The 72,089-nt window shown below is 39.2% G+C and overlaps 1 long non-coding RNA gene across 1 annotated transcript; it reads left to right on the top strand.

Moving 5' to 3' along the window:
* Positions 1-61,462: 61,462 nt before the first annotated feature.
* On the top strand, positions 61,463-71,853 carry LOC113830996. The gene is made up of 3 exons (XR_004768020.1): positions 61,463-61,558; positions 64,589-64,808; positions 71,739-71,853. It is a non-coding gene; the product is annotated as an uncharacterized LOC113830996 (long non-coding RNA).
* Positions 71,854-72,089: the final 236 nt, after the last annotated feature.

The raw sequence follows: 72,089 nt of genomic DNA, 5'->3' as shown, positions 1-72,089 counted from the left end.
ATAGAGCTCCTCCAAGTCTCAGAACTAGAAGTAAAATGGCAAAGAGGTGAATTTTAGATGGGAGTAGCAGTGGCTTGGATATTGAAGTATGTATTATGCTGTACATCATATATACATTCTACGTGTGTGTGTGTGTGTGTGTGTGTGTGTGTGTGTGTGTGTGTGTGTATGTGTGTGTAATGCATATCTATTAAATTGTAAAACAGTGAAATGCAATATATAATTGAAGGGTTCTAAACATTTGAACAGAAAATCCAAGCAAATATACATATAATTGTGTAAGTGTGTTCATGTATGCATATTAGACATGTGAACAGTTTAGCTATATAATAGCATTAATTTTAATTTCTCTTTTATAGGACGCATTTGTACATCATGTAGATTATAAGAGATCATAATGTGGAATTTTATACAGGCTGGAATTGTGTTGAACATGGGGCTTCTCTTGTGTTTTGACTTCTATGATTATAGAGAAGCAATGCCTTGGAAGTAGATGTAGACCCAGGACAGATAACAGTTATTTGGGAAACATGCTCGCCCAGATTTTTCAATGTCTTCAATGGCTGATGTGAGTTTAGATTTAAAAAGATTCTGTTTAGTTTTCATTTCATCTCAACCCAAAGTCCCTTTTCTGTGGTTTTGAAACTGAATCGTACACTTTTCCTTTGCATGTCAAGCTCCCTGGAATGCTTCTGGATTTTCGTTGTTATGAAACTTTGCACATGGTTTTGCCTTAAAGACACATACTTCAAAGAAGTACAAATGCTTAATTGGTCATTCAAAGACTCTCAAAATATTTCCCCAAACACCACTGAAACATCCCAGAAATGCCAAGACCGATTCTTATGTCTTCAGCCACAAAGACTGTGGGGAAAGCCCTTTTGGCTTGATCTCATTTGTAGTGACCAGAAGTCAAGTTGGAGTCACACGCCATTCTGGAGAAGCCAACATTTAAACTCCCCAAAAGGGGATTAGGTGATGGAGAAAAAAATATTAAAGGAAGTGGCCCTGATAAATATTGACTTTCTGGCAAGTTTGGATCTCTTCATGCTAAATAAAAATATGAGGTCTCTTAGTGACACTTGACCTATGAAATCATCTCCAATAATATAATACACTGAAAAAGAAATGCAAAACAAATGAATGCCAAAGTGAAGCCAAGTTATTACAACAGCGTTTGACTAATTTTCTCCATATTATGCTTTTCTTTGGCAATTACAACTCACCTCCCCAGCATGGAGTCTGGGGTTTATAGCAATTTCAGTGTGTTCCTGTCATGAACTTACAGAATAATATTGACCATAAACAGTAAGTGTAAACAAGTTGCAGTGCTAGAGTTAATATCTCAATTCAAAGAGGACGATGTACAGTACAGAAGGCCTGGGAATGCTTGAGAAACAAGAGATGAGTGTTCTCATTTGCGTCTCCCTTAAATGCTACCCCAAGAATTCTAATTTCTTTGTTTCAACTCATTTCTGGATTCTTGTAAATGAAAGTCAATTCTGACATCTCCCCTGGGTGTTCTTCTCACTCCAATCTTAAACTAACCTAGATGCTTGGCATCAACATATCCTGTAGGAGAGAACAGTTAATACAATACTGCTCTCAGCACAAGCACAGCTCCAATAAACAACACACAAATGCATACCCAGTTACTGTATGTAAGGCATAAGAGAAACCATGCTTAGTGCTACCTAGAAGACTGCATTGAAGAAGCAATGTGGGTTCCCATATTCAGAAGAGTTTACCACTCATTCCAGCAAAAGACCCTTTCATAGAAATAAGCCCAGTTATTCACAAGTGAAAATTGATGTAGAACTGATACAGAACTAAATCGTAAACTTTCAAATCTATTTTTTAAAAACTAGAATGAACTATTTACAAAGTATTATTCTTCATCTAGGAGGGGTATTCTTTCAGAATCAAGAGAGCAGGTCACTTGGAAATAAATGAGTTTCGGTACAATCGATGCAGGATGCTCTCCTATGTCGAGTTTCAGGAAAACTATCTATGCATGAAGCAGAAAACGTGACAAGATTTAGAGTTCCTGCCAACTGGATACAATGCATAGATCAAGAAATGCCATCAACTTCGCCTACATAAAAATTGTCACTTTATCAAATATTGACCAATACCATTAGCTTTTATCATTAAGAGCAAACTCACCAGAGTACTTTTCTTCAGATATTAAGGTGATAAGAGTGTGGTTTGCCTCACTGATTGAACTCACTTTTCAACCAGTTGTGGTTTTATAGAGACATGATCCTGGCTTCAAAAGTGTCCCTTCTCTCCCAGTTTGGTTTACGATTCATGTTAGAGCCACAAGAAGGTAGTAAGCTCTAGCACTGTGTGTCAGTGTCTTAATGATAATTCCCATTGGGATCATGAATGAAATCATTAAATAAACAGCTGATAGACAAGAGGGGAAAGGAATGTTAAAACCCCAAACACCCACACAAATAAGCCTGGAACCCTAGTGCTTTCAGTGCCACTTAATATTAAGTACTTTTCGTGCAAGTCACCTCAGTGTAAAGAGGGGTCCCTGGCGGTGACTTCACACTTCTTATAGTTTGTTTACTCCTCTACACAATAAAACCAAGTCCAATGAGCCCAAAGGAACAAAAACTTCCTCCTCCTGCCCTTCTGCTTTTCTTCTTCTCATTCTCCTCCTTTCCTCCTTCTTCCTCTTTCTCTTCTTCTCTTTCTAGTTCTAATTCCCCCGCTCCCCAGGCCTTAAATCTGGAGGTCAGTAAAAACTAGATCTGGTCCTTCTTCTGTATAACTATATTCTACATGTCTCACTTGCTCTGTATACCTGAATCTTAGTTTAAACCAAGTGGGACTTGACGTCTCTAGCCCTTTCTAGCTTAATTTAGTCTATCACTGAAAAAAAGAGAAGGCACCTCTAGCTTCCTGATTTGAATACCATGTTGCAGCCTGATGTGAACTAAACTGTCTGGGTTATAAACCAGCTACAGACTAATCTTCTAATGGAAACAGCCAGTGACCCTTGGCTGCAGCCACACTTGCAGTTCCCGCTATAGTATTCAGTTACGGCTCCCCTCCCTGGCCAGCATCTGCCCGTTATATAACAGTGACTGTTGCTGGATTACTTAATCCCTTTGCCTAACCCTAATTGCACAGTCTGCTTGCGGCTTCTGTAATACCTGGTTCTCTCCAGCGACACACTCCAAGGGTAGATGAGGCTGCCACCGCCAAACCCTGCTCTCGTTGATTTAAAATAACAGTCATGTGTAACTTGCAGATGCCACCCTATGTAGAGGACATTATTTCTGCTTTTCCTTCTGTCTCTTTCTAGCTGGCAAGGAATTCTTGCCCAAGATGACCTAGTACTAGGAAAAATTCGAACAAATAATAAAATTGTCCAGTCCAGGTACAGTACATACTGTCCTCCGACTTACCACACAGACCAAGTGAGGAGGCATTTGGAGTGACCCAGGGGAAAGTCATGGTCAGATGATTGACTTTAAATACCAGTCTTACATGGAATAGGAGCTACAGGTTTTAATACTGAGCACAGCCTACAAGCCCTTTAACCCAAGTAAATCCTTTAACTCCAGGCATCAGGAAGGGTAGATACAGGAGATTAGAAACAATCTACCTATATATTCCCCAAAATACAACATTTCAAAATGTACTTCTCATTTTTATTGTTTTTCTGTTTGTGGAAGTGTTGAGTTCTAAATGTAGAAAGCACAAGTAAATAGAAAAGCAAAAACAAAGAAAACCAAAGAATCAAAATACATAAAAACATAACAATAAATTTATGTTTTTCAATGTATATTTATATTAACATAATAAAATCACATTGATTGCAAGTTTATGCAGTTTTTAATTACTCATAAATACTTACAATTTTGTTTATGAATATTTTTAAAATTATATATTCTGTTAATCATAATATATTCATCCATTCTCTTCCTGTCTGAAATTTACATTGTATCTAATTTTCTTTTAGTATGAACAATGTCACAAAAATCTTTTTTTATTTTTGGTGCAATGTTTCATTATATAATCTCTGGCTGGCCTAGAACTTGATATGTAGACTAAACTGGCCATGGGCTCACAGAGATTTGCTTGCCTCTGCCTCTTGAGTGATAGGATTAAAGGTGTGCCCTACTATAATGGGTACAAAAATATCCTTTGCAAACATATTTCCTGAACTTCTGATAATTTTGTTCCTTAATCTATAGTACAAAAGAGGCCATTTATTTAGCATGACAACTAACTCGAAAGAATTTTATAGAAGGATAGATAGAATTTTATAGAAGATAAATTTTATAGAATTTTATAGAAGGAAATCTTAGTGTGGGAGTGATAATGGTAGAAGTTATGCAATGTGGAAATGAAAATAACACCATGTTATACCAGTTATACAAGTATATTGTGTTTTTATAATTTTATTTTCTTTCCTTTCTATTTTTCAAGACTAAAGTCCCTTGTTGCCAAGGCTGGTCTTGAACTCTGCTTGCAGTCAGTGATGACCTAGACATCCTGATCCTCCTGCCTCTACCACCCAAGTGTTGGGATCATAGGAAAGTGCCATCATATTTTGCTGTGAGGATAAGAATTAATCCCAAGACTTCATGCAAGTGAGACAAGCAGTCTACCAACTTAGCTACATCCCCAGGCCCCTCTTTTTATTTAATTATTTAGTATTTAAAAGCAGTATTTTTATATATGTTTAAAACCTGAACACTTTACTCAAAAAGCAAAGACTTATCAACTACATTTATTAAACTATTAATGTAAAACAAGACTTACACATGACAATTTATATAGAAACTTGACAACTATATGATTTTAAGCACATGAAAAATAAATATATTAGTAAAATATTCCAGCCACTAAAAGTAACTATGTAGTTCTCTCACAAACCATCATAGCCTTCTGGTCCCGCCATCCTCCCCTCTACTAGTCCTCCTACTCTTTCCTCTCCTCTTTCTACGTATCTAATCCATCCCTGCTATGGGAGATTTTCCTTTTTTTCCTCCCTCCTTCCCTCCCTCCCTCCCTCCCTCCTTCTCTCCCTCCCTTCATCCCTCTTTCTTTCTTTCTTTCTTTCTTTCTTTCTTTCTTTCTTTCTAATAACCTCAATTTTAACTGGCCGAGTTTCTTAAGTAACTATTTGCAGGTATCCCCATTTGTCTACCAAGTTCAATCAAACAGCTATTCTATATAATCTGAAAGGTCTCCTGCTTCCCCATCACAACGCTATTAGGTTTGCCAGTCTGCAATTTGACAAGACTGTTGTTTGTAACCTCTATCTGCAGGAATGATTTCCAGGTAACTGACATGCAAATGTTTCTTGAATAAATAATCGTGTTATATACTACTTGCTGATCATTTTGATCCTAAGTGGTAAATGCTTACTATAAAACCCTTAAACATATTGAAATACAGTAGATTATTGTCTTAGTTAGGGTTTCTATTGCTGTGAAGAGATATCATGACCATGGCAACTCTTATAATTAAGATGGGGGCTTAAAGTACAGAGTCCAGTTCATTATTGTCATGGTGGGACATGGTGGTATGTAGGCAGACATGGCCCTGGAGAGGGAGCTGCTTTTGAGTTCTTACATCTTGACACTCAGGCAGCAGGAAGTGGTCTGAGACACTGGGCATTCCTTGATCATAGGAGACCTCAAAGCCTGCCCTCACAGTAACACACTTCCTCCAACAGGGCCACATCTACTCCAACAAAGCCACTCCCTGTGAGCTTATGGGGCCAATTACATTCAAACTACCACAATTATATAATAAATGATAAAATATTTCCTACTTTTATTGCATTAGAAAGTTTATGTTCCAAAAATGTCTACATTGTCTTAAAGAGCCTAAGAACTCCAGCCTCTATAGTATAAATGGATTTTATTGTCACAGTCTACTCGACTGCACAATGTCTATCAATATAATCTTTCCAGAGGTGAAGAAGGAAACTTGGTAACATGATCTACCTATGAAAATCTTCTCTCACAGAGTATTGTTTACATGGGGGAGGGTGAGCAGGGTCAAAGCATCTCATTAAGAGTCCCTAGGGAATGGATTGTCAGTGGCTACAGATCCCTGGAACATTCTTAGTGCCTTTGGGAGCTACAAACTGAGTCCAGCCCATGAAGCTAGTGAGATGATGTCCTGCAACTTTCTTTCTTGGGCATCAATATGATTGCTCAAAAATTTTCTAGTTTCAGTTCAACTAACAGTAGTTGCAGAAGTGCCAGTTTTCACTATGAGGCTTTATGTCAGGTTATTGCTTGAACTTGGACTAGTTAATTAAATAACAACTGATTTTAAAATAATAAACACCCATAATTATTAAGTCATCATTCTACGTTTCAAGTTGTTATAGTCCCTTAAGAACTGTAGTTCTCATGTTGTGTTAAACCTGCCATGGAGGCTAGAGTATTACAATCCTAATCCATTTTCAAAATCCTAGTGTTTCATAAATGAAAGTGCATGCTTAGAAAGTGGGATTAAATTTAAAACATTTCTGTATATTTTCTAGGGTGAAAATTGATCCCTGAAAGAGAGTAAACAGAACATATACAGGAATTGTGAGTCATTTCCAACATAAATAAAGAAGTTGATCTCAATAGGACTAGATGCCTGACAGACAGTTCTGTTTAATTGTAGTGCCTGGCATTGGTACTGGCATTGGTACTGGCATTGGTCTTGGCATTGGTACTGGCGCGACTTTGTTTTATGCCTCACACTTGACTCAGAAGCTGATGATTGCTGTCCATACACTGGCACAGTAAAAGATTCACGGAAAAGAAGCTTCCAGAAAATTTAAAAATTGGATTCTAGTGAAATCTAGATAGTTCTAACAAGGACTCCTCCATTCCACAGATGCCTCCGAGAAGACTAGGTAGCCTTTGGCCATGTATGTCCAAGGCCTATGGGTTGCCTTTTCTTTGCACACACCAAGATATATCACTTAAATCCTTGTGGGAAGATGAAAATAGACACACAACAATATTACCTAGTATCTAGTAATTAATGTAAACAGAATAGGCTGTTTGGTGACATGCTTTTCCATTGAATGTTGTATTAATATGGCATTAAAGGAGAGTCTGTTCTGCAGGGATGTGTTCAAACTCTCTGATTTGGGTGAACTGTCTGGGAATGAGAGAAATCGTCTCTAGTGGCAGTGTGTGTGTGTGTGTGTGTGTGTGTGTGTGTGTGTGTGTGTGTGTGTGTGTGTGTGTGTGTGTGTGTGTTCTCCTTGTGTGCATGTGTAGAGAGCAATAGTTGACGCTAGGTAGCTTCCTGTATCACTCTTCATTTATTTACTTGCTTTTTATTTATATTTGAGACTGGGTCTCTGGATGAACCTGGAGCTGGCTGTCTTACCTGAACTGTTTAGCCAGTGATGCCCTGGTACCTGCCTGCCTCTGTTCACCTAGCACTAGCATTACAGTCTCTTAATTCCCATGCCCAGTATTTCCACAGGAGCTGAAGCTCTGAAATCAGGTCCTTATGCAGAGGCAGCAGGCCCTTTTGCCCACGATGTCATCTTCCAGGCCCTGCGGCACATTCTTAAGTAAACAGAGCACCCACCCAGGTTTGTACTAAATGGACCTCCTCACGGGACTCGGTTCTGAACAATTAGATGTCCATTGTGTTATTATGTGTATTTATTTATAATATACTAACTTTGTGGTGTCATTTAAAAGTCTTATCAAAGTACCACTGTTAAAAACCAGCCAAACATACGTAAAAATAAAATGCTGTAAACTGGAATAAGATTGTTAACTGGACAGCAGAGTGAAAAACAGACACTCTGTGTAAGAATGGGCTTCAGCAGGGATAGAGTCCAAACACCCAGGGTTCTGTGGCAGCATCTACAGCTGGTAAACTTCTGCCCTTATTTGGTCTGGGTCACATGTTTCCAGAAGTTGTGCAGCCACCCAGTGGAAATCCAACACAAAATAGGCTTAGTCATTGGGTGATTTTTAATTACTTATCCGAGTTTAAAAAGTACATTTTTGGGGCATGACAGACCAAAATGCAAGAGCATACAGTACAAACTGTACACTCATAAAAGTTTCTCTTGTGTGTGGGTTGGAGTCATGAATTCTCATGGCTAGAACAACTCATAATCACATTCTTGGGTTTTGGATTTTTTCCCCTTTTTAATATTTCAAGCATAGTTGCTATGTTGTAAATTCAATTTTTTTTTAAAAAATAAATGGGTTCTAGAGAAATATTGGTAATAATAATGTAACAAAACTCAGACTAAACCTTTGGCAAAATGAAGGCCATTTTCCAAATGATGAGTCAAAAATCTATCCTGGTTTGGGATCTGATAAGACAGCAGAGGAAAGCCACAGGTAAACTAAGAGCAAAACCAAATAACAAAGGCATAAAAGTGATAATGTACACTGTTTTAGTCAGGGTTTCTATTGCTGCAATGAAACACCAGGACCAAAAAGCAAGTTGCAGAGGAAAGGGTTTCTATTTGGCTTATACTTCAACAATACTGTTTATCACTAACTCAAGCAGGGCAGAATCCTGCAGTCAGGAACAAATGCAATGAAGGCACGGAGGGGAGCTGTTTACTGGCTTGCTTCCCATGGCTTGCTCATCCTGCTTTCTTGTAGAACCCAAGACCAACAGCCCAGGGATGGCACCACTGACAATGGGCTGTGCCCTTCCCCACTGATCACTAATTAAGAAAATTCCTTTCAGAAGGATCTCATGGAGACATTTCCTCAACTGAGACTTCTTCCTCTCTGATGGCTCTAGCTTGTGTCAAGTTGACACACAAAACCAGCCAGGATACTCATCTTGCACCCAGAACTCTGTAGGTCTACCAGGAACAGAACTATCAGCAAACTGAGTATTTAATGAAGGTACAAGTCAAAGGCAGGACAATGTCTATTATAAAACCCTTATACATATGAGATAGTCTGCCTTGGGGCCATGTAATATTAATGTAAGCCACAGAATCAGCCAGCCAATCATCCCACTGCAGTTTAATCTCTCTGTCTTTAAGACAATAACATAAGGTAGAAAACAGATTCACAAGCAAATCCCAGTAAGTGGGGTTGGCTTACTATAAAAAGAATGAGCTTTCCCTGTACACTGTAGTGCTTCAATGCTTTGTCTGGGCTGACCATGTTTACATGCACATGTATGTGGAAGGCAGAGGACAACCTTAGCTGTCATTCCTCAGGTAACTTCTTTGTTGTTTTGAGACAGTATCTTTCACTGACAGCTGAAGCTTGTTGATTAGTCTAGGCTAGCTATCTGGCCAGTAAATATCCCAATGATCCTCCTGTGGCTTCCTGCCCAGCCCTGGAATCACAGGCATACACCATCATGCCTGGCTTCTTACATGGGTGCTGGGTGTCAAGTATTATTCTTACATGGGTGCTGGGTGTCCTCCTGCCTAAGTGGCAAGCACTGAACTGACTGAACTTTCCCCCTAACTCACAGAGATTGGTTGTTTGAAGACCAAAGATTTATTATGTCAGTAGATATCATACTGTCATTTGCATTGCATTTTTAAATGAAGTTTATCCAATTAAGTTGCTGACAGTTTGGAATATCCACATAAAACCTCTAGATATGTTTAAAATAAAATTGCCAAAGTACGTTTATATAATAACTCTTACAATAACTCTGGGATGTTGAAGAGTTATAAACAGTGGAGTGTAAGTCATAGACTAAGATCGAATGTGTCATTTAAATCAAGGTGTGACTGGAACATAAATAAAACATATTAAGTTTATTACCTCTCTGTACGTGTATGTGTGACATATAGTATATGTATACTCACATTTGTGTGTGATATAGTATATGTATATTCACATCCGTGTGTGTGCTTGCATGTGTACACATTTCACTATACACATGGAAGCCAGAGGTAGATTTCTTGTGTCTTCCTCTATCTGACACTCCCCTTATCTTTTAAGATAAGCTGTTTTAGTGAACCAAGCACCACAGATTGGTAGACTGCTTAGTGTTCTGGGAATCTCTCTATCTCTGACACCTTTCTCCTGCTAGAATGACAAACATGAGCCACTGGCATCTGGCTTTTTGGGGGGTGGTGGTGCTAGGGTTCTGAATGCAAATCCTCTTCCTGGTGGCAGGGATTTTACCAGCTCTGAGCCATCTTAAGCTCCGAGACTGAGTTTTTATTTAAGGCCCTTTGTTAAGAACCAAGGAGCTTCATGCTTCAGAGAGTCCTACGAATGCTACTTCTCTGATTCACAGAATAAGTTTAGAATGTACAAGCAAATTCTTCAAATATTTCTTGGGACAGCACCTCATACCCTCTACTATTCCATGTGGAGATGGAGGTGAAAATAAGATAAACACACTTCCAGGCCTCTTAGGACTCCTAGTTTACCATCTGATTGGTTCACACAACTTTTTATTATAGACATTTTCAAGTATACACTGTTGTTAAGGAAATAGTTTATGAGCACTAATAAGCATATTGCCACAGCCACACTGCAGACAGTTCTGTGCATTGTATGCTGGTATTCAGTCTTTACACCATACCAATAACTCTTCACATTTCTCTGTTTTACACCTGACACACAGACACATGCACTTCCTAAACAAGCCACTATTAGATCACTATGTCTGTTCAGTGTCTTTTCATTAAAGTGTCTCTCTATTACTAGTTTTATGTGTCTAAGAAAGAAAATTCTTTACCAATAAAAGTTCTAATTGTCTGACTTTTGCTGGCTGCATCCCCATAATTTCAGCTTACAAGGACTTTATTCTCTTAATTTCTTATAAAATTATTAACTAGGCTCCAGAGCTTTAGTCACATTCAAGTTTGAAGTTTTTTTCTCTTTCTTCTGTCAAAAGGACAGAATGCTTAGTATACATATATACAAATGTGTGAAATATTTATAGGTGAACATTTGTAGACATATTTTCTTAAGACCAATCACTTTTCAAACTCAAAGGTTAAACTAAAGGCAAGGTTGATTTTTAAAATGACATCCCAGAATCACGATGTGTAGGCTGCACAGGCTCACTAAGCTGCCTAGCCTATGGGTTCTTAACTACATTAGAGTTAAACACACTAAACCCTGAACAGCCCTGATTATGAGATCAGGGTCCCAATGTGAGCTGAGCATCTTCCAAAGCTATTCACTACCATCTGTCTATTCTTTAGACGGGGACCCTGATTCACACACAACCACTTTCACCCCTTCAGAGCTGGAAATCCCTCAGATAGACATGCTTCCACATTCTAATCGCTTTGTCTTCAGACAGAAGGGTTCAGAAGAACTATATCTCCCATGGTTGTTTCATGTTCCAGCTTCCCTTGCTCTATTCCCCCAAACAAGTGCTGTTAATTAAATCATTTTCTTACAGAGGGTGCCTATCAAAGGAGATTTAAACAGTTGAAGTCAGACTTTTGTTTGTATTTTGGTTGTTTTGGTTCATTATAAACAAAGTCTGTGTCATCTTCATTATTGCATCATTAATATTAAGCATTTTTAGTAAAATTCCCATTCTACGACCAAGTCTCTGATCAAACACGCCCAAATGAGCAAGTCACTAATTTGAAGCTTTATGATATGTATTTTTCCTACTGGAAAATATTGGCTTTCCATATGGTATTATTTAGAAAATTCCATTTTCTTCTCTTTTTTCCTTTTTCAGACAGGGTCTGTAGCCCTGACTGCTCTTAAACTCTCTCTGTAGTGCAGTATGACCTTAAATTTCTGATCTTCCAGATTTCACCTTCCTAGTACTGGAGACAGCCTGCACCACTCTACCTGATAATATGCCTTATTCAGATCAAGCCAGAGCCTCCTACATGGTAGGCAAGCATTCAATCAATGAACTATATCACTGTCCCTCATTTTCACGACAATGGTACAAGTGAACAAGTATCTACAGGCTTACAGCATGATCTGATTGCCCAATCTAATCTCCCACTGTTTCTGGATTTTGCAGTCTTGACCTCTGAAGAGCCATACAAGGAAGAAAATCCAGTTGGTATGCAGTGTGTTAAGGGCAACATGACTTCATTGCTTCAGAGGCTAGAGATTTGCTATCAGGGAATCCAGACTGGTCAGCCCAGAACACAGCAGCTGTAAAGGAATGCTGTAGTCATCTGCTCAGGGGAGTAGGTGGCAGGCTTGTTTACTCTGAGTGTTCTCACTGTGAGACAGCAGAACTAACTCCCTTAGACTGTTCCCACAATAGTCCCTAAGGCAATGATGCTTGGCTTTGGAAAGGAAATAGACTCTTTAATTTCTTAACCATGCCCAGAAGAGGAGAAAACAAAATGCTCAAATGTGATGATGAAGAGGCCTTTTAAAAGCCTTCTCCAGAATATTAAAAAAAAAAAAAAAGAATGCAACACATGGGCCAGCAAGACGGTTCAATGGATAAAGCTACTTGTCACTAAGCCTGAACAAGTTCAATGCACAGGCTCATGAGCCAGAGAAAGAGAAACTCTCACAGTTGGCTTCTGACCTCCACTATGGCATTATAGCATGTGTGCCCACCCCTGATACGTAAAATTAATGAGTAAGATGCCTGTTTAAAAAAACAAAACAAAACAAATAAAACAATGCGAACATTTTCTCCAATTGCAGAACACACAGGTTTATCTAAATACAAACACACACACACACACACACACACATATATATATGTATATATATATATATATATACATATATATACACTCATACACACACACATACATAGTTTGTAAGTTCCTTAACAAACAAGAATATATACAATTTTTTAGATTGGAATCCCATGAAATTTCTTACACCAACTTTGAGTTACTTTGTCTTGTTGTCTTGACAACCACTTTTTCCAGAGGAGCTGACAGCATTCGATTCCTACATGCCTATGGCTGAAACACAGACATTAAGGTCAGGCTGTGCCTGGCTCCAAGTTACTCCATATTGGGTGAAGCAAATTTTTTTTCAAGCTGGGTCTTACCCTTAGAGACTCCATTTTCCAAGCATCTTTTAGCTCCATTTGTACCACAAGCACAGAGGCAGGATGACCCTGATCCTTGTCTGCCCAGCATCAGTTATAAGGCACGGCCTTTTAAATAACATTTTCCTAAAAATATAAAGGAGGCTACTCCATAAATTTATCAATGTAAATTGGGACTACGTGAGCACACTGGTACACCAGAGGCCTACCAAGAAAACAGTCCCTACAACTTACTGAATACATCAGATCCAGAAAAGATTGTAACACCCTTACTTGGGCAGGTCAACACAGAGCAACAGCCACCATGGACCTGTCAGCTGACCACCTGCTGTGTAGGCTTTATGTCCCCACTGTTGACATGGTCTACTGGAATTGTCTTTTGTCCATCTGCTGATTTATTCATCTATAGAGGATGCATCCACACTCCCAAAGCTCCCAAAGCAAACTTCACACCTTGATGCTTCCTTTCAGCAGCTTGACTCTAATGTGAGGAGATGACAGAGGATTGATAGTCAGACAGACAGACAGGTTTACTGTGTTGTGTATAATATGTGTTTTGAGAATTAGTATTAACAGTTAAGAATGGAACAAAAGGACCCATGTTTGCCTTGGCCTGCTGTGACACAGCTACTTGGAAATCCTTGTCAACCAAACTAATATACTTTGTGGGTTTATTGTTGCGTGAAAAGGCACACAGGTACTTGTCTGTATTTCTGTTATATCACACTCACGACATTGACAAATCTCATTTGGAACAATTCATATGGCCAGAGAGGGTTGAGTTGAAATAAGGACACCCTGGCCTCTGAGGGGGTCCGGGCGGGTATACAGAGAAGAGGACCTCGTGAAGAGTTAGGAATGAAAATCTGGTGCAGATTGGCTCCATTAACGTGGGTCAGACTTTGGAGAGTCTAATAACAGTGGTTTATTGTAGACATATTGAAGTATAATAGAACTTGGAAAAGGGTCTTCAGGAAATAATAATTCCCATAATTCCAATCCCAGGTGTGCTTATATAGAAACATTTTTATAACAAACATATAAAAGCATGAGGGTGGGTTCTATGACTAAAAGGCCTGGGATCTATTGTGGTCTCTGACCACATGGAGATCAGAAGGCCATCAAGCACACATGACATCTCTCTAGGGATGGGTAATGATCTAAGGAGGGGTAAGTCTGGAATGATCATTCTGGGGAACTAGTGTGAGTGAGGTCTGTCCTGTCAGATAGTAAAACAATCACCAGGTTGTTTTACTATCTGACAGGATAGTAAATCACAACCTCCATTCTCAGCTTTCTGGATGGAATGCAGGCATTTAATTCTATCTCCTCCATTGTGGAGACAAAACTGCATGGTTAGCATTCCTGATTCTCTTAGTGCTTCTCTGTAAGTACAAAGTCCTTGTGCCTTCCACAGCCCTCCACTCTGCATGAAGCTTTCACTCAAAACCATCTTTAAAATAAATTTCAAGTTCCTTGTGTTTTTAATGAGCTTTGGGCATCATGAGATATTTCAAATCTATAAAAATAAATACGGAGTTCGTCATAGTGGGCACTGGGAGCCACAACAGCTCCCAAGCTCCTACTTCAGGCATTTTGTTTTTCAAAATAGAGCCTTACAAATACAATGATTACTGTCCTCTTGTCTTATGTCAGTTTTTCTCCCCTGATGCCTGCCTGGCCGGAAATAGTCACTGCCCTTAACTTAATTAAGTATGGTTGCCAAGTCTACTTAGAGTGCTCTAATGTCCAGCATTGCTGAACCCCTTTTCAGGTTTTCCACAAACACTGGCATACTATGTGTGTTTTTCAGCAATGATCCCTCTTCACTAAACATTGCTTGAGATTTGGTCACATTGGAGCTCATGTTCACTGCTGTACCTACCGACCTGTTCAAGATAGCCGTTACCTGTCCTATGTTTTCTCCTTTTTCACTTCCTGGTCTACGGTATTATGGCCATTTTTATACATGCCACTTTGAGCACACACAGTCTTCAGGTTTCCAGCTAACCCTCCCAGTAGATATAACAAATTTAAAGTTCCTCACTGTTCCAAATCCTAGGCAGAGCTGCATCTTTTGATGGTCTCAACAAATCTTGAAAGGTATCTACTGCCTGCAATAAACATCTGTTGTTGTTGTTAAGCTGGAGCGTGCTGCTTGTATTTAAGTTCTGCTTTTTTACTAGTGCCTATTTTGTGATTATTGAAGATTTTATTCACATCAACTGTTTTGGTCCTGATACTTTGTAGGTGTTAGTCATTCTTTCTGAAGAACAAGCCTTTGTTGGGTATTAGAATGGTCACTTTGAGTCTTTTTTCTCTGGCTATTCCAGGGCAGTTCAGGTGACAGAGCTGCTACTTAACTTCCCATCTTCTTGACAACCACACTGGAACCTGGGGACACAAGGCCTCAGTCTCAAGGGGAGCACAAACTCAGCCTTTTATTTCTGTGTACACTGAGCCTTTCATTTCTGCACCTCCTGATAATGATGGGCCAACTGCTAGATTTTTCCTTTCAAGTCAGTTGAACTTTTCCAACATGAGTTTTAGTCTTTTGTCATAGGAAATGTTTAAATGTATTAAAATAGAAGAAAAAACTGTTACAATCCCATGTATCTATCATTAATTACCTTCAGTGATTATTAATACATGGCAGATTTTGCTTTATTTACAAGCAATTACTAAATTGAGTTTTAATTTTCATAATCTGTGGTTTTTAACAGGATGGATGCTCACTTCTAGCTTCTCTGAGTTTGTCAGGTATAATTTTTTCAACTTAAATATATGAGTTCCCTTTGACTGTATTCTTAAACATCGGATGATATTTGTCTTTTGTCTCAATATCAGGCTGAAATTTTCACCTGTCACATGATTGCATAACCCAGACAAGGTTTAAGGGTTGTGATGATTTACTGGATTGTGTGCCAAAAAGTGTTTTCAGAGTTGTCCCAGGAGAGGCAGAAGCCTCCACTGGATGGAATACAGCTGGTCTCCAGAACGTGAACACAACCCACATTTGGATCTTGCCAACCACTCAAACATCTTAGTCTTTGACCCAAGCTACCACATATTGGGGCCTCCAGGATGCAGACTCCCTGACTGGCCAAGAAGTAATGTAGCAAGAGTCAGCATTCTTAGCATCTCTGGCTACTGTATCCAGTCAATTAGCCTAAGGGTTTCCATGGCTCCTGTCTCCTCCACCCCCACCTCATCTCCATCTCCTGCTCCCACTGTTTACCTTATGCTTCTCCATTTCTATTTGTTTTCCAACTTTCAACTTTTTCCCACAGTTCTGGTTAGTGAAAGTTTCCCTCTCTGTTGTTCTAATATGGTTTTGGGTTTAATTTTTATTTTAAACACATATGGCAATGATTAAGAACATGGACTCGGGTCTCAAGCTGTCTGGGTTGAGTCTTGACTATAATATTTCCTAACTTTTTGGCCTTCAGTTAGTGTATTAACTTCTCTGTGCTTCAACTACCTTGACTCCATGATGAATATCAAAATAATTCACAGGATCATCATGAAGATCATACATTTGTTCTCTGAACACTCCGCAGCTGTTTCTACTCACTCTCTCAAGAGAACCATACTGAATATTGCTAGTCCAAAAAAGACAAGAATTCAAAGTTTTCTTCCAACTGAATGCTGTTATTTTTGTACCATCATAAAGTTAAACTCATTGAGTTTAATCATTGTAAGTTGGGGATCATCTGTAATGTACTTGCCATTGTCTGTTCAAATTGTCATAATAAAATATTAGAGGCCTAATGGCTTATAAACAACATAACCTTATTTCTCAGAACCAAGAGCTCATCTCTCAAGTCATTTCAGATCTCAATAAATTGACAGCAGAGATTAGCCATCATAACTTTCAAGCATGAAAAGAGAGTATGACAATATTTGAAGGAAAGGGTATGGGGGAATAACAACATGAGTTCAAAAACAAGCAGAAAAACTCAAATATACATCCACAATACAGATGATGGTAAAGTTTACTCACTTACAGTGTTAGATTCATTAGAATATTAAGGCACATTCATAACTGTTCTGAGATTGTATTTCATGTCAGTTTTCATTATGTGCTAGAAAGTGGTGAAAACTGGAGATGGAGTGAGGGCTCCATGTTTAAGAGTACTGGGAGCTCTTCCAGAGGAACCTGGATTAAATTTCAGCACCTACATGGCAGCTAGCAATCATCCTTAACTTAAGTCCCAGGGGATTTGGTACCTTTTTCTGGCCTCCTTACGCACCAGTTATGCACATGTTGCTCAGACATACATTGAGGCAAAACACCCATACACATACAACAAAATATAAAAATAAATAAGAAAGAAGAAAGATTTAAAAATAACAAAACAATGTTGATGTCCATTTAAAATGTATGTAAGGAGAACACTGTTTACAAATCTCTTTGTCAGCATGGTGCTAAATAGATTTCATTAGATGAGGATGTGGTGGTCTCAAAGAAAATGGCCCCCAAAGGAGGTGGCACTATTGGAAGGCATGGCTTTGCTGGAGAAAGTATGTCACTTTGGGGACAGGCTTTTAGGTCTACACGCTGCCATGCTCCCCATGATGATGATAATGGACTGAACTTCTGAAACTGTAAGCAAGCCACCCCAATTAAATGTTTTACTTTATAAGAGTTGTCATAGTAATGGCAAAAAACCCTAAGACAGAACTCAAAGGTGATGATTATCTGAACAGCACAAAATCTGCATTCTATTGGATCAGTTTTGGTTTCACGATATAATATTCTTTCAAAGGTGGAGAATGAATTGGTTAAGTTTTGTAAATACTTGCTTCATGTCCAAAGCAAGGACTGTCTTGAGTGCCAAATATCCTCTTAGGAATATAATATGGGCCGGAGGGATGGCTTACTAGATAAAGTACTTGCATGCAAGCATGCAAACCCGAGTTCAATATCCAAAACACATGTAAAAAGCCATGCATAGTGGCACGCACAAAATCCTATTGCTGGAGAAGAGGAAATGGGATTGCAATATGTGGGTGGGGCTTGTGGGTCAGCCAGCCTAGCCTAATTGGTATCCAAGATCAGTGAGAGGCCTTGTCTCAAAAAAAAACAGTGTGTATGAACTCTGAGTAATAATATGCAAGATTGTTCTCTAACCTACGCATACTTGTTCACAAGCAACTGTAGACACATGTGTACTCACATGTGTGTGCACACACTTACATCCAAGAATATGAGAGAAACAGTGATTCTTCATAAAAATAGTTTTTTATCAAGTCTCAAGGAAACAAAACAAACCTTGATTTTACATTACTTTTACTAGCTATTTTGTTTGGGAATTACCCGTGATCACTCTTTGCATGAACACATATATATTCCTCAGATTCAACGGCTTCCTAGACTTGTGGTGCTGAGAGTCAATGAAACCCACTATAAAAACTGTGCTGTGATTCTGAACACCCAGCTCTGACTTAGCCCAACTCTTGTTGCAGGTTTCTTCACTCCTTGGGGAAGTCCTGACAGAAAGTAGGGGGCCAGGTCTCCACCTAGTGGTTGGTATATAGTACTATCACTATGATGGTGAAATCAAAACTACTTGGGCTTTATTTTCCTAAGTATATTGGAAATGACACTATGATAACATTTTCCATTAAAGTTTGACAAATAAATAATTATATTATTAGATTATCATATTATTTCTATATAATTTCATCATATTAACAATATTATTTAATTATTAAATTTATTGAATAATCAAATTAACAAAAATTAAAATTATTTAGATCTATAAACTGAATATATATTTTTACATTATATATGTATATAAATCTTGAAATAGATGCATAGAAATATATGGTTTGAGTGCAATTCCAAAATTCCATGAAGCTTTCTTCTCTACAGAAGGATGGCCAGGTTGCCTAAATATGCAATTTAATAGCTATTCAGGTATCTTGCTCATGGATTTTAAAAAGAGATATATTCAAAAAATTTGACCTTATCATTCTACTAAGCATTTCATTTTGATAAGTACAAGTGAAAGAATATTGAGCTACTAAAGGCATAACAGGGGGATCATTTGCACCCTAACAAAGAAGAGCATCACTGCCTAAATTACAAATCATTTGCCAAGTGGATTAATTAATTACTAAATTAATTTACCAACTGGATTAATTGACTATAAAACCACTTACCAAGTGAATCAATTAGTTACCTGGCTGCATTTGTGATATTGTTGTCTGGCATTCACTAGAGAAGAGAACTTGGACATTGGTTTAAACCAATAAAAAGTCTTTATTGGCCAAACAGTGACTACACTGAGTGTTCTGGATCCTAGGGTAGCCCCAAGCCTTTCTCGGGGTGAGCTTTTAAGCACAAAAACCATGTCCTGGGCTGACATTCTTCAGTTAACAACAACAGTTAGCCAGACGAGGAACTACAGAATACAAAAGCAAGGTTAGTGCATTTACTGACTTTCTTTCCCAGAGACTTCGATGGATGAGGTCTTTGTTTTGGTTTTGATGGGTTGTACTGTCTACATGCTGAGTTTTACAACCTGAATGGTACTTCCATCATGAAGTCAGTCATGCTAAGGTTTGGAGACCTATTAAGAGGTGGTGCCCTGTTACAATATCTGGTGCATTATTTGTAAAATGGGCTAGTTTTAATAAGAATTTTTCTTTCTTAGTTAGGAGATCTTGTCCTTTTCCTTCTCCGGGGACCATGTATGTCTCTCTTAGGGTCTTCCTTGTTTCCTAGCTTCTCTGGCAGTGTGGATTGTAGCCTGCTACTTCTTTGCTTTAGATCTGAAATCCATACTTGAGTGAGTACATGCCATTTTTGTCTTTTTGTGACTGGGTTACCTCACTTGGGATGGTTTCTTCTAGTTCCATCCATTTGCCTGTGAATTTCAAGATTCCGTTGTTTTTTTTTCTGCTGAGTAGTACTCCATTGTGTAAATGTACCACATTTTCTCCATGCATTCTTCAGTTGAGGGGCATCTGGGTTATAAAATAGTCTAGTTTTAATAAGGATTTCTTTCTCTCTTTCATTCTTTCTTACAATATCTGTTACAATAAATCTTTCTGCCAAAAGCCGCCAAGCCCAGCACCCAGTGTGCGCTCTACGCCAGCCTCCCGCCTGAGTTAGGGCCCCAAATAATGCACAGAGAGACTTGTAGTAGGTACAATGCTGCTTGGCCAATGACTAGGATTCTCATCTGTTAGCTCAGTCTTAATTACCATAAATCTATATATTTTATAAGACTTATCTTTTTGGATGCCTTATTGGCGTCCCTCCTTGCCGGTGGATCACATTGCTCTGCTGGAGGAAGAGCAGAGGGGAAAAGGGAACACTTCCTGTTTCCTTTGCTTAAATATGAGTCTCCTTGCTATGTCACTTCCTGCCTGGATCACCACTTCTCTACTACATTTCCCAGAATCCTCTTTGACTCCTAGTCCTGTCTAACTTGCTATTTCATTGGCCAAACAGAGCTTTATTAATCAATCAATAAGATAAACATACACAGAAGTACTTTCCCCATCAAATATCTGGTGCATTATTTGTAAAATGGGCTAGTTTTAATTTCTCTCTTTCCTTTTTTCTTCTTCCTTCCTTCCTTCCTTCCTTTTCTTTTCCTTTCCCCCTTTCCTACCTGTTCTTTCTTTTTTGTTAGCCTTGAGATAGGACTACACACTTGTCAATGTTATGTCATAAGAACAGCATCATCATTCCTTTTGTAGGATGTCAGGATTTTCAAATTTTCTGCTATGTTTTGCATTCTTATTTTCATCTTAAAAGGTGCCTCCCCACTGGTATCTTAGAAAGATGAATCTTTATATTAAGTGATGACTTCAAAAGTATGAAGTCTCTCCCCTGGTTTCTCCATTCATTCTCAAAGCTATTTGTGTCTGAACATCTGCAATCATGTGATATGCCTATACTCTGATAGTACAGCCATTCTGATAGATGGCCAAATATAAATTACAGTGAATAAACAAAGCATTAAGATTCACCAAAACAAAAAGACCTCCTTCAATCCTGAAATTTGTGAATGTAGTAGATGTTATGGAGGACTGAAAGAAATGGAAAAAAGGAGAGAGAAATGTAGGTTAGGGCCACTCAGGCTATCTGAACATAAGGCAGTGGGCTCTTCTGCATATCTTCCATTAAGAACTCACAGAGGCCTTCTGTGACCCCTACACTTACACCAAAGGCCTCTGGAAAATAGGATGCCATCTTTAGACAGGAATTATAAACTCATTTCCTATTCTAGTTGAGAAGAGGACATTTCTTTTCAATTTGGACACCCAGTTTCATAGGAACACTTACTTGTCTGAAGACCCAGAACACAGGGGTGAAAACGCCATCCAGACCTCAGAAGCTTACATCCTCACATAGTTAAACTTTCAAAGACTCAACAATCAGAAGGCAAGTTGTTTCTTATATAAACTGTGTGTGTGTGTGTGTGTGTGTGTGTGTGTGTGTGTGTGTGTGTTTAGTGCATAAGCAACTCACAACAGACATCTACCAGACTAGAAAGACAAAAAATTTGTTTTCTATGAAACTATTTATGTGCAATAACAATTGAGTATAATTTAATTTGTAGCCTATAAATTGCTTGTCCTGAAGGCCTAAAATCTGTATCAAAGGAGCCATTTTTTACACCCAGACAAAAGTTTCAGAATATTAAAAATGAAAGCAACACTAACTTTCATTGGCAATAAAAGTAGGTGATCTCACATAAATTATTCTATATTAGGTTTGATTAAAAATTGTTTTAGTTGTAATGTTTGGGATATCTCCATTCTCCACCCCCTTGAGCTTCCTCAGATCTTTGGCCAAATTTCTCTTGGCCCTGATTGCCAGGGCAAATAAACAGGAGATTAATCAGCAGAATGAATGGCTAAGGTTGGAGGCTTGCCCGAAGCTAAGAACAAGACTTTACAAAGGTAACATAGTGTGCAACGATAACAAACACTAGTTAATATTAGCTCCTTGTGTTGGTAAGGCTGTCACATGGTAACTGTGTGGAGCTTTGTGTGGCATAGGATGAAGTGTTTATTCTATAGGCTAAAGTTGGCTTGAACAACTGAGTGTGAAAAATCAATGGCATCCTGAGCTACTAGGACAAGGGCCAGATGGCATCAGATCATGGCCATTGACTCCCATAGTTTCTTCCTCTGTGCAGGGTTCTTAAGAGGAAAGTGGCTCAGTGTGTTCAGAGACGCCTCAAGAGCCATTTCCCAAGGATGGGCAGAATTCATTTTGGATAAGGAGAAAAGGACAGAAATAAATACATTTCATTACCATGAACCCTTCCCCCAAGCAGCCCTGATATTGAAGAGATGATTTTTACTTTGCTGTTTTCCTGATGGGATAGCTAGTGCTCGTAAATGGCTCAGCAGGAGCATTGTCCCCTTTTCTTACAATCTCCCATGCCTCTTCCTTCGAATCTGTATTCCCCCTATGACTCACATAGAAACAAAAGAATGATGAAGGGGTGACATTGAGATAAATGAACCTAAAGATCAGAGATTCCTGCTGCCTCTCATTTGAAAACCATGGGCTACCATGAGGGAAAACTGTTGCATAGCATCTCTGTCCCAGTATATGGGATTTGGTACCAGTGTACTATGAGAACAAAGAAAAGGCAGATAGATCCAGCACTGCACAGAGTATGATTGATGAGTGTGATGTTTGAATGAGAATGCCCCCACCATGGTTTCATATGTTTGAATACTTTATCCCCAGTTGGTAAAACTGTTTGGAAAAGATTAGAAGCTGTGGCCTAATTGGAAGAGGTATGTCATGTGGGGGTTGACTTAGAGGTTTCAAAAGCCCAAGCCATTTCACAGTTAGCACTTTCTGTCTCATCACTGTGGTGTGGATCATATGTGAGCTCTTGTCTTCTGTTCAGCACCATGCCTGCCTACGTACTGCCATGATGGTCTTGGACTCCAACCATTAGCCCCACATTAAATGATTTCTTTCATGGTTGCCTTAGTCCTGGTGTTTCGTCATGGCAATGGATAAGTAACTAAGAACTTGGTACAAGGAAGAAGAGTATGGTTGTGACAGATTTGATCATGCCATTTTTTGTTTGTTGTTGTGTTTTTGTTTTGTTTTGTTGTTGAATAATGTGGAAGATATTGGGACTTTGGACTGGCGAAGTGGTTAAACTCTATAAGTATGGATGAAGAAGGCATGTTTTAGTAGGACTTTGGAAGACAGTAGAGAGAAATGGATACCCTGGGGGCCCAGCTCAAGAGGTTTTGGAATACTAGCAATTGGGCTAAGACCATTTTGTGATATTTTGGCAAAAAATGGCTGAATTTTGCCTGTGTCCTAAGATTCTGCCTGAGAATAAACTGAAAGGTTTTGGACTGACTTCATTGGCAGTGAAGACTTCAAGACAGCCCAATACTGACACTGTTATGTTATTATTAGTACTCATTCTTATTCAAGTCTATAATGAAAAAGAGCAAGTGGGACAAAAAGAAACAAAATGGGCAGTTTGAGGGAAAAAGTGAATCAAGAATTTTAATGTTGGGATCAAGGTTTGTGCTGAAAGAGATGAAGTGTAAAATGGAATAAAGGGAGTGGGGCTCTCAAGATAAGCCCACATCCAGCTAGGCTTCTTTCTTGTATTAGGAAAGTCCTAAGGCATTATCTGTTCATAAAAAGCAATAAGTCAGTGTCTATTCCAAAAAGGGGAGATGCTTATCTCAGAGCATCTTAACTTGGCAGCATCAACCACACACATAGTTTTTACTGTAGAGTCTTGAAGGAGTAAAAGGGTTGTGGAACCTTCCTCTCAGGTTGAGAGCCATTGAGGCCAGGAGTGTGCCAGGGGAGTCCCTATATAGGGACTCCCCTGACACACCATTGAATGAAGCTGTGAAAATAAAGATTTTATTGTGTTAGAGACTCAAAGATATTGGAGGAGCCACGGGATATATTCCAGGAAGATCTGCAGATGGGATGGAAGGATGGAGCCACCTAAACCCTTTCATATGAGACATGGAGTTACAGGGTTTAGCGTTTACCTTGAAGGGTTTTTCAATCTTGCTTTGGTCTATTATCTCCTCCCTTGTGGGATGGGAATGCATGTTCAGTGCCATTGTACTTTAGAAGCATTTTTTTAATCTTATAGGGCATTACAACTAAGAAATTGCTTTGAGCCACAGAAGAGACTATGAAATTCTTACATTGGCCTAAGGCTGTTAAGCTCTGTGGGGACAATTGAAGTTGAATGAAATGCAATTTGCATTGTTATATGGCCACAAAATTATGGGGGCCAGGGAATGGAATGTGGTAGTTTGAATGAGAATGGCCCCTCATAAGCTAATATGTTTGAATACTTGGTCCCCAGTTAGTGGAACTATTTGGGAAGGATTAGGAGGTGTGGCCTTGTTGAAGATGTGTCACTTGGGATGGGCTTTAAGGTTTCAAAAACCCAAGCCATTTCCCCGATAGCACTCTGCTTTCATCTTGTGCTTGTGGACTAGATGTAAGCTCTCAGGTACTGTTCCAGCCTGCTGTCTTTCTCCCTGACATGATGGTCATTGACTCTAACCTTCTGGAATTGTGAGCCCCAAATTAAATGTCTTCTTTCATTGGTCATGGTGTCTTGTCACAGCAACAGAAAAGTAAGACAGTGGGGGCTTCCTCAGTGGTAACAAATCTCCATGATTTTGCTCAGAAGTAAGGAATACATAGTGGTCGGGACGAGGGTGATTTCATCCAAGTCAGATTGAATGTGTTTTTCTCTTAGGTTAATATCAAGGCCTTCAGGCACATTCCTAAAGCACTTGCTATTAGAGCCTATGTTATAAAGCTCCACATACCACTCTAAAAGTTTTATTAGTTTATAGTATGTGAGGAGACTGTGCAAAGAAAACTGACCCAGGATATTTAGAGGCAGTCATAGCAATTACCTCTCATGATAGCTTATGTCTTGCCAAGTGGAATCTGCACTTATGTACAATTATCTGCAATTACGTACAAGTCAAATGGAGCAATCAAGTCTTGTACAAATTCCTGACCCATATAACTTTGGGATCCAATACAACGGTAGCTTTATGCCCCCAAGCTCGAGAATCATTTGTCAGGCAGCAATGGCTAAACAGAGCCCCGATTTTCCATCTCACTTTGAAGGCTTCACTGTATTATTGTTTTCACATATTTCTTTCCTGATGCACAACCTGGGTTAGATATTCCCTGTAGATTATCAGAATCTCACTTATCTTATTAGGGGCTTTATATCTATCTTCTCATCCTTGTCTGTGACAGTCTTAAATGACAACAAAGATCATATCTGACTTATTCCCCACTGTGCCATCTGAACCAGTAGTGTCTTGTAGACTGTGTACAATAAATAAACCACTGAATTACTGGATATGCTTCTTACATAAATAAACTTTGATTTCTGATTGCTCTACCCAGAAACATCTTGCCTGTTAAATCATATATGGATATCTTATAATAAAGGCGACTAGATAAGATGTTTTACAGTAAAGTGCAAGAGCAGCATGTATTACATAAGCCACCTGGTCACCTAAGGTACAAAATATGTGGAGGATTAAGAAATAAATATGCGCCTAGAAGTGCAGCCCAGTGATAGTATCTTTTGCATGTGTTAGGCCCTGAGCTCATGCCTAGCAGGGTCCGGGGAGAAAGGGGAAAGGAGAAGAGAGGGAAGAAGAAACTGAAGGAAATAAAAGAGAAAACAGATATGGACATAAGAACTTAGTTTTAAAATATTCAATTGACTCAATTTTTTGGATTTTCATTAATCAAATGTTGAGTGGTCTTGGATCAGTGTTATTCTCATAACTTTTATTAATAAGGAACATATTAAGACTGAGAAGACCCATGACCTGTTTTCTAAATGAAGAAAAATGCTTTCCCATGGGCTATAAATAAGGCATCTGTTAATTGGCAAATGTTACCATAAACAAGTTCATTTCATAACAGTAAAACTGTCAAGGACACGTTTAAACTGAAAATATACAACTAGGAAAGTTTTACAGGAGGCAGATGTCATGTAAGGCAACAAGTGGAGGCCAAGTGACCCAAAAGATGTCATGGTCAAGAATTTTTGAAAACAAATGGGGGACCAGAAAAAAGTGTGGGCACACACATACAGAGGAGTCACCAAGGAAAAGGCCCAGGGAATTTTCAGGCACAGGCTTCGGGAGAAACTTCAATTCATTTCCCAACTCTACCCTGTCACTTACAACTTCTAAACCTACCAAACTGCCCTTCTGTTGCCCTAACGTGAGTGAGGAGCCCCTTAGATGGCAGCCTCACACAGCCCCCACAAAGTGCTTTCCATGAAGTATTCTGGAGGGAATGGAATCCCAACTCACTGTCCTCCTCTTCAAGGCTCAATGTTTCTTACAACATACTAATGTCCAAGCATTTCCTGTAAAAGTATGGAACAAAATGGACACTGGGCCAACGTGACTAATTACATTTTCGCCTATATATGACAAACTGTGTTATCTTTGTGACATCTTTGAGTCTATATGCACTTAAGATTTGGTTGTCAGTTTCATGTTGTATCATTTAAAGATTGCCCACTTCCACTCAGGGAGGAAACACTTTCTGAAGTCATGTGTTATTATTCTGTTTTTCTTAAGGATGAGATGATTGACTCCATGAGAAAAGAAAGCAGGACAGAAGTACTACTCAGTAAGTTAATGTTTTCTTTTTCCTTACACAATTGTCCTGTCTTCTCTTGTTTGTTTTGGTTTGTTATTTCCTGGCCATGTCTCATTAGGTAGTCCAGGCTGTCCTTGAACTCACAGTGTTCATTGTTTCTCAGACTCCTGAAGGTTGAGGTTACAGACATGACCCATTGTATTCAGTGGTCTCATCTTTCTGTATTTCAAGTTTTACAGTCAGTGTGAGCTTAGATATCATTTGGTCATAACTTCTTCTTATGAAGGCAAAGCCTAGAAAAATCTGCTATATTTGCTGAGGAGGTTTCAATGTGGGGATTCTCTGCTAATGCGTTCATTTGATTTGGCCTGAACCACACTGAAGGTAAAATTCCCATTAAAAGGAGGCATGCAAAATGCTTTATAAATGTTCTGTTCCAGATAACTATATTGGAAAAAAAGGTTTAGGGATACTTCTAAAAAGATTTGAGTGGCCCTCTCAGTGACACAGCAATAATTTTTTCTTTTAGTGAAAATGTATTTATTTTTTCATATAACATTTCATGATTACAGTTTTATTTCCCTCTACTCCTGCTAGCCACCCCCTTTCTGTCTCTAATTAGGAAACAGACAGGCTTTTAAGGAATAATAATAAAGATATAACAGAAAACAAATCATTGGAATTGGAGAAAACAAACAAGAAGTAAAAGAAAAAGAAAGAGCCCAAGTAAAGGCATGAGACTCCCTTGGAGAAAACTAAATTTTCATTTGCAAATGGTTATCAAATGGAGATAACTTCTAAGTTATGGATGGGGCATGTGTCTATTTCTCCTTTCAGTTCTAGGATCCTGTCTGGTACAGACCTGTGGAAGCCCTGTGCGTGCTGCCTCAGTTTCTGTGAGTTGGTATGTGTGTTGGTCTTGTTACAACTGGAAGACAGCATTTCATTGATGTTATCCAGCCCCTCTGACTCTTACACTTTTTTCTGCCTCCTCTTCTGCAGGGTTCCCTAAGCCCTGAAGTGGGGAGAGATTTGACATCCTCTTCAGGGCTGAATGTTTCCAGGTCTCTCACTCTCTGCCATTTGCTGTGAGTCTCTGTACTTCTTAATCTGTACTTTGCTGCTGATGATGACTGAGTAAGTCACTGATCTGTAAGTATAGCATAATGTTGTCAGGAGTCATCTTATTGCTACATTACTTTAGTGGAACAAATAGTATTTTGTTTTAGCATAGGCCCCTGGGCTGTCAAGTCTCAGTTCTTAGTTACCCAAGCAATGTCAAGTATCAGTTCCTACTTGTAGAGTGGGCCTTAAGTCAAATCAGATATTGTTGGCACAAGCTGTGTGCCACTATTGCATTAGCATGTCATTTGAAACAGGACACCAATGTAGATCTAAGGGTTTGTAGCAGGGTTGGTGTTTACCTTTCTCCTTTGATAGTGTACAGAATACCTTCTAGTACCAAGAACATTAACCAGTAGGGGGTGAAGGCTCTAGTTAGGCCCCAACTCAACTTCTCCATGCTCAGTGAATTGTGTAGGTGTTGTCTTCAGTAATAGGCCTTTGTCATCAGTTTGTGGAGAAAAACCTTGGCAACAGCTGGGTTATATAGGGATGTTCATGGAATGCCTTTGGCCAACAACTCAATTAGATGTAACACATTCTTGGTACTAGAAGTTTCATTTGGCCCTGTCTGCCCTGTTACTTGGTGATTTTTATTATATCACCTTCATACATGTATATATTTTAAGAAACTTCCACTGTACTAGGTTTCCAAACTACCTCTCAAATGGCCCTTAATCTTAGCTGTCTCTTCCTGTCTTCTCTCCTTCATCCCCCTCTTTACTCCCCTCCCTTCTTGATCCTCTCATTCCAATCCTCCTCATTTTGTCCATCCATAACTATCTATTCTATTTCCCTTTCCTCGTGTGATTTATCTGTCCCCTCTATTCCTTTACCCTATACCAAGCCTCTATGGTTATCATTGACTTAACAGCTAATATCCACATATAAGCGAATACACATTATATTAGCCTTTCTAGATATAGGATGCCTCACTTGGTATGATTTTTTTCTTATTTCATTCACTTACTTGCAAATTTCACGGTTCCATTGTTTAAATGGCTGAGTAATATTCCATTGTACAAATGCACCACAATTCCTGTATTCATTCATCTATTGATTGGCATGTAGGTTGTTTCCTTTTCTGGCTATTATGAATAAAGCAGCAATGAACATGGTTGAGCAGTGTCTCTGTGACAAGATGAAGCATCCTTTGCAAATATTCCCGAGAGTGCTATAGCTGGGTCTTGAAGTAGATCAATTCCCACCTTCCTGAGGAATCGCCATATTGATTTCCATAATGGCTGCATGGGTTTGCACTCCCACCAGCAATGGAGGAGTGTTCCTTTACTTCTCATCCTCGCCAACATGAGCTGTCACTTGTGTTATTGATCTTCAACATTCTGACAAGTATAAGATGGAATCTCAAATTAGTTTTGATCTACATTTATCTGGTGACTAAGGATATTGAACATTTCTTTAAGTGTTTCCATCATTTTCATTTTTTTCTTTTGAGAATTCTGTTTAGTATGTACTCCATTTTTAATTAATCCATTTAATTAACCTGTATCTCATTAATTAATCCATTTTCTAGATACCCAGTTTTTTTTAAGTGTTCTCAAATAATAGCAGTCAAGAACAGCCACATTTTCTCAATTTGTCTCTCTCCCAGTTAAATGTAACATTCTCTTTCCATCCAGGACAAGAAAAAAATTGAGCAAGAATAGAATGACTCATGACAGCTAAGTTATAAGGAAGTTTGTTCTCTCACTTCAGTGAAAAAAATAACAAGGAAGTGATATTTCTGGATAGCAACAGAAACAGGAAGGGAAACCGCTGAACTTGGAAGAAGCAAGAGAGAAAGAAAGGTAAGAAGCCTTTGCTAAAGCTGGGCAAGTAGTTAGACAGGGATGCAGAAGCTGAAGTTCATTCTCCAATGTGTTAATATATTTCATGTCTTCCCTACCATGCCATCTTCTTGTTCGCTCCACCTTTAGCCAAGAATAATATCCCTGGAGTTGGGGAGGTAGTTAAGTGAGTGGGGCATTGGCTGTGCAAAGGTGAGCATCAACATTCTGATACCCAGCACTCACATGATTCGTGGTATGACTGCCTGCTTACCTATAATTGCATTCAGGAAGCAGGAGCAGGGCATCCTTAGAAGAAGCTGTCTAGCTGGACTAGCTAGATTGGTTATCCCTGGGTTCCAGCGAGGGACTCCATATCATCAGTGTATAAAGTGGACAGCAATTAAGAAAAGACACTCAGTGTCGACCACTGTCCTCCACAAGCACATGAGTACACACCAATATGGATTACAGTGGCAGCAGATTAACTGTGAAAGGCAAAATATTAATTTTAAAAAATCGGAGTTTAATCAGCGTCTCATACCAAAGGCAAGTAATGATCCATTCCACAATTGTTTAAAAAAAAAAAAACAAATAGGTGATGATGAGGAAAATACTTGACTTCCTTGGAAGCAGCAGGGTTTTTCTCACTGCCCGCCCCCCCCCCCCCTTATATCAAGCCACACAGAATAAACTATTCTCACAGGTCAGGGAAACTGACCAAAGAACTGATTCTTTAAGTAAGATTTTTCAATGAAGTTCAGTCTTCACTTCAGAAGGGAAAGCAGACCAGAAGACCACACACACACACACACACACACACACACACACACACACACACACACACACACAAGATTAGGATACTTCTCTGTTGGATTGACAGGTGGATTATGAGGACTCAGGGGACTTTGAAATACAGTTGTTAATATCACCTCATTCGTGACCATAAACTTATGCTATTCTTAAAAATGAGAATGTTGTTAAAAGGCTCTTATCAGGGCCAAAACTGGATTGAAAATATCTTTCCTTAGAGAACCCCGAATGGTGAGAAACATTCCCATATGGAAATGGATGGTAGGGTTAGTACATTGAGTCTTGGAAACAATGTTAGAAGTTCAACGGTAACTGCTAAAGTGCTTGCCCCTGAGGACTTGAATTCAGTTCCAGGGAGATGGTTCCGTGGATCAAGTGGTAGCATGAAAGCATGAGAACTGGAGAGTGATCTCCACCAGTCACGGAAAAACCAGGGATGGTGGTAGCCCGTGTCCTCACAATGCTGGGTCTCATAGTTGGACATATCCTGGTAGCTTGCTGTCAGCTAGCCTAACCTAATCAGTGAACCCCAGGTCCCAGTGAGAGATGCTGTTTCAAAGAACAGGGATACCCCAAATTGACTTCTGCCCTCCACATTTATGTTGCATACATGTATATCGATGCAATGGCACACATGTGTGCATACAAAAACATGCATACATACACACACACACACACACACACACACACACACACACACACACACACACACACAATCCAAATCATCATGCCACCCTTGCTTTGCTTCTCTTGGAGATGACTGTGGAAGGTAGCCAGGACAATTATGTTAGATTAACCTAATACTTATAGTTTCTTCTGCCACTCTCTTCTACTTTGTCAGAAGCATTACAAAACCTTATATAAATATGGTAGCTATCTGTGTTTCATATTTAAAGAACCTAAACCATCTCTGCATAACTAAGTATAGCTAGACATATGGAGATTGTACAAGGTTTGCTGCTCTATCTGCACATATATAATCTCTATGCACATAACTTTACAAATTAGTTACTTTTTACAATTGGGATATAGGCCAGATGATGTTTCAAAGTAACGAGAAACAAAAGCTTTAGAAAACATAAATGAAACTCTAGATTTTCTATTAATGACTGTTTATATTTGGTTGGTATGAGGTTCGAAGACAGTCATTTTTCTGACATTAGGCCTATTTTCCAATGTAAGTCTTAAAAAGAAAAATAATACATCCCAAGTGTGGTTCTTAAAATCATTTTTGGATGTCCCTAGATGATAGTAACCAAAAGAGATATAGGAATCAATATGTCATGGGAACACTGTACATTCAGGAAATGCCATGCTTTGCTTTTATTATATTTGCTTTCACAAGATGATATACATTATATATTTAGGACAAATATTATATTTTATATTATAGTATATAATATGTAGTGTGTGTGTGTGTGTGTGTGTGTGTGTGTGTGTGTGTGTGTGTGTGTGTGAGTACTGGTTGGTTTTTATCTTCAACTTGACACAAACCGGGTCACCTGGGAACAGGACTTGAGGAATTGCCTCCTTCAGATGTTTGTAGGGAACTTTTTGATTGGTGATTGATGTGGGAGGGCCCACATCCATTGTGGGCAGCACAGTCCCTAGGCAGGTGGACTTGGGCTGTGTGAGGAAACTGACAATGAGTATGTGACAGCAAATCAGCCAGTAAGCAGATTTCCTCTGTGATTCCTGCCTCTTCTTCCAATAAGCTCATGTCCTCACTTCCCTCGGTTATGAACTGTGACCTGGAAGTGTATGGTAAAATAAATCCCTTCCTCCTCAAGTTGCTTTTGGTCATGGTTTAGAAACAGAAAGACAAAACAGGACAATTGACAACTACTCATTTTTAGTCCTTGGGATTTTAAGATGTCTCAATGTTAAAGAGGGTGTTTTCCTTCTATCTATACAATTTTTAATTTATTACTTTATAGATTTTTATTTTGGATTATACTTTCTGGCGTGTTTTTTTTAATGTCTCACAAATTTTTACTGTTTTCTGGATACACCACATTTCTATTTGAAGTTCATGTGCTCTCAGAGTTAACATATACATTCCTGCAGAAGTTTTCTCATCTCTGTCTTTCCCTTGTTGGTATGTCCTTGCTGTCTCCCTTTGCATATTCATTATAATGACATTATTTGAAAGCCTCTTGAGAACTAGTTAATGGTGAAATAGCCAATGCCCTGGTTCATGAGATACTTGCAACCTAATTGGAGTCTTAAGAGAAACAAATGCTTCTTTGTCAAAGGGTTCTAGTTCACAAAAGTGAGGGTTCAAATAAGGGTGGGTTGAGTATCAGGGAAAGGATCACAGAGGATGAAGACCTTAAAAGATAGTTAGATGATGATTACACAGAAAAGAAAAGGGGGGGAGAAACCAAAACAAACAAACAAGAACCCAGAGGAGATAAAGGAAAATAAACATGACATTTGCATTTCTGCAAGAAGAGCTGGTAAGACCACCAGTTCTATAAAGGCAAACAAAAGCATGACAAGAGAGATTGATTCCTAAACGGTGACCCATTATTCTCTCACCTCATGAAGAAATGAAAGGAATAACATAGTATCTTGTACATTATTCTCCTGTTCCCACAAGAAGAGCTACCAGCGACATTTCCTGCCCTAAGACGTGAACATGTGTGTTCTATACTCAAAACACTAGCAGAAGTTTTTCCATTTAGGTTTGGCATTTTCTCCCCACCATAGACTAAATCTTATCTCAAATATGTCAAAGACAATGATAAACAGTAAAATAAAAGTCTCCCAAATGATTGTTTCATCTCCCCAGGATGAAGTCACTAGTATGAATAATCTCAGTGGCCTGCTTAATCTTTTAAACAAAATCCAACAATAGATTTGAAATGCTTGAAGTAGCTGTGTAAATAGCAGAAACCCAAACTCACGATTATGAGTTTTCATTTTATCACTTGCCAAGACAGACTGCTTTCTCTTCCATAAGTATGACCTTTAAATTCTCAGCTCTGTTGGACATCTGACACTTCAAAAAAAAAAAAAACCCACTAGTCCTCTACAAAGAACAAATAATAATCACAAAAAAGTGTCTGTTCTGTGGTAAAACAAATTCCTGACAGGTTCCTCCCTAAATAAAAATAAATGGAATGACTCGCGTAAAATTTATGTGGTCCACTCAGAAATAGTTGGACTACATCAAGACCTCAAAAATGTCTGGTGAGAAACACAAGAACCACATACAGATGAACTTCTCATTGATGAGACCTTTCAGATTAAGGACTCCCCTTCAAGGGAAGCAAAGGGGACTCTCACTGCAGGAACCTTTGAAAAACATACCAAAACTGAGCAGTAGAAACAGCAATCACAGAGAACATGGAGATGGGACAAAAGCCCATCTTAATCTCCAAATGCTTAGACTCTAAGAGAGCCACATAATACTATCTTTTCTTTTGCTACCTAAACTGTTTCCTTCAAGTTTGCAATATGTTTTCATCTTGGTTTCTCTGACCTATCAGGCTTTTAAAACATAGTTATTGAAATTAAAGAAAGTGTTCCTTTGCATAACCTACTGTCTCCAGACCCCAAGTGGTATGCTCAGCTTCGGTGATAGATCTGTATTTTTATTCTCTGTCCAATCTATTATGGGTAATGGGCTTACATTGATTGCTTCATTTGCCCTTGAAAAGATGGAAAGTTAATTAGGTTGCTCAGGGATTGAACTAGTAACCTATGCATCAAGTTCATTCTATTCATGCCATGACCTGTCAAACTAAGTTGACATTTAAGAAACTAGTATATGTAGATGGTAATACTAAAGTCTAAGGTGTAATTAAACTTGAATGACTGCAAGAACTAAGCTTAGTCACAAAATGGTTGAAATCAAAGTAGATTGTGGAAGTAAAAATACACTTTGAAGATCTCAATAAGAGTATTACTGTGCCATATGGATGCTATAGTAACCTAATGCTTAAAAATAGGGGGCATCACCTATGTTAGCATTACTTAAGCAAGTAACTTCTACTTGGCATGAGTGCTTCTGTTAATCAAAATACAGATGCCTCCATGAGAAATATGCACAGCAAGCATACTTCTGCATAAATGCTAAACACCATCCTATGACATTTTTCAATAACTCTCCCATCCTAGACTTTGGAGATTGGAATTTCTTTCTTATATATGAATCTCAGATTCCCAGTCAGTTCTTTTATGACTTTTAATGAGCACATAATTCCTAAAGAACTTAGTATTCAGAATCCAGCTTGCTTCCTGCCTTGTTTTTACTATTCATGAAAAGAGTGCAAGAAGGGTGGAGCTGAAATAGTCATCATACTTAATGCCTAGTAACATACACATACTCTAATAAGCTGTGATTTCACACAGACCTATCTAAGGTTCCCAAGTTCTTTATGGAACCCCTAGCAGGTTGTCAGCCACAAACTACAAAACCAGGACTATCCCTACATAAGTACATAGGGGGAGAGCAATAGAGATAAAGCTGACAGACATAAAGAACAGAGCTAACATAAGCTAAAAGATATCTGCAAAGAAATATGGTCTATCTGATTCAATTGATCACTGTTGCTATGGTTTCACTGGCAGAACTTTCTATCAATTGTATAAGTCAACATAGCCCATGTGTTTCCAGGGATTTATATGTATTTTATGTGGTTGACTTGGGAGTCTCTTAGCAGCCGTCCACCACAGCCATGGGTCACTGATGTGGTTTTCATGATGTTCACAGGGTATTTATGTAATTCAAATGTGGTCCATGCACAGTTGATGTGGTCTGCGTATATCTTGAGGAGTTTTATTTTATATTTCAAGGAAGGATTCATTTGGAATGACTGGCTGAACAGAGTTTCGGGTTTTCTGAAGGTTTGTAACATTTAAGACGAGTTTGTCATATCAGCAGAGAAAGCACCACAGCTTGTGATGGCAGGTTGACAAAGGTACTTTGTCCCTCAAGTCATTTTATTATAAGACTACTTTGCCCAGAAGGCTGGGACCACCTACCTGCACACTGAAAACACAGCTGAGATCTGTCTCTGACCCAGACACATGCCCTCTGGACGTCTCTGTAACTGAAAGAAAACATTGCAGACCAGGCCAGAAGAAAACAAGCACTTTTCCCTGCTTTTCTGTGGGAAAGACAAGTTAAAACCCAAGTTAATATATTTGAAACATTTAGGGAGAAAAACAACAGATTTTTGAAAATCAGTTCCCTTACCCTTTGGTATGCTACTTGCAGAAGGCTTACAAAGAAAACTGTTGTAGTGGCAAGCCCCAAGTTATGTGAGACTTTAATTCCCTTGGGCTGGGAAAAGAGGGAGAATTGGGTCCCTACATTCATGAACTGTTTTCTTTAGTTACTGAGACTCTTCACACAACAGGTTTTAAGGACTTCATTAGGAATCTGATTTCTCTGCTTGATAGAGTTGCCATAAGTCCAATGGTGCACATTTTAAATAAATAACTCCTTATATGTAATACGTTTCTTCACACAGGTATAGAGCTGAAAGAGTTAATTAGTTCTTTCTCGTTTTAGTTCTTTAAATGCTAACTGAATGTTATAATGTTTTTTTTTGCCTACATAGCCTTGTTAAATTTGTTAAATTTGCACTGAATACATGATTTAATGCGATTGTATCTCAGTGTCTTCTGCTCACAAACCCTGCATTTGGTATGGGGGTATCTGATTTTACTTGGGCTCACTCCACTGTGGCTTAATCTTCTAAAACCATTGGTTAATGTAAAGCTAAACCATCTACTATTCCTGTTAATTGCCCTGTTCATATTTTAGTCACTAAATTACTAGAGAATCCAATGTACCATACTGAAATAAAGTTCCAGACTACTTGGTAATTTTTGCAAGATGCTACCCTCCTTCCACTAAGAATAGGATTTCTATTGAATGTACTTGATTTAGCAGACTGAATTTTAGAACTGTGTTTTCTAGCCACTCAGGGTATGAGTATCCTTAAGAAATTAATTGTAGCTGGGCTTTGGTGGTCCATGCCTTTAATCCCAGCACTCAGGAGGCAGAGGCAGGCAGATCTCTGAGTTTGAGACTAGCCTGGTCTACAGAGAGAGTGCCAGGACAGGCTCCAAAGCTACACGGAGAAACCCTGTCTCGAAAAAAAAATTAATTGTATGGAGTTGGAGAAATGCTGTGGTTGGTAAAATGCAGGCAGTGTGTGCATAGGCATAAGGACTTGGGTTTAGATACCCAGCACTCACACACAAAGCTATGGCATGGTCCCACACATCTGTAATCCTAGCACTGTGAGAAAGAAACAGAGAATGATGGGTCCTCAGAGATCACTGGCCAGCCAGTTTAGCCAGTCAGTGAGCTCTCCCTCAATGAGATATTCTGTCTCCAAAGAAAATATGGAGAGCAGAAAGAACTAGCCAGAGACATAGGATGCCATCCTCTGGCCTCTATACATATGAACACACATGTGCATATACCTGCATGAATGAGCAAGCATAAACTATGTAAGTACAAACTAAATAAATAAACAAATAAATAAATAAATAAATAAATAAATAAATAAGAAATATGTTTTATGGTCAAGTTCCAGATAATCTGAAACAAAATTCTCATACAGCGATTATTTCTCTTGCCTATTTTAGGTAGAGCTCTTCGGTGTGCTCTATCAAATTTCCATGAACTAGTTTGAAGTATAAGTAGAATTTTACTGTGTCTTTTCAGGTCATAAATTGGAAGTTTAAGTACATTGCTATAGATATCATCTACTCTGGAATTGACAGCTAGTCCTTAGATACAATTGTACTGGAAATAATTAGGAGTAGATGGCTAACTCCTTTTGCATACCAACCCAAAGACTGGTCCCATCTTTTTTTTTTTGTCTGTAAAGTCATATCATAACCATATAAGCATTTCATTAATGAATGGTAGAGAGGAGCAAATGCCTTGCCAAAGGTTACATTGCTAGTTGGTGGCAGAACTTTGACGGCAACCCAGGTCTCTTCATGTTGACACCAACTCTAGAATCATTAGAAGAGAAAATCCAACTGCAATACAGGTCTTTGATCTATCCTAGTGGCAAGGGCTCATGTCAGATCATAGCTTCTTTTACTTTTCAACAGCTGATGTGAACAGGGCACCATATTATTCCATATATTAAAGGGAATTCCCAAATGCATTTTGTATGTAAAGACACTCCATCTTGTTTGACCTCTGATCTCTGGAATGGTTCGGGGACTGATCTCTTCAATAATCCTTCTTCCCTATGAGCAGACATCACAACAATGATTAGCTCATTCTTTCTGAGCGGCACCTTAGCCTGATGCCTGGACATTCACATAAATAAGGTTCAATGTACTCTCACTCACTAGTACATTCTGAGGCGATCGGTTAAGTTAGCAAGCAATTAGTCACCTCATCTAACAAAGCAACTGACAATTTCACAGAATTATCTAACAAATTACTGGGAAATGTACTATAACTCTGAGATAAGCCAACCAAAACAGCTATTTTAAGTGAGGTCCCCTAATAAAGGAATAAATAATGGCAAAGGGCAGGCCCAGATGTTGGGTTCAAGAGACAAAATGTGAATTTCTTGTAGGCAGATGTACATTGCAGTCTCTCTCATTTATTTCATAGTTTTGACTGAACAAAAGAAAAAGTGTTCACCTTCAAAAACTTTTTACCTTATATTCAGTGGAATGTCCAAAAAAGGAGTTTATGGAATTGAAAATTACTTTTATTCTCTGCTATTATTTGTCCTTGAAAGGAACCAGCATAATAAAAGTCATTTTCATCAGTGTGCATTCTCTTCATGAGCTCCTCTCAGAAAGGCCCTGGCTTTTTCTTCCAGCTGTATGTATAACAACTAGGTATTTTCTCATGAGGATTTATCATCTACATATAAATCCGAATGGAAAATTCTAAGTAAAACCCTTTTAAAGCTTTGAAAAGTCCAGAGGACTGTTAAATGTTGCTTTAGGCCATTTTTTAAGACTATAAATAAATTAAGTTAGACATAGTAGCATGCACTTGTAATCACAGAGCTTGGGAGGCTGGACCAGGATGAGCAGCACAAATCAGGGTCAGCCTGGGCTACATAATGAGACTCTATTTCAAAATTTAAAAAAAGAAATAAAATTAAAATATATAACTCTTATAAAGTAATATTCATGTCTTCATTAACTTCCACAAATACTTGAATTAAACACATACTTTGCATATCACTCCTTCAAATATGTTAAACCTTCCAAATGATGAAATGTTCCTTACAATTTTAGAAATGGAGAAAGGTTTTTAAAAAGCATGTCTTATTATGAACTTGTACTTTGGGGTAGTCAGTAAGAATTATTGAACCGTGATTCTTGCAGTGTCTGTAAATCCTTTTCAAAACGGTTAGTGATGAAATAATTTGAAGTTCTGGAGCCAAGTGACTCAACTGTTCCCTGAAGTGAAAATGTTCATCTGGGCAAGATCTGTTCCTAAACTGGAGCTCAGTAACAGTGCTGCTCCCAAACACAGCTCCCTTCTAAATTAAGTCATTGATCAAGTAGAAACAAGTCTACAGACTTCTTGCAAACATGAGATTGTTATTTTCCCTCCCCAGGAAAGCAACACCAATACCAAAATTCTCCTCTGAACTGTAGATTGTGCATTTCAGTTGCTTGTATTTAAAGTTGTAAAGAGAGGCTGGGAAGATGGCTCAGTGGTAAAGAGCATGGACTGCTTTTCCAGAGGACAGGAGTTCAGTTCCAAGTACCCACATCTGGTGGCTCAAAAAAATGCCTGTACGTTCAGCTCTATGGGGGTCTGACACCTCTGGCACCCCCAGGCATTGCGCCCATATCTTCATACAGACACATAGACATGTACATGTGTATGCAATTGAAAATAATCAAAATAAACCTTTAATTGGTTAAGTAATTGTTTGAAAAAACTTAACACATATTTCTCTCATATTAACATAGATAATTAAAGATCCTGATGAAGGTTACAAAGGCAGATTCATGTTCTCCTGATTGATGTACATCTGTGTTTTCCTCCTCAGCCATGTTGTTGAAGTCATGTGAATCCCAGGAGCTACACAGTGATGGTTAGCTATCGTATGACTCTCTTATGAGGTATGTTAACGATTTCTTCTAAACCTTGAAACAGTAGTTAATTTGTAAAAGGTGTTAGCTTTAATGAAGAATTCTATCACAAAAAATACCTTTAAGAAATGCTTAAGTCATATGTGTATGCTATAGAATTATATGATATTGATGTCTGTGTATATATGTGTGTTTTAGATTTATATGCTATTTTAAAGCATGTGTATATGTTCTAAAATAGATATGCTATTTACATATGTAAGTATATGTTAGTATAAAATTAGTCATAGTAATTTGTTTACTTAGTAATTATGTAACTTTTCACTCAGAAAGTGTTGGATACAATTTTCTTGAACAAATTACTAATAGAACAAGTGTAAGAATCCATTAGCTTGACTGACCAGTGTGTAGGCTTCTGCACAATTTCAGATGTGTAGTACAATCTTACCACTGCTTTTCCCTGATGGGGCAGTCAGTACTGTCCCCTAAACACTATGGAGGCTACTGAATCAGCTTCTTTTGTTCTGTGAGCTTGCTCTTTCTGTTGTAAAATCATCAAACTTCTGAAACATTTTTCTCCTAACTGCTCACTTCTGATGAGGATTTTACTCTCCTGAAACAGCCTCATGTAGCCCAGGTTAGCCTCTACCTCACTATATCACCAAGGATGACCTTGAACTTCTGATCCCACGCCTCTATCTCCTGAGTACAGGAAACACAGATGTATGCATCTGATTTATGTGGTGCTGGGGATGGGATCAAACCCAGGGCTTTGTGCATGTTAGATAAGGACTCTACCAACAGAGCCATTTCCCTTGTCCTGACAGGAGACTTCAACAGTTCCATAGCTAAGTTGCTATGACGTACTGAAGCTGATAAAAATTTTTCTTCAGTATTGTCTCAATATTTCTAAACTTGCATTTCTTTCTAGTAGATGCTGTATCTAGACTGAGAAGACAGAACTCAAATAGGACTACTTAGGAACTTGAGAACCCCCTAATGTCCAGTAGTGTGTGGTCTACAAACCCAGATTATTTCTTTGCTAGCCATTTTGTTCAATGAAATGATCCAGAATAACTTTCTGCCATTTCATTCTAGAGGCTTCTTTATGCTAATGACAAGATTAAATGGAGTCAAAATGAAGAGTTCCCCATACCATAGCTTGTCTCCAACTCTTCTATGAGATTGGGCCCAACTATCATTCATCTCACCTTTAGCCTGTTAACATGTACACACATGTACCACTCAAAATGGAAAAATCCAAGACAGAGTTAGAACTAGAAAAACAATTAGTTTTATACCTTTTTTCAGAGCTCATAAACTTCATTCAGTCTTTCCTCATCTCCTAATATTTAGCCTTTTCATTCTCTTTTCTACATGTTATATTGTACACATATGTGCATTACATTTATCTACATAGTTACCCACATTATTGGCTCAGCTATTTTCTTGAGGAGATTTTGTTACATATCATGTGTACTGAATCTATCAATCTTAAACATTCATAATACACTTAATAACATACTTTCATTTCCCTAAATTCTGATTTGTCTCCCATTCTATATACTTTAGCATATATTTCTCATTATAATACCTAACAAGTCATTTGGGCTCATTGCCCTTTAAAATAAATGTTTTCAGGAGAACTGGAAAATGGTAAGCATTTTTATTTATAAAAGTGTTCAAGTAGTTCCACATGGTAACTATTCCATTAGTGATTTATGTATCTTTGGATCATCAGCAAAGCCTGTTTTGTATGAAAGAAAGATTGGATCAATTAATCTCTGAGATCTTTCTCAGTTCTTAATATTGCAAGTCTTCTTATTGAAAAGAGAGATCTGAGCACCTTAGGTTGAATAAGTAGGTGCATGAAAGCCATATGTAACAGCAGGTGACATTTTAAATGCCACCTTCCCCTACTCCCCTGAGCCAGAGGAAGGATGCATGATGTCCTCATTTTTCATCAATGAAGGGCTGTCTGAAAAGTCATGTTTATAAACACATTCCTTTGCTGATTGTCTGCAGCCCCTGCAAGGTCAGAGCAAGGAGTCAAGGCCTTAGGGGAGGGCAGGGGCAGTGATGGGTGAATGAAGCCTTTCTCAACGTTTGAGAACCACCCTCAATGAGGCCACTCTTCCATGGGAGATGGAAAGGAATCTGATGATGCCTGTTTGTGTTGGCTGTCCATGTCCTGAAGATGCACAGGTCGTCCAGAGAATGACAGAGAGTCATTTTTCCAGGCTAAGGCTAATTTGTGTTTCCATAACACTGTGGGAAGTTGAAAATGCAAGCCACACAGGCTTGTCCCAGGCCTGCAAATGAACAACCCTCTGCTCTCAGTGATACAGTCCCTAAATCACCTCTCATCCATTAAAGATCTACTTAAAAACTTAAGAAGGAAACTGCTAAACACCATCCCCCCCCCCACACACACACATACACACACACCACTCTGTAAGTCCCAAATAAAAGGGTTATCAAACAAATATGGCTCTCTTAGTCATCAGCATCCATGATTGCTGAGCTAAGACGACAATCACATTTTCAGGGCACTTTAGGAACTTCACGATGTTCTTTGCAATCCTCCAAATATTGATTCACTGCTGTTCTTGATTCTCATGAACTTACTGTTCTGAGAATCCAGGAGCAAAGGGCTCTCAGCACTAGCTTTCCACCCAGCAATGACCATGACTCTATTTTCTTAATATGTCTTCAATGATTTTGAATTTTTTACAAATGACCTGTATAAACACATAGATTCTCAAAACATAAGGTATCACAACAATGTAAGTTCAGAAGAGACATGAAACGTGTTAACACATTAACATGTTCATGAATGCTATTCAAGTTGTTTATATAGAACTTACAGCTGTCTAGAGACCTTGAGGACCACAGCTTTGAACAAGAATGTTAGCTTTCCAGTACTGGTTCTTTAATCTCAACTTTTGGAGAATATGCACTATGTTAATTCTATTACTGTTACTACAGATTTTAGATGCATGTTACACATGTTTTTGCTATTTTACTCAAATTACCAGTAGAGTCTGCTAGCATTTTATTAATACACTCAAATATCTTTCCAATGATGTTTGGATTTTTTCAGATCATTCAAATCATTCATTGGACCCATATCCTTGAGCAGAGAGTGACTAGTCATTTATAGTGAGCTTAGTAGCACTACATGTTCTTTCCTGGTTAGGGTATAAAAATTAAAATCACAGTAGCTAGTCTCTTGTCTGTCATCACTTAACATCGTATCAAGCACAATGATATTCTTATGTAGACTCACTGATTTAAACTACACAACAACCATTGAAATAGACACTGGGTTGAAAAACTAAAGGTTAAGTAACTTGCCACTGCCTAAAGTGAATACACACAGAAAATACTGACATCTAGGCACAGGAGCAAAGTGAAGTAGTTATATGTCCTTGTGAGGTCACATGTCATGTTTTAGATTTTAAAAAAATCTGTAAGACATAACTATTGATTTTAGCATTATGACAGACTAAGCTACCTTGTGGACTTTCTTCTGCAAAACCTAAAGTGGTGGGCAAGGTGAAAATTAAATAACCAGGCAGTAAAGTAAAGCACAGATGAAAATCAGTTGCTAGGTGAGATGGAAACTAGAATGGGAAGCTGAATTCTGTTTTGGGGGTAAGTGTACTCACTAAAGTTCAGGCTTTGAACTTGCTTCTGTGGCTTTATGGTGCAAAAAGACAGGAGATCAAACTCAAGGGATATTCCAAATTATTGACTTGTAAAAACTTATGAATCTGATGGTTGTAACTTCAGAGGGAAATTGAAGTGGAAAGGAAAGTGCTTCCAATTACTTTGGGGTTGCAAAGAAACATACCCTAGCAACCTTAGTGCTCGGTATAAGTTGGGGAGCTGTGTCCTGAGAATTTGTATGAAAGGTTCCATCTCAAGTGTTTCACAAATCAATTTTAGACCACATTGATCACCTGAGGAATTTTCAAACCAAGATTTTCAGATTGACTGTTTCTCTAGCAATAATAGATAGCAAACCCACATCTTCTCCAGAACTCTTAAATTCAGAGTTCAACTAATTCCCTAGCTAACATTCCAAAAATTAGTAGTCAAAACCAGTAAAACAGAATACAGTGTGCCGTGTGAGAGAGCCTGCCAAGGTGACACCAGGCTCTTACATGGCAAAGTTATAGACTGCATAATGAAAGAATGTACCTCCTGTTTTGAAAATAATAAAAGAGGAAATAAAAATGTTATTTTTAAGAGGTATGAAAGAACCACTAAAAACAAATTTCTAAAGGTAAAAATGTAACTTCTAGAAAACATTGAAGGGATCATTTTTTAAAACATTCAATAGTAACTACTAAAGTGATGTTTCATTAATTAGAATATAAATCTGAAAAAAAATCATGAAAACCAATACAGAGTTTACAACAAGAACATTTCAGAGAAAATTTAAATGACATTGGAGATAAAGTGAGAAAATCTAGCATTAAACTTACACCACAGGATCAGATTTTTCTGGAGATAAGCGCTCATGGTTTTCTGAGACTGAAAAAATTCTACTCATGATTTAAGAATTCAGTTGGATCCCTATTAGAATGAACTAAAAATCTCACCTAGATATAACCAGCTTAAAAAGCATTAAAAAAAGAATTAAGGTAAGAGGTAACCATGTACTTGCAATAGGTGTCCTTTGTTGAGTACAAATTATACTTCAATAATGTTTATTTTTAAAATTTGCTACAGATTAGAAAAACATTTAGGAAACCTGTACATGACTGAATGCCAGCTCTCCTGGAGCTGATTTAGGTAAAAATGTTAGAATCTGGAAGAAAGTGAAAGAAAAATCCAACAGGTATGAAAGAAAATGAATATCAGAATAAACTTATAAAACCTTCAGAAGTAACCTAAGGAACCAACAGCTCAACATGGTGATACATGTCTTTAACGTCCTCGTACCCTGAAGGGACAGAGGGAAGATGGTGAGCTAGGGCCCAGTCCTATATGTGTTTTTTCGCTTATTCTTGTCCCTATGTGTATCTCTGTGTTTCTATACAGGCTTGTATACTGTATTCTATACAGCTTGTATACTGGCATGTATACTGTGTTCATGGCCAGCTAGAGATACATTGAAAAACAATTTTTAAACCCTGTAAGAATTAATCTGTTTAAACAACCACTTTCAAAAGTCATAAGATATAATTTAGGCAAAAAGAAAATGATCCCAAATGTAAGTGCCAAAGGAAATTAATAATTAAAAGCTTAAAATTGCATACGTAATTTAAAAAATCGATATGCACTAGAGCCAGTGGGATGGCTCAGAAAGTAAAGAGGTCTCCCATCTGAATTCAATCCCCAGGACTAATATCTTGGAAGAGGATTGCAGACACCTGCAGGACAATCCTCTGACCTCCACATATTTACTGTGACACATAAGACTGTATAGAAACACAGAGATACACATAGGGACAAGAATAAGTGAAAAAAATGTCTTAAAGTAATTCACCACTTAAACATTTATAACAAAAATAGAGTTTTAGAGTTTAAAAACTTAGAAAAAGATATGCCTACTTTGAATGGGTATAAAATATAAATAAAAAGAAATAAATCTAAATGTATAATGTAGATTAAGTATTAATATTCCAATGTAGACACAAAATTTTTATATAAATCAATCTAGTTGTACATAGTAAATACAGCTGTGATATCTACATAGATAGATATAGATTAGAACTCATAAGAAAAGAAAATGTATATTGGTAATATTAAATAAATCTATGGAAGCTACATTAGTATATCAGACAATATGGATCTAAGGGTATTTATTGACTAAAAACAGAGAAATACATTAATAAAAAAGACATATAGATTTCAAACTTAATTTAATTCCAAGAAATGGCAGAAGTTTGAGGAAAAGTGGTGTTTTTCCCAAAGGATAGGAGATTTGAGGACAACCTTCTGCATGGCAGAATGGCTGACAATATGACTGAAGTCAATAGGGATCTATCTGAGCAGTACTATAGAGAAAAGTTATTCTATTACAACAGAAACACATAAGGAATAACCATAGTTTGTAAACAAATGTCTAGAAATGGACCACATACTGGGTCTTAAATCAAACTTTACATATGTCAAGAGCTGTTGACTACTTATTGATATGATCTGTACCATAAAGACCTCTGGCATTCATGTCTGAAGTCATGTGTGCAAGTATGATTATGGCTATGCTGTTTCTAATATCAATGTTGTAGAAAATAAACTTCTATCAGCTTTAAAACTCAATCAATAATTTTTCTTTTCACTCCAAACAGTAAAATGCTATATAGCTGTCAACATAGAATAATTCTGCTTAGTGGCAATGTATAGAGCTTAAAATATAAATATAAATGAAAAATATATTTCAGATATAAAGGTCAAACATGATTCCATTCATAGAAAGTTTAGAAGCATGCAAAACTTGATATTACAAAGTGAAAGAAACAAATGACACACTAACATACGAATTCCCAATATTGCATGAAAAAAATTGCAGCAGGGCATGATTTAAAATAGTGGTTCTCAACCTTCCTAATGCTGAACCCTTTAATACAGTTCCTCATGTTGTGGTGACCCCCAACTGTATATTTATTGCTGTTGCTACTTCGTAACAGTAATTTTGATGCTTTTATGAATATCAATGCAAATGCTTTTGGAGATAAAGGTTTGCCAAGGTGGTCACAACACATAGGTTGAGAACCACTGATTTATATTATAACAATATTTACTATCTCTCTCAGTCTCTGTTGGCCCTGAAATTACAGTGGCAGGAAGGACACTTTGAACAATTCTGGGACCTTCACTTGAAAGACCAAAGGTTGTGATATGGAACAATCTGGTGCCCCTTCCCCTCACAGTATCTAGCATACAATACTGGTTTCTGCTCATTGCTTAGCAGAAGTTATCAGCCAGAATAAGGACATGTGGCCTCACCATGTTCTCTTTTCACATTTCCACAGACAGAGACTGGGTTCTGAGTGCAAGTATCATCAGAGGACAAGCCAGGCAGAAGCTAGCTCCTCTGATAGATTTGCCTCTGAAGCTACATCTTGTCATCCCCACAAACTACACTGATTTTGGTCATTACAAGGCTCTGTCCCTGTTCAAGCAACAATAGACATAAGTGGAATGCAGCTCTCTCAGCAGAAAGGAGGAGAGGGTATTCTGAAAGGGCCTTTTAGAAAATAACTAGTGCTCTTTCTTTCAGCCAAAAGAGAGGGGTGTTGTGTGATCCTCCTTCCTCTGTCTCTTCTAAAATTCCCTCAAACTCACCTCCTCATATCCATTGATTGCTTAAAACCACCAAAGAATCAACAAAGTAAAGCTTAGCTTTCTTAGTGTGTCCAAAGAGAATATTCTGTATTCTCTAGTTCAGAAGTTTGATCTCACTTTGAAATCCACATCTGGTTTGCATTAAACAGCAGCTTTTAAAAAACCCACTTATTTCTATTTTATGTGCATGGCTATTTTGTCTCCTTGTATGTTTGTGCACCATGTGACTGCAGTACCCTTAGAGTCCAGAAGAGGGTGTTGGGTCCACTGGGACTGAAGTTATAGATGTTTGTGAGATGTCTGTGGGTCCTGGAAGAGCAGTCAGTGCTCTTGACCTCTGAGCCTCTAGCCCTAAGGCAACTTTTTTTTTTTTTTTTTTTTTTTTTTTTTTTTTTTTTGGTTTTCAAGACAGAGTTTCTCTGTGTAGCTTTGGAGCCTATCCTGGCACTTGCTCTGGGGACCAGGCTGGCCTCGAACTCACAGAGATCCACCTACCTCTTCCTCCTGAGTGCTGGGATTAAAGGCGTGCGCCACCAACGCCCGGCCCTAAGGCAACTTTTTAATCATTAAAAATGTAGAGCAGTTTTAATTATGATTGGAGGTTTTTGGCTTCTGTGCTGGCTAGAAGTAGTCTGAGGAGAGGGAGCCTCAATTGAGAAATGCCTCTGTATGATTGGGCTGCAGTCAGGCCTGCAGGGCATTTTCTTTATTGATGGAGAGGGCCCAGCCTATTGTAGGTAGGGTCCCCAGGGCTGGTGCTCCTAGGTGCTGTGGAAAGCAGGCTGAACAAACCATGAGAAGTAGGCCAGTAAGCAGCACCCTCCATGGCCTCTGCATTGGCTCCTGTCTCCAGGCTCCGCCCAAGTTTGGGTTCCCTGTCTGACTTCCTCTCATGACAACCAGCGATTTAGAAGTGTAAGCAAAATAACCCTTTCCTCTCCTCGTTTGCTTTTGGTGACTGTGTTTCATCACAACAGTCATCCTGACTATGAAAACTCCCAAATCGTTCCTTTTTATAGCAGTTTACGTGTTTCTGCTCTTTCATTTGCATATTACATTTATCTATGAACTTGTAGCATTTGTGTAAGAGCTCGCTAGACTTGTGTAAGAACTTGCTGCATTTGTTTCGAAGCTTGCTGTATTTGTGTGTGAGCTTGTTGCATTTGGGTGTGAGCTTGCTGTCCTACTTGTGGCTGCGCTCTTCTCTCCTGTTACTTAAGAGCATTGCAGAAAAACAGCCCTTGAAGTGAAGCAGATTCTTTAGATCTACGCTGGATCCTGAAGAGGAAAATTGTGTTTTGCATATTTGAAAGGCTCAAAATAGCCATTTGGGCTCTGGTTTGATTCAGAGTACTGACTTCTAATTTGTAAATGTTTTTAAATAGTGTGGATATCTAATATACTTCTAGAATTCTGGATGCCATTTATATCTCTAGGTTGTGTGTGTGCTTTTCATCATTTCCTTGAAGGGTGCTGTGTCTAGTTAGCACTACTTGCGTTTGGCATGCCCCGTGGCTATGGTGCCTCCCTGAACTTTTCTGTTGGAACATATTTCTTATGTTCCAGTCTATCAACATACATTTGTCACGCAACTTCTGCATGCCAGGCATTGTGTGGAGCCCTAGATACTCTGTGACAAACAAGATTCCCATTGTTTCTGCTGCTTTGATGTTTATAGCCTAACGGTTATAGAGGAGGCCTTGATTTTGTTGCACGAAAACCTCTAAAATGTCATTGTATTAGCTTTACATTTATAAAATGATAAATTCTTCTTAAAATATTCCTTTCAAATCTTCATGATAGCTTGATGACATAATAGTTATGAACCTAGGATGGAATTTCATGGGAGAAAAAGCACAGAGGATAAAAGAAAAGCAGTAAAATTACTGGAGTTGCTAAGGTAAGAGCCTGGGCCCTGGTGGCTCTAGCAACCTATGCTCTGCCATTTGCTTTTAATACACCAAGTAGAGAGATATGTAACACAAATGGAAGAGAAAGGAGATTTATTTAGGGTGGTCACACTGAGAAAAAGAGTAGATAAAGAGGCCCAGGGATCCCAAGTCCAAGTTTGGGATTCTGGCCCTGGGTTATATTTAAATAGCGGGCAAAAGCCACTGATACCTAAGCAGTCTTGGCTAAGATATGGCCCCACTTCTCAATGACACATCGTTATTTCCTCTCCAATCTGTCCATGAAGAAGGTGAGAAAAATTGTCAGAACTCTGTGGAATCTCTCTCCAGAGGTGAGGTCCCGTTGGGGTGGCATCAGAGCTCCAGTCTAGCCTCCAGCTTCCTGAGAGTCCCAGAGGTAGTTCAGTTCCTTGGAGTCCATTGTCTCAATCTTGATAGCAGAAGGGAAGGGCAGGAGTGCTTCCTTCTGGGATATATTTGCTCCTGGCAGGATAGGGATGGCTATGATGTGAATGGGCTCAGATGCTCTTTGTTATCTTGCAAGCAGCCACTCCTGTAACTAAAAATTCCACTTCATGAAATGACTGAGTTCCTAGGTCAGAGTCCTGTACTTTGTGTTTCCTCCATGATGCATGTTTCAGGCTGGATATTTTGATTTCTAATAGAAATTTCTATTAGAGAGAGAGAGAGAGAGAGAGAGAGAGAGAGAGAGAGAGAGAGAGAAAGGATAATCCTATTTCCTTCCAACAAATAATCCACATAGCACTTAACAAATTGTTTTCATAACTGATAAAATATTGATACCTTTTTATGCTAAATGACATTGTCAATCAAGCCATATGGTGACTGTCTCTAATCACTGCCACAGATGAGGCAATTCATGCTATCAAAAGTATTTGCAAATGGGAATACTTTATTGTCTTCTTTTCCTATTTATATCTCTTTTGTCTTCTTCACTTGTCTTACTGCTATAGCTAAGACTTCAAGCACTGCAATAAACAAGAAGGCAAAGAGTGGGCATTGTTGCCTGGCTCTTGATTATAATGGAAATGCTTGGAGTCTTCATTTCTTTGTTTAGCATGATGGCAATCAGCACAGAGACCCACAACTTGCCAACATGCAGAGAATAAGAGAGTGGAGAGTGCTGAGCCTTAAATGGGACATCCATGTCACAGCCACCACCCCCCAAACCCACTCAAGCTCATTGCCAGAGGTGAAGGATTACTACAACAAATCATTGTTTTCAAGACACAACAGGCAAGTGTCCATACAAATTCATGGTAGCTGTGCCAGCAAGTACAAACATGAACTAGATCAACACTAGACAAAATCCTAGCATGGAGGGGGGGGGAGTGAACCCAGATCCCCACACCCAGGAGAGAAACTATTGGCAAGTAATAGCTGCTGGGGTGGTAGAGCCATCTTTCTTCAAGATGTGGTATCTGAGGGGTTGTCCATGATCTAGTAGATGGCCCTACATCCATGTGCAAACAGGCAGAACTAAGTGGGCTTGATGAGTATTACAAAAGAGTAAAAGCACACATGAAGGTAGGAGAAGCGATTGTGGGGAGAGGAGGTAAAGAGGAGGGAATGGAAGACGAGCTCTAGCTACACACATACAATGCATGTATGAAATTCTTGAACAATAAGAAATGTAAAAATCATTATTTGCCCATGACGCATAACATCTACGCATCAGTTGTAGAGCAAGGGAAATAGTTCATTTAGATGCTTAGGACTGCCTCCCCAGTTTCCCTTCCTCGGTCTGTCAGCACGGTGACTTTCAACTGCTTCCCCAAGCCACAGAGGAAACAATGGCATTTAACAAGGCTGTTTTGTTTTTCATTCTGAGCCTGAATGTACCATGACTTTTCTGGAACTACTACAAAGTAAGTAGCATTTACAAACTTCTTGAAGACATGAATGTTTCTCACAAAATGTTCTCTCAGGTAGGAGTAACAGTGAGACAGAAATGAAAATCACCTATAGGACACCACTTGACCTGTTTTCCTCTCCCACAAAAACAACACTCACAGAAAGTTGATCTGAATCCAGTAGTGAAGACATTTTTCATATAGAGGTTCTTTTCCATGGAGCCCAGAGGCAATTTGGAAGATACTTTCCCTTTAATTAATTTTCCTAAAAGTTTGATGGAAACATTAGCCTTCATAAGCCAAGGTATGCGCCATAGCTTTCCATGGTTATATTCCTATGAATACACACTGAATGGTTGTGTACATATGTATGCACATGTGCATAGTTGTTATATGTAGGAGAAGATGGCAGAGATGAGAGAGGAACATGCATGGCTTATTTTGAAGTCTCTCTTAAATCTATCAAAACATCCTCCTTTGATTCCTAGTCAAACATTGGCAAATTTCTCAGCAACAAGAGCATATATTTGGGGTGTATTTTTTTAGTTACCACATCAGTGTCAGGGATAAGAAATATTATCAGGTATGTAAGACTTCCAAAAATACCACATTATCAAAAAAATAATATTGTACCAAGTAGGTCAACCATTCATTAAAGTTTGGGTAACATAGTCACAGACTAATGTCAAGAAAGAGTAGATCTGGGCCAGCAGGAAGAAAAGCACTTTGTTTGCAGTAGACCAAACACGGACACGGGACCAGTAAATTACTTCCTCTTCAAAGGTTTTTTCCCCTTCCTTTCCCTTTTTTTAATCTTTAAGGGTTCATTCATTCAACAAATATTTATTAAGTGTCCACTACATTAAAGATGCTGTTCCCGGAATTCAGGATTTGGCAGTAACAAACTTGTGTTCACATCAATCTTACTTTCTAGCAGGGAGACAGAAAATAAACAGATAACCCACTTGGGCAATGATGTGTCACAACTACAGGAGACATGTCTTCCGTTTCAAATTTACCAGCAGTCATCATTATACATCACACTTAGCAATGGTGTGACTGCTTTCAAATGGCCTCTACTGGCCAAATAACATACAAAAGAAGCTAGAAGAGACTGTCTGTGTACAGGAGGCAATCTGAAATGCACGAAAATGGTGCAAGTCAACAAAGGGACATCTGATGTGCAGAAGAACAGTGAATACTTATGTAAAATATAGTGCACAGTCCTATAAAAGAACACAATTATCATATGCGATAATTTGCTTATAAAACAATGTATCCTAGTTAGGCATGTACTTGTACACACATACAAATTTATGTCATACATGTTAATTGATAGCAATTAACAACTGGCAATATAGAGCGTGGTGCTATATTTATAGAAGTGACAGGAAGCTGATATTTAGATCATGTAGAGTTATGAGCAAACTTTTGTTTCCATCAGAGCTGCCATGGATGATTTCTCCCTTTCCAATTATTCTCAGAACTCTGGTCATCCCTTGCCACCTTCTGTTGCGATTGAGTCAGAGTTTGGCCCAAACAAGACAGATTCCTTCCTGGGATTAAAGCACTAACCCCCATATATTTGGTGTCCAGGATGGGTCATGGGTTGAGATCATTGAACCCAGAGAACAATGGGTAGAGAAGATGTGTGTGAACCAAAGCTAAGGACAGACCACTCAATGCTCCCTTGTCACAGTCCCACTTCTCCCACATCATGGTTCCTCAATTCAGATAGTGACACTCAGTGGCTTTCCTTTATAGACTTCCTAAGAACAAAACAGAAACAATAGGCAAATGCTTCAGCAGCATTTTGCATGAGATGATGCCACAGAGTTGTGGTTAAACTCTAGGTTGTTATTTAGATTCATGCAAGAGTCAATCCACTATCATAGTGCATTCTATGGCTTCAGTTGATTGAGCTAAATGCTGCATGGAAAGTTTCTCAGGATGGGTAGTGAGTAGGAGAGCAGATAAAAACTGAATGTCTATAGTACAAGGAATTTGTTACAGGGCTTGGCTGCAGACTGCCTATTGTCTATCAAATTAACGAGCCATCTCTACTGATGCCCGGTGTCTCCTGGCAATGAGAAGGACAGCAGGTAAGTTTTGTTGACATGAAAGAGAAAGAGATAGGGACAGAATGTCAAGCTATCTAACCTGGAGAAGGGTACATTTGGAAGGTATGTGAGTGAATGAGTTCTTGGGAATATAATGATAACAAAGAAGACCTGAGCTCACAGAGGAGGGAGGGACTATAATGGCATGTTAGCTGTCGAAACAGAAAGGCTGCAAACTCCCATCTTCCTCTTAGGCAGACCAGACCTCTGAATGATACAAGATGGAAGACTTGTGGTTTTCATCTCAATGTTTAACAACATAGATGTAGTTATGATGTTTGTGAATTATCTAGCAAGGAAAAAGATGAAAAGCATGAAATGCAGAAGCCAGCAAAATCCTTCTGGGTTGACAGGGAAGCAAACACAGCCTAGTAGGAATGATCAGTGCATATCTTCCCAACCCACAAGGTCCTCTCTGGACACATTCAAAGACTCAACTCCTTGTCTTTCACAGGAAGAGGGTGTGATGCCTGCCAGCAAAACCACTTAGGCTGCACTCTAAGAGACCCTGCTCTTTCCCAGAGGGTCTGCTGCTTGCCTACCAAGTACAAGGACAAGCAAATGATTTGTAAAGAAAGACTATTAATGTCCCTCTCCTGCACAAGTACTTCAAGCAGTAAGTGAACACACAATCTGCTTATTTTCTTTGAAATAAGTTTTTGAAAATATTCTGTGATCCAAAATATGTGTTTTCAATTTGGCTTGCCATCCCCTGGACCATGAGTGATGTATTTTATCCATATTCATAACCAGGCACAAACTTTCTATTCATAGCTCACTGGGCAGTATAAATTCTGGCTTCCAAGAGGAATTTCCTTGTGTGGCTCGCATATGGTAATCCTTTACCACAGACCTGGCTCCCAATGGGTGTTTGCATTCCTCTAAGGGCTCAAGTTCAATGTAAAGGGTCTTCCTTCAAAAGTTGACTGCTTTTACATGGCAGGGGAAGACAGGACAGTGTGTTCCTAAACCCTTGCTAGTTTCAGGAATGTCTAACCTGATTTCCTGCCATAAATATTTTATTTGAAGAAAAAAGACTTTTCAAATATGCCAGTTCAAACTCAGTGCAGACCCTTCCAGCACAGTTCTGCGGTGGTAGGAAACCAGCCCGGCAGTCCCCAGGGCCCAATACTGGGAGGTCATGGGCATCCCCATGGGCCTCCTCCTCATGTTTAGTGTGAGGGAAAGTCACCCACCTGGGGGTTTCTACTGGGTGGTAGAGGGAGACTTGTGGGTGGCAGCATAGTTTGTGTGCAGAGAGCTTGGACAAGAAGCGTGTTTACCAAAGGGTGGCTTCAAAGCCTCCTCAAAGAGCAAAGTCTCTGTCCCATGTCTACCCTGCTCTGGAAAACAGGCCTTTGGTCTCAGGTAGGAGCCTTAGTTGGATTTCCCTCTGTTGAGTGCCTGCTGCCAGCCTCTTTCTTTGCTCTTTGATGAGGTGACATTGGCTAGTCACAGGTTCCTGTGGGTGCCCAGGCTTGGAGGGGAGCATGTAGGGTGTGCCTATGAGGTGATATCTGGAATGATCTGGACTTTGGAGGTGAGTAAAGTTGCCACTTAGGTTAAATCAGTGAGCTCAAGCAGTCACTTCCCTCAGTCCTCTACACAGTCACACCTTTGCCCTTGGCCCTGGTTCCCAGAGCTACCAGTGAACTGAAACTGAGAGGCTATGAAAATAGAAACAGGAGAGAGAGGCGGAGGGAAAGGGGTGTTGTTCCTCTGAGACCCAAAGCTGTAACTTTGTCCGGTTTCTAGTTCTTGTCTTTCCTCCCGTGGCATTCCTGCCTCGAGGAAGATAGACCCTTGCTCCCTTTGATTTGCCTCTATGGGAGTTCAGAGTGCAGTGTGGGGAGGAAGAGAAGGGCTGTGTGCAAAGCTACTAGGAAACAGCCAGGGTGCTCCCTATTTCCGACTGGGGGTGTTCCTTGGAGTGAAATGGTAGCAGAACTGGGGTGTTTTTATCGTGCTTTTCCCAGATGCAGTCTCAGGTTTCCCTCAAGTTTAACTCAGGAAGATCCTGTTTTCACTAGTAAACTTGGACCCATTTGGGTAGAGTTGTTGCAATGGCTGTTTTGACTGTTTTCAAACCGACTGGCGCAAAGTTAATAACATCAGCCAAGGCCAGCTGTGTCAACAGAGCCCAAGGAATTATTGAATGGCTAATTCATTGATATTTTATAATGATCTTGCATGTAGATGGACCAGTGATTATAATAAACACCAGGTTGAACAATCAATGCACAATCTGTACATTCAGAAAGTAACTTCACCAAGAGCCTCATAGTTCAGAATCACGTGGCTCTCTTTCCAGAAAGATCTTCTACCTCATTCAATCATGCATCTAAGAAAAAAGGATGACATCTACAATTTCTGGGGCACTGTATCACACACAGATGATCAAGGCTAGAAGACATGTCTCCTTTGTAGAGACAACAGATGGGTAAAGAAAGACATATAATACAATACTACAAATACAATTTTGGAAAGATGCTTAAGGAGCAATAGAAAGAAGAGATAATTAAGTCAGGTTGGGGAGTGAGTTATCTGGAGTATTTTTGCTAGAGAAGAGAATTTCTGTTGCATCTTCACTGATAGAGCAGATCCTACCAGGCCTGGATGGAGTGGGTGTGTGGTAGATGTCCCAGCATAGGTAAAGGCAGGAATATGTACAGACATTGAGAATCTGAAGAACCCAGAGTTTGCTAAGGTTGGGGTTTAGTATGCTGCTTAGGGCTATTGGGAGTTAAGGTGGGAGAACTGTATGCGAAGATGATTCATGAGAACTTTAATACCACCCCGTTAAAATTGTTCTGACAGTATTGCCTTCCTGGGGAAGCCAAAGCAAGAATCTACCGGGAGATTTGTCTATGCCTTTTACTTTAGAAGTATTTAGGCAGGGGCACTGAAGACCACTGTGAAAAAAAGATGTAAATAATACTAGGAGGACCTCAAGGAAGCCAGTAAGTAGTACAGCACCAGGGGTTCAAAGAAAACCAGAAGAGTCAAGCCTGGTAGACAAGCAAGCCATCAAAGCTACTCATGAGACTGAGGAAGACTGCAAGGTCAGGGGCTATAGTGCGCTCAAGGCCCACTTTGGGCAACTTAAACCCTGTCTCACAATTTAAAAAGTAAGGACATGAATAGGAATCTAGTTATGGGGTAACACACTTGGATGGCATTCACAAGTCTCTATGGTCCATCCTAAGAACTGAAAAAGAGCAAAGAAGAGATGGAGGGGAGGAATGTTTTAGTACCAATGAAGAAACCTGGACATTTTCTGCCTACTTGGAAAACTCATTACTTAAGTGAAGAAAACATGAGCTACAGCATATCTAGACCCTGTTTGCAAGTTAACAGTTCTTCCTGCCACCACTTCATGAATGTTAAGAGCATACTTGTGTGCCTGAATCAGAGAGAAAGCAGAATTAATTAGTCATGGCAATCTCCATAACTGAGACTTAGAAATGCTTGTTTGTCACTAATATTCTTAGGTGAATATAATTCCCTCATCACAGAAATACAAAATACTGAATCCTTGTAATCCATATGCTCTTTCTTGAAGTCATTAATGGTTTGGTTACTCAGATGGAATCATAGGGTGCCTTGTGAAGAAGGTAGTGACTTCATTATATTAATTTGCAGATTAAGTTCTTGTTGCTCTGAATTTTAACAGTCCAATTAGCATTTGTCTTCCTGTTGGCCATTTGGAAGATATAATCTATTTATGTGACTTAATGTTTTGCAGTTGCTATAGTTTGCCTGGGCCCCAAGGCTTCTGTCACTAAAACCATTACAACATTATCCAACGATGTTCATTAGTTTTGCATAGACAACAGTCAGTAGCTTTGTATCTAGCCATTAACTTTCATCTGAAAAGCCAAGGCCTAAGAGTTTTCCCACAGGGTGGTACGGTCATAATAAATAACATTTGCCAGCCAACAGGAGAGTGTGTTCAGATTTCTCATCAAGGTCAAGGATGATTAAAAGTATTTCTTTATTGACACTGACATAAGAAAAGGCCTCGGGATAGAGGAGTGGCTCAGTGGATTCAGCACTTGCCGAAGAACCTGAGGGCTGAGACGTTTGATTCCCATAATTCCTGTGAATGCCCAGTGCATGTGGTGGGCTGCCTGTAATTCCAGCACTCAATGACAGAGACAGTGGATGCCTGGGGCAAGCTAGTTCCCTGGACTAGTCCTATCTTCTAACTCTGTATTCAGCTGGGAAACCCTGTCTCCAAGAATAAAGATGGGAAATGGTTGAGGGATGCTCCCACCTTCCACTGTTGTTCTCTCTCTCTCTCTCTCTCTCTCTCTCTCTCTCTCTCTCTCTCTCTCTCTCTCTCTCTCTCTCTCTCTCTCTCTCTCTCTCTCTCTCTCTCTCACACACACACACACACACACACACACACACACACACACACACACACACCCTGCCCCTATGCACAAGCATACACAAGCACACCATGCAAATTTAAAAAGTAAGAAAAAAAAGCAAAGCCCTTGGGTTTTCTGACAGAGAAAAATGTGGGGTCAGGGTAAGGGAGTGTTTTTAGTTAAAAACAAAACAAAACAAAACAAAAAACCTTACTCTTTGGCATGGGAGGAGCCGAAACCTAATTCCTGCCCTATAGTTAGTTTGCAGTTTTCGTTGTTTGCTTGTTTTGTTTTTGTTTTTGAATCTTCATTACTGAAACTGCAAAACTACAGATGAAATCTTTGAGCATGTATAAGACTTATGGATAATTCATCTCAATTACTTAGCACATCAAACTATTTTGTGCATTAGTAACCGTTACTAATTTATTGTGACTTTCATTACTTTATGTCTCCCACAAATGATATCTTGGCACCTGGCTGCTGTTCTATGAAACCCAGGCATCTCTTCATCTACAGAAGCATTCGCTAACCCACCTTTTTTTCTTTTGCATTGGCTAGCATTTAGTAAAGGCAGCTGTTGCCTGGCACTGAACTACTATTTTCCATACATGATCTCACGTAAATCCTCCAAACAACCGGGGGTGAGGGGATGTCTTTTCTCACTCCCATAGGAAGGATGTGCAGAAGATAATAACTCTCCCAGGACTCACTGAAGTCAGAATAGAGTCGATGTCCAAATCTGACTTTAGAACTAGAGAGCTCAGTTGTTGTACCACACTTGCAACCACCCTTCCCTCCTCTCCTTTCCTGCCTCTTTCTTGCCCAAGGGTATCCGGCTCCCCCTGCACAACAGCATCCCATGTTTCCTGCCATGTATGCAAGGAAAAGGCTGGGGATAGAACATATATCAAGGGCCCACCATCTGTCCTTTATTCATTCCAACTTAGCCCCCCCCCTCGTTTCTACCACAAGTCACTTGGGAATTCTAGCGCAAACTAATCCATTCTTAGAGCCCACTACTTCTTGAGGACCATGTCTTCAACACACATGTTAAGCAAGAAGATTTAAAGTCTAACAATGTCCTGCACTTTTCTCTAACTCTTGATAGTGAGTCTTCTGGCACAGGCCAGTGTAACAGGCTTTTTCTTTTGGGCCACCAACCAGCTCCTATAGCATGACTCATTATTAGTTATGAATGCTCAGCTTTATCTTGTGCTTGTCCTACTAGGTCTTATAACTTAATTTAACCTGTTTCTCTTCATCTACATTTTCTTTCATTCTATATGTCCTACTCTATGTCTGGCTGGCCCTGGCCATTTCCCTCTCTTTCTCCTTCATTCCTTTTGTTTTGCATCTTGAAGCAGATAAGGTGCTAAAACCATCAGTTTTATGGAAGGGGAGCTGTTTTTAATGTCACAAAGGGGATGTTATCATGGGTAGTGTCATAGGCCTTAAAGCAGTTTATAACTCCTTATTTTTTCATGTATTTATTTATTTATTTGTGTGTTTGTACACACATGCATTAAAGTCAGTAAATAATTTGTAAGAGAAAGTTCTCCCACTCTACCATGTGAGCCCCAGAGATTGATCAAGTCATCAAGCTTAAACAGCAGGCGTCTTCATCCACGGAGCCATCTTGTGGGGCCCCAAATCATAACTTAAAAATTCACTGGGTATTTGTTAGACAGACTAGGCCAAGTCATAAGAGCAACAACAATAATTTTTATGTCATCGACTCCTAATACTTGAGTCATACTTCATACTATTTCTGTTTCTTGTTCTGATAAAATGAGATGCTTTGAAATTCTACAGAAATACCACCCGCCACTGGCCCTGCCTCCAACCTGCTTTGTGAGGCCCTTCCTGCTTCCAGCCCCAAATCTGCAGGGTAGAGTTCAGTGTTCAGGAAACACCTTCTCTGCCTGGCCATGGGTTTGTGATTCATGGCCTTCCCTTCAGAAACCTTGTTTTCTTTTGAAAGTAAAACTATTGTAATTTTGGTTTTCAAGAAGTATTAACTAATTTGAACCACAATTCACCTTCCCTTTTACATAGCATTTTATGTTTTCATTTCAAATAATAGTCAAAGTGTGATATGCTTTTTGAAATTAAGAAGAAATACTTGTGCATTTTATGGGGTATAGTGTGATGATCCTATGGATTTTTTTGTCACTTAAGGAGCTATGTGACAAGGCTATGATGATTCTAGAGTCTATTTGTTATAATTTTAAAAAGTGGTATGTGAGAGAAAGTTGCCATGCAACAGAGCTCACGTGGAGGGAAAGGGAATGGGAAAGAGGGGATGGGAGGGGGCAGCCTGGCCTCTGGGGATAGGAGCAGCAGAAGAGAAAAGGGGGCGGGACAGAGAGACAGGCAGAGAAGCAGAGAAAGGGAAAGACAAAGAGAGAAAGATGGGAGGTGGGCAGGGCCCTTTGAAAAGGGAAAGTAGTGAATGTGCACAGGTGGTGCTCTTAGTGGCTGCAGCTGAGGGTGGATCCTGTCAGAACCAGAAGGGCAGGACAGTAGAGAGTCCTGAATACTAACACTATTAAGATAGGCCCTTTTCCCAGCACTCGGGAGGCAGAGGCAGGCAGATCTCTGTGAGTTCGAGGCCAGCCTGGTCTACAGAGCAAGTGCTAGGATAGGCTCCAAAGCTACACAGAGAAACCCTGTCTCGGAAAACAAAACAAACAAACAAACAAACAAACAAACAACAACAACAAAAAGATAAAATAAAATGGAGGTAACATAAGGCAATTCAGGGAGCCAATGGGAAGATTAAGCAGCCTGGATAACACCTAGACGCTCCATGAAGGTTGGCTTTTATCATTGCTCCTTGAAATAGAGTCGCTACCTGTGCTGAATACCTATGATCAATTGTATTTCTGCTTCCTGCCAAGATCTTTTCCAAAAGAAATCCACATTCTCTTTAAAGTACCAGGGGGAACACCGTCTATTTTTCTTTGGGTGTGGATGGACTTGCAACTTCAGTCCCGGGGATACTGACTCATCTTCATAGGGAACAGAAGCTCTGTAGAGAGCAAGATCTGTGGGCTCTGTCGAGGCACCAACAGCTCAGCACCGAGGAGGAACCAAAGGAAGCTTTGAATTGAGAGAGATGCATGTTAATGTATTAGGAAGCTTTTTCACTCAGTTACTCATGAGGTACTTCTGGAAGAACGTAGCTGATTAATGACGGTCTTACAGAGCAGAACTTGTCCTGGGAGTGGATAATATTTACTAGGAAAATAAAGTTTTCTAAGTGCCTTTTTGGACTGCTCAATCTCAGATCTGTAAACCAGGAGGAAAAAAACAATGTCTCCAAAGAATGTGGCTCTCAGTAAGAACAGCAGGGCTTTCCTTTCATGCCCGGACCTTTCTTTGGGAAAAGGCAAAACAGTACCCTGCAGGGGGTTTTCCAGGTTGCTTTCCACCACCATTGCCCAGTTCTGGCAGCCTGTGTTGACAGGCCAGATGGAAAATGTTGAAACACTGACAAGCATGTTCTTCCAAGAAGCTGAAGCTAGCGGAATACCCTTTTGATATCACTCCACTTTTCCACAGTCTTCCAACTCAATAAGGGAGGGGCGTGGGTTTGATGTACTGACTGTTCAGCAGTGGCCATTAGACTGGATAAATCACTGAGCATAGATTTTAGCACTGGGGAAGCTTGCATTCTAAAATAGCTATGAACTCTTATTAAACATCTCATGGCTGAGAGAGTAGCTTCTGAGGTGGGGTGGTGTTACTTCTGAAGAGAAAACTGGTCTTTGAGGCAAGTTCTGGAAGAGAAAGCAGGGTTGGTATGGATCAAAAACAGAGATGAAAGGTATGAAGAGAAACACATGGAAGAGAGAGGAAAGCATTGCAGCCACTTCCCATAATTCCTTACTTGTAAACACCCCTACTTCCTGCCCTGCTCCTCAGCCCTGCTGCTTCTCTTCCCTGTTCCACCTCCCCAGGGGCAATTTGCCCATTATTCCCCATCAGCTCCTGTTTAGTGCAGGACAACCAAGCTCAATGGGCTCTTCATGCCACCTAGTGGCCATGTATGAGAAACTTCTTAAAAGGCTGCTAGCCCCCAAGTCCTTATCCCCGGTGCCAATTAAAAGATCTTTTCTCCATTTGGGAGGGTGCCTTCCTGTGCAATGTCTTCCTTCCTCACATATCAGTAAGAATCACAGTGTGTTGCCACACCCTGCCCTGTAGCTACTCCCAGAACGTTCTTTGTTCCCAGAGAATCAGTAGCCTGAAAGGTGCAGAGTGTGCCCTAGAAGCAAAACAAAGGCCTTATAGAGAACTTGAAGATTCATTACAGCATTTAGATTGAATTCAAGACTGACAGAACATAGACAGTGAACACCATGGAGGCAGTCATGAACAAATGAACACCATGGAGGCAGTCATGAACAAATGAAATACTCAACTGTAAAGAAAATAGTAGATATTTTTTGAGGATAAAAGAAAATTTACAAACTCTCATAATTTTGTTCAGTTCTTGCAGGCACCCTTGGAAGCTAACGAGCGCTTCTTTTGGAGTTCTTTCTGGTCACAGGAGCTGATTTCAGAATATTAAAAGCCTAAACATCATAGAGGTGAGTCTTGAACTGGTATTACTCTTGTGCTAGCAGCAACTGCAAACTCGCTTTTCTAGTGAACACAAGAAACTTCTGGAGGAGGCTCAAAAAGAGGTACTTGGTGGTTAATCTCCTTGGTGGGTCTTAGCTCCAGCAATGCAAGTCTTCTCCATAACCATTATCTGGTCAAGCCTTCTTTGCCATGGATGCCAATGGAAACTCTGTGTGAATAGAAAAAAAAGATCACATCTGATTTGTATCATACTGAGCTAACAGACTTTCCTTCTTGTCGTGGTATAAATAAAAATTCTCATTTGGATTCTTGCCGTCTTTATGTGGTTCAGTCTACACTTGAAGGGTATGTCATGAGAAAGGCTCACTGCCATCTGGAATGGGCACTTCCCCAGCATGTGGTACCCATGGTCCACATCACGCTTGCTGATCACAGCTGAGGTAGATAGTCATGCTGGAACATCTATAGCTGTGTGATGTCAAAGAAGGGATTGCCACAGGCTTCGGCTTGACATGCTCTGAAACATTTTCCAGATTTTTGAAAGTATGGTTACTTTTTCCATGTAACTGATCCTTTTGAAAGGTGATATGTGGGGGGAAAAACAACATGGACAGTTCCTATACATGCAGGATGCTGGTTCTTGAATGTCTCCCTGAGCTGTATGTATTCCTTGATGTTCTTAGCCCGAAAAGAGAATGGTTGCTTCTAACACATTCAGTTGGCAACATACATTCATCTTTTTATAATACAATACTCAAAGGGTGAGACAAGAGTTTGGCTTTGTCAACTTCGCAGAACATAGAACCTGAATTGAAAGTGGGAGCAAGATAATAAACAAATGGTTTGTCCAAATAATTAGTGTTAGTAAAATATCAAACAATTTGATTTGTGTTAATTTAAGAAAACACAGGATTATGTTAAGTCACATTCTCTAAACAGTTTTTTTCTTTTAACATAGAGCTCTGAGAATAGTATGTGGAAGTATAACTTCAACCCTGTTTTCTTAAGATTTTTAAGAACTGTAGGCATGAATTTTCTTACATAAGTATGATCATTCTGCATGATAATTATGTTGTTTGTAATGATAATATCTCAGTGTTATAGAACACCTCACAATTTTCAAGTTACTTTAACAGAAAATATGTCCTTTAGATTTTATGCATTAAATAGGTGTGGATAATTGTCACTACTTTGTAAAACTAAATATATTTCAGGAAGGTTTTGTCTTTTAAAGTCATATTGCCAGTAGGTAAGAAGAAAAAAGTGTCTATGAGCAATTGGTGTTTAATACATGCTTTGTGGGTGGGTGGATGGATGGATGAATAGACAATGAATGGTTTAGTGACTGGATGAATGGATAAACTAATTATACATAATACAAATCAATTCCCTTCTTACCACTTTAAAACAAAGAACATAAAGTACCATATCTTAGTACTTCTTTATTCCTAGCTTTTAGCACTTTTTCTTTATGCTTATTACAAAATCATCATATTTGATCAGTAAGTTCATCTGTTCACGTACGATTATTGGAATATCCTATATGTACCTAGGTACAAGTTAGTGTTGATACTGATGTGAGTTAAAAGGAACCTTTTTGAGGAGTTCAAATTTCCTTGGAGATTGGCAAGCACGGACAGGAAACAGTACTTCATAAGACAAAATGTGATCTTTTCAGGTGTTGAAAACAGGGAGCATAAAATACAATGAAAATTAGGACACAAGGACACAGAAAGACATCAACACTTTTCTGGGAGTAACTAGAGAAACTTCCCTGAAGGGGTAAAAAAAGACAAAAAGGCTGTTTAAAAAAAAAAAAGTCTCTGTGCATTGGTGGTGCACGCCTTTAATCCCAGCACTTGGGAGGCAGAGGCAGGTGGATCTCTGTGAGTTCGAGGCCAGCCTGGTCTCCAGAGTGAGTGCCAGGATATAGGCTCCAAAGCTACACAGAGAAACCCTGTCTCGAAAAACAAACAAACAAAAAAAAGGAAAAAAGGAAAAAAAAAAAGTCCCAAGAAAACCTTACTTTTCCTCGAGTGTTCTTTGTAAAAAGGGTTTAAGATTATCTATTATGGTTTGGATCTTCAGGGTCCCACAGAGGCCCATGTTGTCAGTCTATGGTAGTGCTGAGAAGTGCTGGCACTGTTAGGAGGCAGGAGTTAGGAGAAGGAAGTTAGGCTATAGAAGGTGTGTCCTGGAGAGTGTCTTCCTTTCCCTATGAGACAAGCACACTCACTACATGTATTCCTTGTGGTACTGTTCTCCCTCACCCCAGGCCCCCAAACAATGAAGTGCACTGAACATTGGCAGAAACCTCACAAACTGAGTCAAAATCACCCTTCCTTTTATGTTGCTCTTTTTCAAGTATCTTGATGAATGATGGAACATGTATATTCGAGATTACTAATTTTAAGTAGTAGGTATCAATGTGTAAAATCTTTATAACTATTTATTACAATTAACTATAAGTGTTCTACATAAACTTTAAGACTTATTGCTAATTATTCATACTTTTAAACCTACTTATATTAATATTTTAATAGCAGGATTGTGGCTGATATTTTAAAATCCCATTATATTCTTTTGGTAGCTATAATTCTAGGAAAAATTCAGAAATGAAAATTTTCCTTTTGCCCTTTTAAGGAATCCCATTCATCTCAAAATAGTCTGATGAAAACATTGTTACAAAAGCAATTTGAGAGGGTAGAGGAAGGCAAGCAGATCACGAAGGTTAAGAGCAATGAGCAAGTGTAGTCGTGCTCCCCCTGGCCCTGCTCCACCACCCCCAGAATTTTAAAAGAATATGACTATTGGACTTTGCCAGGAAAAATGCTTAAAGGAAAATTTATGACTCAAAAATGGAATGCATGGGCAGTCCAGAATCTCTAGATTCCCTCACTGTAACAGAAATATACATATATACATCAAATGCTGAAATAGATGCCCAAGACAGGTCTTGTCAAGAGTGTGAGAAGTAAATAGGTCAAGGGTGACATTAGGATCGTCTCCTGACAAGGACTGTTCCTGGCTGGTAGGTCATGGTGGAAGTCAGTGGACACAGTTCACACCAAACATCTGCTGTGGATTTCAAATAGAGGAATGGCTTGCAGATGGAGGCACCCTGTCATGCCAGTCCACTAATTTAATCGTGGATGCTGAAAATGCTGTCTGGAAGCTTCCAAGGATGCACCATACAACATTTAAGTTGTGGTGTAATGATCATTGATATGTTCGTTGTGTTCAGGAGTAAATAAGGTAAGTGCTTATATATAGGAAACACACAAGGAAAATAAGGAAGTTACCAAGTCGGGTCATGGTAATGTGAGATGGGAAGACTATGAAGACACTGGTATTTATTCTCTTTATAGTTTAAAAACATCAACACACAAGACTGAGGCTTCTTAAAGACATTTAATAAAGTTCAATATGTACTGATTGTTCCTTATCTGCCAGTCACTGGATCTAGGTCAGTTTCATCAGTGTCTTCAAGATATACCCAGTGCCTAGCACATGGTATATATGTTGTTAAGTGCTGTTTGGCCCCGTCTAAGTAGATGGAGTACTCAAGAAGCCTAGCCATAACCTAAATTCACCCATTTCTTTTAAAATCTGATTTCAGTTTTTAAATGTTCACTATTTTCCTTAAGGATACTTGCATGTTTGTAGTCATCTGGTAATTGGCCAGTGATCTCTCTACTTGAATAGTCCTTTCTACTACAGTTGGTAGAAGTTACTTTGTACCTTAATATGGTACCACTTATTCTCACAATTCTCCAGCCTACTCCCAGGCAAGCTTTCTCTGTTCAGGATGCTGGAAGCAAGATGCTGGCTAGGTTAGGCTTAGGAGAGAATTTTTCTCCAGTCAAATTCAGGTTGGTCTGAACTCAGTTTCTTGTATTTGGAGGACCAAGGTCACTGTCTTCTTGCTGGAAGTTAGCCGTGTGTCGTTTCCAACTTTCAGGGAAATCCTCAGCTAAGTCTCTCCATCTTCAGTCAGTGATTTCAAGTCATTCACATTGTTATGTTAAATGATTCTCATATACAACTTCTTGTCCTGATCCCAGCCACAAACATCAGAGAGAGTTGTGTGATAAAATTAGGCCACCTACATAACTTCTCTTTGCTACATAACACAAAACATGTCATATTTTAAAATTCTCTGACAACATATTAGAACATAATGTCAGGAATATAACAGAGAGTGAAGAGTTTGGGGCCATCTTCAAATTCTCCTTGCTGTAGTCTCCACTGACTCACACACACAGTGAACTATCAGGTCTGGCAACGCCTCACTCTCTTTCCTTTGCATTATTACTGACAAAAATGGATGAAATGGGAACTAATGACAGTCTTCCACCCAGGCTAAATTCCTTCCAATGCTAAATTTTCATGAAAACCTTAAATATACAGATGGGGGAAAGCATATTACTATTTCAACCATATCAACATTTTAAAACTATATGCATCAATGTAGATATTCCTGTTAATTCTATCATATGTCCTCTGGTACCAGTTTGGAACCTGCTTGCCAGACATTACACACATGGCTCTTGTTAAAGCAGGACCTCCACATACTTAACCTTAGGAAATCGTTCTGATCTCTTCTTTGCCCTCAATTAACATATATTCAATGAACTAATTATGTCACTATTTTAATAATATGGGGTAACTAGATGTGTCTTCTGCCTCTTTCATAGGAATGAAGTAAGAATCTGAAAAAGATTCTGTCTACTTAGATGAGTTACTGCTCCTAATTTGAGTACACAGAAGAAAGGAGGTTTTAATAGGTACGTCCCATGAGCAAAGAGTACCTACAGAATATTTTCAAAAACTATGTTCTACCACTGAAAATGCTCAAGTAAACAATTATTTCTTAACAATGTACCCACATCACTTGGAGACTTTTCCTAATGCACTTATTCTGGGTGTGATGAAACACTTTAATTTTCCACAACCCTCTGAGTTGACTTTATCAGAAGCCCAAGCTTCAATGTGCCTAATTAATCCACAGAACCACAGAGTCTCTCACCAGGCTCCACCAGTGACACATGTTAATTGATACTGTGTTCAGCATCAGCTCCAAAGCATTATCAAATATGTAAATATTATATGATTTTCAAAAGTAAGGTAACCTCCATTTACTGAGCAGATGTTGATGAGAGTAAATTAAAGCATGGATAAAGACTAAATGAGTCATTAAAAGTACTTCTTTCAGTCACACAGATGACAAGCCCATCACCCAAAGAATGTGCAAAATATTTTGAAATTCTAGGTCAAATATCATGCTCTATTTCCATGAATCCTTGGAACCTACTTGTTAACACACACACACACACACACACACACACACACACACACACACACACACACACGTATGTGTTTGAGCAGGTTCAGAAGCTCTTCACAAAGCAAGCTTGAATTATCCATTCTGCTACCACCCTGCTAAAAAACATACGTCAACTGATGGATTAGTTGGGTATTTGAAGGCAGACACTTATCAAATGTCACTTATTGTAATGAAAGACAGCTGCACAGATTTTGTTCAAGGGAATATAAATAGGTTATTGTCTCCTTAATATCCAAATAGTGAATTCCAAAGTAGCCCACCACTGGGTTTAGAGGGATCATTAGTTGCTCTCAGCTGTCCAATGACTTGCTCACCTGAAGCTTCTAGCACCCTATGAAGAGAATGACATTTAGACACGGAGAAGAAACCCGAACTCTTAAAAAACCGTGCAGATGATTACACCACAGTCTGCAATAGTATGTCGTGACTTTTACCTCACGATTATAAAACTAATTTTAGATATTCAACAATAATATCCACTATTTGAAGCCAACTGAACTGAATTTCTGAGAACTAAGAAAAATTAATGAAACAAAATGGGTCTCTTTAAGGGAAATAACTTCTGCATCGTAAAAGACAGCTGCTTTTTCAATTAGACCAATTGGATTATGATTTTGTTCTCTGCCCTATGAAGGTGGTTTTAGTTAAATATAGTAACCAGAACCTAAAGTTTGGCTTTCCAGCTCTAGGCATTCTTAGGTTCAATTACTGATATTTTTAGTTTTATACAGTTGTTCCAAGAACATACCTTTTCTCAAAAGCCAATATGTTCTCTACCTTCAAAGAGACAATTTAAGTAAAAGGTCAGAAAAGCAGACTCCCTATTAATGTACTTAATTTGCTTCTCAGAATTTGTACACAACTGACTTTCTTTAGTCCAGTCTATTTGGGGAATCTAAAGAACAAAATCCCAGAAGAATTCATAGTTATAATTCTCCAATTTAACTGTTATAAGCTGTCAAACATAGACCATAGCTCACCAACCTTCACATCTCTGCTATTAGTTATCTTGCTTGCTTAGTATTTAACCTGTGCTTGGTCAACCATCTCTCTCTCTCTCTCTCTCTCTCTCTCTCTCTCTCTCTCTCTCTCTCTCTCTCTCCTTGGAGACTTATACTATAACCCAGGCTGGCCTGGAACTCATGATCCATGGTTTTCCTAAGTCAGCTTTCAAGTGCTAGAATCCCACAGATGCACTACCATGACTGGCTATTAGATTTCTCCTGGTTCAAACTAGTGTTGAGATTCTAGATGACATTAGCTACAAAGACTCAGTTAGTCCTATGATGGTGACACTGATTTGAAACATTGGGAGTTCAGAAAAGAAATACCAACTGTATAATCTCCCTAGTAGGAGTGGTTGGTGTAAGATATACTGGAAGGGTGTGTAGTAATCACATTGGCCATATGTTATGGGGACAAGGTGAGAAAAAAAAAAATCAAGAAGCAAACACCTCGAAAAACATGAGGCTAACAGTCATGAGTGATTCATGGATACTTTCAGTGGTAAACATTAAAACAAAAATTGAATCTGGTGACTTCCATAGGTACTGAATAATTAAAATATTTGAGATTAATAAGAGACCAATACATCTTCGGTTAGATAGAAAAACTGACTAAATTTTCAAAGTTTTAATCTATGCCAAGATCTCAGCAGACAGCTCTTTGTTGAATAGTGCAAATTCATAGGGTCTATGGACATGAAAAGTGGGCTGAGAAATGAGTGATGCTTAAGACAATATAATGTCATGGGTCAGGAAAATGGAGGCACAGGGTAAAGTAAAGGAAGGCTAAAGAAAGGAGAGAGGACTGAGTGTGGCCAAAATTGTTGGGGTAACCCAAAACATTAGAACATTAAGTGTGCCGAAGCTCATGCCTATAATGTCTTACTATATTGTACCCAAACTTCAGGAAAATCTGAAATAAACATTGTAACTTGTGAAGTCTTACATTTTCAAGCATTAGCACAAACCTCACCCCTCCTACAACTGATCATCCATCTCCCAGAAAATCCATCAGTGGAATACAAGTGTTTCATGCTCTCTGTTTCTGTAGTGCATCCTACAAACTTCTGGAACTTACTCCTGAACTATAACGTTGGTTCAGAGCTACTAGGGAAGGACACTTGTCATCAAGTCCCACGACTGAATTCCACCCTAGAATTACATGGTTGCAGAAGAGAACTGACTCCCACAAATTATCCTCTGACCTCTTCATGCACACACATGAATGCTCTCCCACAAGTAAACAAATAAATATAAAAAAACAACTAAACCCTCTAACCTATAATGCCATGTGCTTTTTAGTCAGGGGACTTTCCAGTTCAGTTTTGTAAACCCCACATCCCAGTGCTCGTCTCACACATGATCAGCATTCAAGACAAATTAATTGAAATGGATCAGATTTTAGGAATAAGATAACAATCAAGTAAAACCTGCTAATCAGGTAGATAGATTGATATGAAAATCAACTTTATTATTTACTGTATACCTTTCATGCTTTTCAGATCATAACCCAGGATACACGACACTTTGTTGGTGAGCCCTTCCATGGCCTTTGCGTGGGTGTGTTGCTAGTCATCATTTTCTATTCACCTAAGCATACCTGCCCCAAGGCTGTTTGCTATTCTTTTTCTCATGACCATCAACTGCTAGTGCCCGACACTGAGCATCTAGAAAGGGTTTGAGAAAGGAATTAGAACGAGGAGAGGGAAGGGAAAGAAATAGGCGGGGGATGTCAATATTAAAATTTGAGACTGTGGTAAAGAAAATATTATTAAAACGTCTTGGGGTATTTTGATAGGGTTGAAAATATCTAGGTCAAATAAGGTTCCCAGACGTGTGTTTCCATGTTGACAGCGATGCAGCCAAATGGGACTGACTCTTCCCGGCCTCCTCCTTATTCCTCAGGTGCCACATACGCATCTGACTCGAGTCAAAACAGAAAGCTGGATTCCTCCTCTAAAAATGTGCTGGCAGGCGATCTGGGTGACCTTTAAGAATCAGTCATTCCAAATGGGCATTCAAGCCCAGGGAGTGACCCTGGGCTGCTTCTCTTCCACAGATGCTGGCAAGGGGGCAGATGGCCTGTTACAAGAAGCACAAGGGTGTGTGTGTGTGTGTGTGTGTGTGTGTGTGTGTGTGTGTGTGTGTGTGTGTGTGTGTTTTCAAACTGCCTGCCCAAACCTTCCAGTATTTTCCATGGACTTACTGCAGAAAATAACGCCAGCCTCCAGCTGAACAGGATGTGAAAACTCTCCCTCTCAGACTGGAGACAGCCTCCCTCCCAGGCTGAAGCTCAGGCTGTTGGCCTCTTTTACTCGGCCCTGTGTGATTTGCGTAAATTGTGTTAGCAGCCAGATATCAAGAGCAAACACTGGCCTGTCTTCTTCCTGTGTCAGTGACTTACTCCTTTATCCCGGGGAAGCTGGCACTGCACCACAGTGGGAGCTGGTCTCTTCCCCTTGCTAATTGGCTCACTGTGGGTAAACACAGCTGAGCATCTTCTGTCCTTACTCAGCCTTTTTTTTTTTTTTTTCTTTAACCATTCCAAGATTAGGGTCCAACTGCCCGTGCTTAGTGGTTCATTGGAGACCACGGAGAATAGGGTGGGAGCTGCAAATATGGAACCTCTGTGGACTTTTAGAGCTAGACAGAAATTATGATTCTAGAATATTATACAACTTCAGTATTTCTGAAAACTCCTACAGGTGAAATGTCAAGGTTTTTCTTTGGAATATTCATGGAAATAGCTCTTATTTGAGTGAAAACACGAACATGTACACACCCACACACTTGCACACAAGCATGCACACTCACACTCTTTCCTACAGAAATGTGGATGGCTTATTTGGAAATGAAGAAGGAGGTCAGGAGGGGCTGTTGCTTTCTTTATGATACAGGTGTGTGTGTGTGTGTGTGTGTGTGTGATTAAGGATATTGTGTTTTTGCCATTTCACACTTGTATACAACACACTAGGATTCCAGTCACTTCCCACTACCATCTATCTTCCCTCTCCCACTCTAGTCCACTCCTTTCTCTTTCTTGCACTCCCTACTTTAATGTCTCCATGTTTGTGATAATTCTGGTGGAGATAGGGTGATGCCAATCACTGGAAAGTGTAGTGTATACAATGAAGTATGGGACATAATACTGTCTCAGAGCAATAAACATGTGCCAGCATACACATTTACCATCTTTTATAGTTATTTTCATCATAAAACAGTCAGAAGACAGCAGTGTTATCCATTTTGTTTATTACATCTGAGTTGCATTAAGAGGCCAGATCCAGTGATGAATCTAAGTTTGTCTAAATCCACACTTTGACATTCACACTAGGATAAAATAGTCTAGTGACTCATTTTCCTGAGGCTATTATCATTGTTAAGTGACAAACAGGAAATGTAAGTAACACACAGAAATATTGAATCTTCTTAAACATTAGATTCTTGTCTACAAAACAACAGTGACTTTACCCCCCTTGCAGTACTGCTACCTAGTGTAGTGGGGACACCTTGAGAAGTTCCACCATCTTGCTATAATTATGCTATGTTTTGTTGTTACAATCTTTACTATTATCTCCAGTCATCCACCTAGACTTTGACACTATATACTTTTTACATTTGGCATTTTGAGTGTACCTTTGTAGCTTAGGGAAGAGCCCTAACTCTAAAGCTGTCCTCATTTGTATCCATAAGTGCCACAGGTTGTATGTCATTATCTGCTATCACACATAGTTTCTCTTGAAGATTGTTTTGAGGTGAGTCTAAATTTGGGGGGGGGGCAGACTTCGAGTTTCTTCCCCTCACTCTGCTGTTTCCTATCTCCCAACTATGCAGAGCACAGAAAAGAGTGACAGGGACTGAGAGCATGGAAAGGAAATTGGAAAGTGATGCCAAAAAGCAGATGAGTGTAGGGGAACAATAGATGTGTGAAACCCTTCATGTCACCACCAAAGAGGTAAGTCTGAAGAAATCCTCTCTTTTTTTGCCTTGTGTTATGTAATAGGCACCTCTTGTAAAAGTTAAGAAATATAATTCTAAATTCATTCTGCAAGTTCTAGGATGAGGTAGTAAAATCCTAAGGGAATAGAATCCTAAGTGGGGTACAGAGACAAATAGAGAATTCTCAACAGAGGAATCTAAAATGGCTGAAAGACACATAAGAAAGTGTTCAACATCCTTAGCCAT

The sequence above is a fragment of the Cricetulus griseus genome, chromosome 2, assembly GCF_003668045.3.
Source record: "Cricetulus griseus strain 17A/GY chromosome 2, alternate assembly CriGri-PICRH-1.0, whole genome shotgun sequence".
Taxonomy (NCBI): Eukaryota; Metazoa; Chordata; class Mammalia; order Rodentia; family Cricetidae; genus Cricetulus; species Cricetulus griseus.
Note: the sequence above shows the minus strand (reverse complement) of the source record. Positions and strands in the feature narration are given on the sequence as shown.